Source organism: Rattus norvegicus, chromosome 8 (assembly GCF_036323735.1).
Source record: "Rattus norvegicus strain BN/NHsdMcwi chromosome 8, GRCr8, whole genome shotgun sequence".
NCBI lineage: Eukaryota > Metazoa > Chordata > Mammalia > Rodentia > Muridae > Rattus > Rattus norvegicus.
Genome location: NC_086026.1, coordinates 83,028,103 through 83,089,050, shown reverse-complemented (window position 1 = coordinate 83,089,050; position 60,948 = coordinate 83,028,103). Strand labels below are relative to the sequence as shown.

General features: G+C 42.4%; 1 long non-coding RNA gene across 1 annotated transcript; it reads left to right on the top strand.

Annotated features, from left to right (window-relative positions):
* Positions 1-3,061: 3,061 nt before the first annotated feature.
* Positions 3,062-4,710, top strand: LOC134480073 (uncharacterized). Its single transcript, XR_010054215.1, has 2 exons — positions 3,062-3,142; positions 4,594-4,710. It is a non-coding gene; the product is annotated as an uncharacterized LOC134480073 (long non-coding RNA).
* Positions 4,711-60,948: the final 56,238 nt, after the last annotated feature.

Genomic DNA, 60,948 nt, shown 5'->3' with positions numbered 1-60,948 from the left:
GATTGATCAAATTAAATTTGTGTTACATCCGAAGACTCATGTAGCACACCAGTACATGTCCCTCATTGATATAAATTAGACAGTTATCTCACGCAGCCCTGATTTCGGAGAAGAAAATCAGCGCAAACCCTGAGTACACCGTATTTTTCCAGTCAGTTAGCTATGCCCTCAGCTCGACCATACATCCTCATTTTGGCCACTAGTGCTTGTCATTGTGCTCACAAAGCACATTTGTTTTGCCCTCTCTTCTTATAAAACTGCTTCTTTATGCTCACAGCAGTAAATGCAAAGATGCAACGCATTACAAAAATGCACCCTCTTCACTCGTAATAATTTATAGAATACTTGCATCTGTGAGTCTCACACTTCCCAGCCCTGACAGCTCACTCTGCACTGACTACAGGGCTTGTTTTACCACCTGCCAGAGCGCAAAATCAGCCGTCTTCGGTCTTTCTGGTCCCCTTAGGAGTTAGAAGTCTGTGCCCTTTAGAGTCCCCATGCACAGGCAGGCTTTGGACTTGGGGTGTTAGGGAAGGAGACTGAAATGCTCAGGACAGCACTCCAGGTATTTGTGTTCCTTGACACAAAACCCACCCTAGACAGGGAGAGCTTAAGTATTCAAATTCAATCACAAATACTAGATCACTGGCAGCCCAATTCTACAAATCAAGGTCTCCGAAGAAAGCACAAACATGAGGTTAAGTGTGTAAGGGGTTACGATGGGAGTGAAACTCAGTTGGTAAAGCGTCTGCCCAGCACTCAAAGCCACATGGCTGTGTGCCCATTCCCATATCCCAAAACTCAGGAAATAGAGGCGGGAGAACCTTCTGGTTCAGGGCCACCCTCAGCTCCACTGGGAGTCTAAGGCTCACTTGTAATGCATGAGGACCCAGGTGAATAGAAAACATGGGGGTTTATGAGGGTGTCATGTTGGAAGATAGAATAAGGCAGTGAGACACATGGACACTCCTTCAGGTCACTGTGACCCAAGTGAAATGGGGCAGAAAGTTGAGAGAAAGTGATCCAGATAGACAGACACTTCCACAAGTCTTCACTACATCCTTGGACTGCCGCCAGAGAGGAGCCTTTCTCATCTCCGCAGCCAACCAGACATCCACGCTGGCCATTTGTAGGAACAGCCAAGGAGACTTGTCAATGGCACAACCCTATGCAAGATCTCTACCACACGAATGCTCACAAATGTCACACCTGTTTTGGTTTTTTTAAATCACCATGACAATCATCCTCATTCCCGGTGTTCCTTCACTCTTCTCTGAAGGCCTGCTGTACAACAGCAAGCTAACACTGAATGGATAGAACAGTCCCCGTACACCAATCCAGGGCTTTGGGAGACTTGTACCACAAGAACTAGTCTCTAGGCTCAAGAAGCTTCACTGGAGGTGAGGGGGTCATAAGACATGGCATGGCCCCCATTCAGTAATTAATTGTAATAAAATGAATTATAGTTTTGGCAGGTTATGCAGAAAAGCAAGCATGCAGACATTAAGACATATAACCCGGCATCTTCCCGGAAGATTTCTTTATTCAGTCCTTATATATTTATGAACATCTGCTTGAGGTTGACGCTACAGTGCTGCTTGGCCCTCAAACACTGAACCACAAAGCTCAGATACAGAACTATAACACCTCACCCTTCTCAGTTTGACTTACACAGGGCGACAAAGCAGACACAGCGGAGGTGATCTTGGTAGCAAGAAGACTCCACCACAGAGAGGCAGGCACCATCAAAACCATGAAGCCCTCCAGTCAGCAGAAGAGCTATCCTTATTAGATAGTCATGATATTCTGTGTTCTAGAAGCTACCAGAAGTTTTGAGAAAATGACCCAATTCGCACTGAGTTGAAGGGCCTAAGCTGAAAAAAAAAAAAAAAAAAACCTCTCATATTAGCTATAAGTGATTTCATTTTCATCACCTGGCTGCTCAGATTCAGGAAATATAGAGATACACAATGTTTCACACGTGAATGTTATAATAGAGTACAGCTAGGAAAATACTGTGCCTGTCACATGGGAGGGGCACACATCTTCTAGTCACCTGTGAAACCTGTGAAAGCCACAGCAGCAATTACTAGGTAAGGATTTCCCCCAAGCCACACAGCCTCCTCACAGATGATATTTATATTCAGCCAAGAGGATATGCATTATTGACTAAACATGCAGTTGCTTTACAAAGTTGGCCATGCAAAGATCAACAGGAAACTCTAGATGAATAGCAAAATTCATTCCGAGATCAGTATGCGTACTGCTCTTCCCTCCCACTCCAACTGGCCCAAACCGGACAGATCACAAGTCCCCCAATTAATGAGGACCATGAGTATATATAATAACCTGCCCAAACACCAGGATTTATTTTGATATTTAGAGTTATATTTTTTTAAAAAGAACACAGAACTAACTTAATAGATAAATCCAGCCACATCTCTATGCGGAGAGCACATTGCTAGCTTTCACCACCTGCAGGCAAAGGGGCGCTCCCCCACATAGCAGAGGAAAGCAATGGGTGCTTTTAATATGCAGCGACGTATTTTATAACTGTAAAATTGGCTAATTGAATTTTTGTTTTATGTTGCCCATTTTGGCCAAAGCCAACTTCGCAAAGAAGAGTGAGTGTCTATTTTAAAAATACCCCTGCCCTGCCCTATCAGTGTGGAGATAAAAGACCAATGCAAGCAACCAATAGAGATTTTCTTCTTCTAACTGCATCTGTCAGCTCTCGAGTTTAAAGTCAAACTCTAATCACATCTGACAAGAAGCAGGCCACACAAACCTTGGATTGATCAAGATTGCTTGCAATATGGCACTACATCACATCCGCCCATGACTGAGAGTAAGCCCCGCCCCGAGTATACAGGGTACACTTCCTTGTCCTGTGAGGTAAGGATGGGTTGTGCAAAGCCATCCCAAGACACAAACAACAGAGAGGGAAGTGTCCATAATGTGAACTACACACTACATACACTACAGGTCACATGGTTATTAGCCTGTGCTGTGATGTCATAAGACAGTGTGGGAGAGGAGCAGCTTCTTCACAGACAAGCTCAGAGGGGACCCTGGCTGTCGGACATCACTCGCAGCTGAAGTGCTGGACCAACTCAGCTGCTAGAACACAGGGCTGCAGCAGGTAGGATGTCTTTGAAGGAGGCAGAGACACTGCTGGACTACCACACAGTCACTAACACACAAGCCATGTTCTGGGAACTACTAAGTGAAAGAGGATCCATGTATATGTATTCTCAAAAATACAATCTTTAAATCTAAAAACTACAAGTTGGCCTAAGAACAGTTGCTACTCTCACAGGGGACCTGGGTTCTATCCCAGCACCTATATGGAGGCTCACAAGCAAATATAAAACCCCAGTTCTAGGGCGTTTGACACCTTCCACTGGCTTCCCCAGGCATACATTGCATGCAAGACTCTCATAAACATAAAATAAAAGTAAATAAAGCATTTCATTTTAAAAATGTAAAGATGTATGAAAATGCAAGTACAACTGTTTATCGAGGTGGATTTTGAATGCTGCCGTGAAAGATTCTCTTGTTATTGATCTATTCATTTAGCCCAAGATAGTATCTGGATTTTTCACTGCACAGTCAGGCAATTACAGCAATGAACGGTTATTCTCCACACCAAAAGCATCAAGCACCAAGGGGGTATCATGATGTGACTAATTGTGTGAAATTTATGGTTTTAAATACAATAGAACCTTTGAAACTTGTGATAATGAGATGAGGAGGGAAATCTCAAAGTTTTGCACACAGAGAATTTAGCTCATGGCAAAGCACTGAAAAGGGGAGCAGGATTTATAAACAAGTCTTGGGTGATTTTTATACAGGGAGAGACTGAGAGATGTTTCCCCCTAAGTAATAGGTTTCACAGTGGTCTTTGACCTGCCGGTCATTACACTTTGTTCCCCCTCTGCCCCTCTCTCCATTCTTGTCTCTGGCTGCTTCCCTTCCTGTCCCCTAATGGGCCCTCCATTGCTTGCTTACCTGTGTATCCCATCACCCTCTCTCCCTCAGACCTTCCCCGCTCCTACCAAATGGTTATTGATCATTTTTAGAACTGCTCCAAGGAATTTTTTTAAATATATGCACACTGACTTTGGCCTTTCACAGTAAAGGGGAAATTGTAACAGCGAGTGAAAAAGGTGTGTTTTTTTTTTAAATCCCCCTGGCTGCTTTGATATAAATACAGAATATATGAAATTTCCCAAGAAAGACACTGTTATGACAGTAATAGAATATAGTTAGGAAAATAAGGCTTATTTTTGATGATTACCGTTACTGAGGGAGGGGCACTAGTGTGTCTGGTAAAATCTGATGCAGAGAGAGAATTTTACAAATTTACTGTGGTGGTATGAACTATCTCCCTCCACCCCCCACCCCACTCCCACCCCATAGGACCATTTGTTTGATCACTTGGTCCCCAGCTGGTGGCACTATTTGGGGAAGTCATGGAGCCTTTTGGAAGTTAGAACCTTGCTAGAATTAGTGCCACAATAGGGGTGGGCTTGGAGGTTTCGTAGCCTGGTTCTACTTCCTGTTCTCTGTACCTCTGCTTCCTCTGTACAGATGAAATGTGACCAGCTACACTCCTAGTCGTGCACCATCCCTTCCCTGATGACCACTGTTGTGACAAGAAAAGTTCGTGAACCCCAAAAGTCAACCAAGGAGCTGAATCTGATGCAACCGCTTTGGGCTCTCTTTATTTAAGCTTTGGGCTCCCTGCTAACCCTGACACAGCAGGAAGGTGGAGCCCTGAGCCTAGTTCTAGGCAAGCATTTATAGAGGCAAGAAAGGGGTACCCAGCCCGGTAGACATCTGATTGGGGGGTCATTAGGGCCTTTAATAGAATTGGCTGGTGCTGGAAAGCAAACCAAAACTTAACTTCTGCTTTCCTCCTGATTGGTGGTTGTTAGGTAGGGGCGGGCTTGTAACCTGGAGGTGCAGATTTGTTGGGAAATAACCTAGAGATCAGTGCTAGATGCAGGATGTGTTGGGAGGATAACCTGGAGACCCAGGTCTTGTTGGGGGCATACCCTAGAAACTGGTGGTAGGTACCAGCCTGTTGGTTAACTTGAGTTCAACCTAAGGTCAGGTTCTCTAAGAGGGAGCCTGAACTCCAAAGGTTTGATCTCTCACCACCATGCCTTCCCAACATGATTAACACTATTCCCTGAGAACTATAAGCCAAAAGAACCCTTTCTTCCCTGAGTTGCAATTGTCAGGGTCACAGCCACAGAAAGACAACTAATACACTGATATCTAGAAATTTTTCTTCCAAAATCCTATCATTTTGACCCCAAGGACAATCAGTGGTGTTACCTGTTCAGAATATCCTCATAATATGTTCACTTGGCAAGGGTATGTTTGAACCTGGTTTCAAAATCTTTCCATCTCAGTAGATCCTGCGATAGGTTATTCAAAAATACAAAAGGAAATGCTTTCCACTAGCAATGCAAGGATACACAATAAAGGAAGAGGAGATGATCTACCTAGTGGGAAAAATATGATTTGTATAAAAGGGAGGTGCAGGAGGAAGGCTTTGTTAATCAGAATACACATCAGGCATTCCCAAGCTCTTAGAAGAGTCAAATGCTTTGGATGAGGCCCCACACCCTGGCATGAGATATTAACAGACTGTGTGGGACTAGCGTTCCCTGATGGGCACCTCCTGCATCCTAATCTAAGCACAGCAGCAGCTATAACAAGTCAGTTTCAAGGGACTTTATGTGCGCTGTGAGTTTCCATTTCTACTAACTGAAGATTCTATGGAATCTTCATGAATAAAGCCATTATCCCCAACGTAACAATGGAGAAACTGGTTCCCTCAAGCTAGGGACAATAAGTCAGTGCTCTAATTCTAGAGCCATGAATGTCTCTCTACCAGGTAAACTCCCATGACATTTCACGGCTAGTCATTTTCATATTCATAATGCAACCCATTAAAATGTGCTGTAAGTGCTTGCCATTTGAAAATCGTGTGCTTAATTCCTTCTCTATAATTATAAGAGATGAGCTGACTCCCCCTAACCTATTTAGTAATGATCCTTCAGGTTTAGTATAGGCTGACCATTTCGGAGAAAAGGTTTAAAATACATTATTAACAATTAGGGGGGAAAAAAAGAAAAAGAAAAGAAAGAAAAAAAACAATTAGGAAATTCTTGTAACATCAAAACCATGGGGGCATTCAGAGCAAGAAATTATTTTTATGTGTGTTATACAGTAAAATAAAATGAATTTGTGTATATTTTACTCATTTTGAAGTTAAAATATGTTCATTGGCTTCCTTATATTCATGCTTTTCATATGCATATTGTCTATATTATTATGAACATGTGCATGTTAAATTTTAAAATGAGTATATATATATATATATTTTCTCATACATAGATTTTTTTATCGATAAATCAGAAGAATTGGAAGAAATAAATGCTGTCATCCTATATCCTGTAGCCAGTTTATATCCTCTATGATTACTATTATAAAATGCCTTTACATGATTTTTATATTTTATTCTAAATGTAACTACTCACAGCAGAATTCTGAAAACTCTATTAATACAGCTTAGCACATTTCAAAAGAGCAGAACTGCAAGCACAAAAGAAAGATTTCATGGCAGCTAAAAATAAAACCAGTTTTTCTAAGGGAGAAAAAGGATCTAAATTTATAGCCACGATACCTGTGTCTGTCACAGGACAAGTTCAAGGAGCCCTTAGGTAGGGTTTCCCAGCTGTTAGCTCTCAGCAGGACTTAATTACAGGAGCATTTACAGAGATGAGGGCCACAATGAGAAGAACCAATAACAGAAACAGAAAGACTGGGCACAGAGTGACAGGAGACTCCTAGTTTGGGGAGAGGAGAAGGGGTCTCCCTAACAGGAGAAATAGTTTAAATCAACATGGGCATTGTTTGAGCCAAAGTACCAGGTAGAAAATGGGGAAAGAAACCCCCAGATCCTCATCGCGCACACTCTGAATCCGGCAGGCGCCCAGGGAGCACAGTCCCACAGCCTATGGGTTCAGAGCAGGTCAGGGAAGGATGGAGGATGCGATCAAGGAAAAGAAAACATCCTGTAGCCTGATTCTGCTGCCTACCCCCTCCATTCAATCAATTACGTCTAAGGGCTTAGATCCTAAACCGATCCTAAACTGACCCGGGGGCTTGTCTACAACATCTGGTACTTATTTTTTTAAAGCGATTATCTCCCTTAATCATGCCATTACTGGTTCACATACAGCATTCACAGAGACTCTTCTCGTCCATATGCTGCTGCCTTCTGCGTGGCTGCCCTGCACGAAGGGTTGGTTCGAGGAAGTATGGAGCTGATATAATTCTCTTGCCTTGTGTCGCTCATCTTTTTACTCAAACACCTTGACAAACTTCTGTCTGTTCTTTAGCTTCTAACCCTCTTCCTGCCACGTGTTCTGGCATTGACAGTTGTGCTGATATGATAGATCTTTCTGGGCATCGGGTGGGCATGTTCAGCTTCAGACTCGTTTGTTTTTGTTTCTGGAAGGTTTTGCGGATTAAAGTTTTAAACATTCCTCTGCCCCACTGTTGTTCTCTGGGGTGACCATCTCTCTGCTGCATCCTCTCAGGTTTCTAAATTCAGCTATTTTCCCTCTGACATGCACTTTTATTCCCCGTAATCTTTTCTCTTCCCTATGGGTACTCAGCAAAGCCTTCATTTCTTGAATAATTCACTCTTGTTTTCTACTGCACTCTTGAGTTAAATCAACTATTAATACATTTCTTCCAGTTTGGGTTGGTTTTTTGGCTCGAGTTCTGCATTAGTTCCATGTGTTGAGTCTTAGATTCTCAGACACGATTGAGAATATTGATCTCTGGTAGGTTTTCTGGGGGATATTTTAATCGACAATCAGGCTTTTATTTCCAACTTCATGGAATATTCAATGAGCTACTTTTTACCACTTCTACTCGGGGCACATTTTGAGTTCAGGAGATTCCACTCCTGTCTATTCTGTTGGGGTCTTTACAGTTCCTTCTTAAAAACATTTCCATTTATTCCTAATGTAAAATCAATGGCCAACCTATACACAGTGCATACATATTGCAAGCCTTGAAACACTTAGAGAAAAGGAGGAAGATGCCACAAGGTAGGTTGGCAAAGAGGAAGAAGAGGAGCCTGGGTTTAAAGAAGACAAGGGGGAATTGCACAGAACAATGGCTGAAAGGAAACTTGGTAAGAAAGCTTGAGTTTTTGTAACATTTTACAATCATAAAGAGCTGGAAACTCTCGGGGAACTAAAGCATTTATGGGTGGATAAGCTACAATTACATGTAGCTTATATATGTATCACATATGCGATGTTGACCTCAGTTTTACTTTGTAGCCAAGGATGGCCTTGAACTCCTAACTGGCTGCCTCCATCTCCAGAGAGCTGGGATGGCAGGCGCACAACACAACATCTGGTTTATGTGGTGCCTGAGATAGAACTCGGGCCTTTGTGAGTGCTATACAAGCGCTCTACCGACTGAACCGCATCCTCAGCCCATAATTTCAGACTTTACACATTCAGTTTGAAGTCCTGGAACGATTTCAAGTCCTGAAGTTGTAGGATCCATGCTGAGTAGCAGCTATGATTTAAAAAATAAACTAGAAGAACACAGCCGGATGGTGTTCATCAACCGAAGTAGAAAGATTAGAATCAGGGAATCAAGGGAAGAAAATCTGTGCATTTTTCAAAACTTGAAGAAACTAATGAACAGGGAGTGGAGAAATGACACAGAATACACAACTCGATATGAGCCATCCAGTCAGGTTAACGATGATCGTACTTGGAATTCGTCTCGGTGGACTGGCTCAGTCACCAGCCTCAGCTACACTAGCAACGGAACCTTCATCCCATGCTCACAGGAGGATGGGGATGAGCATCATGATGAAGATGATGATGGCGGTAGTGATGGTGATGACAACGACAAAGGCACTGAGATAAACAGGAACTGGGGGCTAAGAAGTGGGTCTAACTCGGCACTGCTAGGAAGTCTTTAGAGGAGAGAAGTCTGTAGCCAGTGAGTTACAGCAAGGAGCCTCACAGACATTGCATTTGTGCTCAGGGACCAGGGTGGTTTTAAATACTCACTGCTTGGGCTGTTTTCGCTGTTCTACTCTGGGCCTGTTTGGTCAGAAAGATGGGGAACACAGAAAATAATCAACTTAGACTGTCAGCATATTTTAGTTGCATATTCATTTTATATTTTAATGCAGGAAGATAGCATATGTTTATGAACAATGGCCCTTCTTTATCTCCATCCTACTCCTGTCTTCTCATTCTCCATCTCTACCGTTCCCTCTTAAGTCCGTTGCCCTAGCCTCCACGTGGGAGAACACGGGAGAGGTATCTTTGCAGGACTGTCTTATTTCACTTAACATGATAACTCCCAGTTCACCCATCTTCCTACAAACTATTTAACTTGGCTGAATAAAACTACATCATATATGCACACAGCACACGCTTCTTATCCATTTACCTGTTGCTAAGTACTTGTACGTCACACTTTTAAAAACTCATCCCAACTGAAACATGAAAACAAATTAGGAAGAACAAAGCTCCAAAGACTCCTGAGAGCAAAAAGCAAAGCGGTGCTGACAAAACTACCCGCTACAGACAGTAGTAACTTGAACAGCATGGCCGTGGTGGAAGCAGAGAGGTCTGTGGGACTGTCAAGCAAAGATCGGATATTTAAAATGGAGTTTCTGATTGAAATAGGTTGTGAAGAGTGAAGAAAGAAATAAAGCATCACTTCTGAGTGTCCATTTTGACAAAGCCTCTGGTCACTGAACTTAGAAAAGTTAGGAGAAGGTATGGTGGGTGGGAGAGAAAGGTGTAAGATTTGCCTTTGCTTCACATCTCTCAGGAAACTCACAGGAGCATTGGCTTTAAAAGTACAAGATGAGTTTGGGTGGGTGCCACAAGGGTGGGCTCCGTGGATTCTCCGGTATGTGGCAACTTGAGTGTTGGATGTGCACTGGAAGATGTAAATTTTCAAGAGATGCCTTGATACCTTTGAGGCACAAAGTCTGGGCACAAAGATAGGAGTTGTGCCATTCCTCAGAATGCTGCACACCCACTAGGAGGCCCCCATATTGGTGACCCTTTGCTCTGCACTAGCTGTACCCACACTTGATCCTCAATCCAGAGGATCAACGTGCATAATTATTGAAACACGTCTGTTATCATTCCTCGGAACCAGGAGGCTCCTTCCCTCCTTACGATGGAGCCTGCTTCCCATAGCTTCTGTGAGCTAGCCCTCTTCCCAAAAGGATAATATAGCACCATCTTTCCCAGCCGTGAACATAAATGACGGATGAACTGGTATAAGGCAAGGTCTTGTAAGTCTGATCCTCAGATGCTGCTTAGAGCCAAAGGTCCCTCGCTTCATCTCCTACCAGATAGAAAATAAAGAGCAAATAAATCTATCCATAAACCATCTCAGTGATTTAGGCTGCAGTAAACTGTGATACAATTCACATGCAAGCGAAGCCATAAGTACCTGAGAGTCAGCTGAAGTCTACTGCAGTGGCCAGTCACACGGGGACTTCTTCAAAGACAGGACAGGGCAGTAGTGTGGCAGACCACTAATAAAACCAATCACAGAAGAGTCCCACTTGGAATAAAAGAAATCACTAAAAAAAAAAATCTGGAGCTGTGAAATTATTAGCAAGGGTGGGAGGGAAATAAGACCTTCTTCACAATTGACTGACAGACACCATTTCTGCAAACCTAGTGAAGAAAGGAGGATTCGTAACAGTTTAGCCTCGACACAATATCCCAACCCAAAGCAAAATATTTAGACGAGCATTTGTTTGAAGACATCCGAAGGGTTCTGATCAAATATTTAAATCTCAGAATATAAATAAACAGAAAGAGGAAGCTGTGAAGTGAGAGTCGCTCAAGCTCAAAGGCAATTGAATAAAGATGAAAAGCATCTCAGAATTGAAGGCTTAATTTACAATGTATGCAAGAATGGGCATAATTTAAACGATAGGAAGAAGTGAGAGAAGGAACCAAAACCTCCAAGAATCAGTGTAAGAGAAGAACAATTTTATTCTTTTCAGCGGGGCGGGGCGGGGGGAGTTACAGAAGAAACTAAGTAGACGAAAACTAATAAATTATTGGAGTGCCTCAGGAAAAGTAGACCAGGTATAGAGAGATGGTTCAGCGATAAAGAGCACTAGGAGCTCTGGCAGATGACCTAGGTTTGAGTCCCAGCACCCACATGGCAGCTCTCAAGCATCTGTAACTTCGGTTCCAGGGATCTGATGCCCTCTTCTAGGCTCTGCATTCCCATGGTATACATACACACACACACAGGCAAAAACGCCAGACACATAAAATAATTTTTAAGTGTTAAAAGAGGTGAAAAGCAGAATATTTAAAAACAGTCCAAGAAAGCTGTGGATGAATAATACAAAATTCAAGAGTATAAATTGAGGAAGAACTTTAAAAGTTACGAAAAATAATCCCTTGGCCTCCAGATCAAAAGAGTATATAGTTTTCTAAAAAGGAAAATGTGTCACCCAGTATCTCCATGGCAACGAAGAGGGGGACCATAGAGGAGAAATACTTTTCAGGCACTAAAGAAGAAACGGCATGAAGGTTTTTCAGTCTCAACAAGATGCCCACCAAGCATCAAGATGGTGGCTTTTTTTTTTTTTTTTTGGTTCTTTTTTTTTTTTTTTTTTTTTTTTTGGAGCTGGGGACCGAACCTAGGGCCTTGCGCTTCCTAGGTAAGCACTCTACCACTGAGCTAAATCCCCAGCCCCAAGATGGTGGCTTTTAACATAAAAAGTACCATGGACTCAGGGGCAGAGGCAGAGGTGGGAGGATCCCTGGGGCTCACTGTTCATCAGCCTCGAGGAAAAGTGGCAGTGTACCCAGGTTTGGTGAGAAACCCCATCTCAAGGAATTAAGGTGGACATGAATAGAGAGGGACACATAGCAGCTACCTCTACTCTCTGCACAGTATGCACACATGCGCACATACCATGTACATTCAGGCAAACACGAGTCAGATACACAAAAACATTAAATGTTAGAAAATGTTTAAAAGCATTTCTCTATTCCAGGGCAAGACAAACTTGGAATCTGTTTGCTAGGCTTGGTTTCCCATTCCCTTCCATGCTTTGGTGGTTTCTGCTTGCCTTATGGGCAAAATAATCCTCCCAACAGAATACAAAAAGCCACCAATGTAAAGATCAGAATCCAAACGATTTTCTAATGAACAAGAGAAACCACCAGCAGTAAAGTCGTCATCGGTCAGTGATACCCTTATAAACTTGTTTTTCTAATCCAATGGAACCAATTATTGCCTGTGTCAGAGTCTATAAACAGGGTAAGGAAGCAGGATTTATGTGCAATTACCCAGTGTGGCAAATTCTTCATACTCAGAATAACATCATGTCAAACATTAATAGGAGAAAATACAGGCATATTTTTTCATAATTTACAGGACAAGGAATCACATTATCCCCTTCCCCTGCATGATTAAATATCTTGGGAAATATATGTTCAGGTTTAACCTTCTAACATGCAGGCTTTATAAGCAGCCTTGTAATTCACTGTTATAATGATTGCAATACAAAATAGAGGTTTAGGAACTGGTACTCGTGGGAAGAGACTCGGGTGAGCATCAGAACACCAACATTATGGTTTTCTCCCTGTTCCTAAGCACCCAATCTATTAATGACCTCCCTTTGTGAGTTTTAGTCCCTCTACAAAGAGGAGCGGCTGACATGTGTAAGATTACAAATCCTGTAGGATTATGGGCTATTTATTTTTCAAAAAATATTTAATTCGTTATTAGATAGAATTGATTAGAGGAAAATGCCAAGTCAACTGAGAAAGAATAAGGATGGTTGGCTTGGTTGGCTTGAGAGAGTCACTCCCTTGTAGACTAGGAGTCTGCTTATGAAGGAGGAGATTTATCTGGCCGGAAGACCACCCTGTGGAAGTTTTGGATGAGCGAGCACCCTGGGAACAAAGATGGAGTTTATATGGGACCAGCAAGGTCTCCACTGCTCATCACCTGATGGTTCTTCTTCTATACACATAGCTACTTTCGTACTTGGTCTGTTCACATTGTATTTCATTCGGGGTACAGTAGGGGAGAGAATAAGTGTCTGAAAGAGTAATGTTTGACAACCAGGAAGCAAAAACATCTAAATGACCCCTAAAGAAAAGTGGAGGGTGAACTCTGAAGAAGTCTGTTCGAAAATGTCCCTACCCCACTGTGAAATCGGAGCTTTAAGAGAAATCTGTCTTAACTTCTGAGGACCCAGAAGTCAAGGAAAGATGGCTGCACTCAAATAGAATAGTGGGACTGCTTGGGAAGTGGGTTAGTCATTTAACTTCCTCTTTGTGTGGAAAACCTGTCTCTCGAGTTTGACTGTTCAAAAAAAATTTTAACATACTAGTACATTTTGTCTTCAAAACAGGAAGATAAAGATTGAAAATGATGAAATCCGTTTACCTCATGCAGTGTGAGAACTGTAGACATGAGACTGAATCTACACGGGGACTCATATCCCCCTGGAAAAGGTTTGCGGAGGGAGATGGATTTCCTACAGGGTCTATTTTCACTCGTTTTGTATTCTTGTAAAATTAAAACAACAAAACCAACAAAGTCTTTCTCAGCATCTGAGATGTTTTCTTAGCCTGTGTTCACAGACTCGTTTAATCAAGTCTTTATTTCTCTCCAAATCAAAATGAATTGAGATCCACATTCCTGATGCCAGTCTCCCAATTCCTCTTTTGACAGAGTTGTTAGAGCACCGCATCCTCTGCCCATGCCTGTTCACAAAAGTCTTTACGCTTGTGACTGGTCATTTTCTAAAGTCTTAGGAACCTATAATCAGGAATTCCACTCAACTTTGCCCAATTAGAGACTGGGTTTTAGGTTCTAATTTGCATAACAAGCCCAAACTTAAAGGCTTAAGACACACAATGTGCTTGTTTTCACCTGGGAATGTATCTATTACCACAACCTTTTACAATCAGTAATTCCTCATTCCCTGGGAGCGTCTCCTGGCACTCCTTCATCAGATTGTGTATATCCAGAGTCAGTGTTCACAAATTGTGAATGATACCAACACCAATCTCCAACAGCACACAAAGAAAATCTACATAGAAGAGTATGGACCTGCCTTAGGATTAGTTTGTTCTCAATTAATATTAAATGTTATATTATGGATCGTGAGCTAGCCTTTAATGGTTGAGCTATCTCTCAGCCCTAATACCAATTTTGAACTGGAAAATGCTTACACATCTGAATCCTTTGCTTAAACGAATGCAAACAGCATATGGTTTGACAATTAGTTAAGAGCAGCGTCCAACTCTTAGAGTGGTTCACAGGAAGTACAACCAGTGGGAATTTGGAACAAAAGTTCTTCAAGAAGCAACGTGTTTCGGGAGGTTCAGAATTTGCAGCCTTATTGGATGAAGTAAGTCACGAGGATGGGGCTTTGAGTGCCTCACTCTACATTCAGTTTGCTCTCCCTCTCTCTCCTGCTGGCTGCTGAGGGTGTGAGCTCTCAGGTTCCTGCTGTCACTGTAATGCCTGCCACTATCTACCAAGATTCTCTACCATAAACAACTATTATTCCTTGGGAACTCTCAACCCAAATCAATACTTCTTTCTATGAGTAGGCTTGGTTGTGATGTTCGATAGGAGCAATGGAAAAAAAAAACCAATACAATGTGTAATAATGGAAGGTGAACTTAGTGAGGCACTGAATCTATGAACAGCACTGGAAACTGAAGCGTCACCAGGGCAAAGGCCAGTCTTGCATCCTTGCCACTAACAGATGCATGGGTCAACTCACCTCCATGACTGAATTGATCATTACATTTACTGTAGTAGTATGCAAGGATTGACTGTTGGCACTTTGTGTTCAGTTTCATAGATGCTCTATTTCTTCCTCTGCTGTTCTGGCATTCTGATTCCTTTTCTTTTTTGTTTGTTTTGTTTTGTTTCTCTATAGACTGTTGGTTTTCAGTCTTCATGAGACTTATACAAATCATCCCTTGGTTATCCCAGTTTATTTTACACCAATAGTGACTTTACTTCTATTCAAGAGACAGGCCATTTTTGAATGAAACTTATACTGGGATCATAAATTTTTCATATTCTAAAAAGCATTTACAATTGCCACTTGCAACATTTGTTCTTGACCAGTCTGAGCTATATAACACACTCTCTCAAAAACCCCAAAACACACTAGAAACTTACATCACATATGTGAGAAGCCTGAGTGACCCTGTCATGGACTGGAAGATTCCATTCCCTGCTATAGGGAGGCCATGGCATCTCTCACTTATATAGTAGAAAGTGACAGTCATTCCATAATGTCTCTAGTCACTCACTCCCTGAGCATGCATTGAACTACCAGGGACCAGGCAGTACCCTGTCTTGGTGACACAGCTGTAATAGCAGCAGACTCCCTTCCTGCCATCTATAGCCATGGTAAAGATAGAAAAGCAGAAAGCTGCCGCTTTCCATCATCAAACAATGTGCTTGTTTGTTAATCCAAACCTTAGATGTGAATGACCCCGGTTCTATTAGGGAGACTGATAACTGCTCTAGTTAATTTTGAGGTGACTGGATAGGGCAAGGATATTACTTTGTAAAGGAGAATGCAAATAATAGTAGTGTAATCCTTATAATTTTAATTTTAAATACAGAAGTTCTGTAGTCTATAGGGTTTACAAGCAAGCACTCTTGCTCAAGATGCTCTGGTAGAAAACCAGAGCATCAAAAGGCTGGATGTATCTTCTGTCTTCTAAAAGTAGGTTCCTCATGGGAACTGTTGGAAATGAAGACACAGCCATGACTGGATTCAGGCCTGTTAGAAAACAGGTGGATGGAGAGAAATGTCTGTCCAGATCTTCTGCACTGTTAGTAGGAAGACTGAGTGCTTCTCATTTCCCACAAAAGACGCCCGTTGCTGAATCTTACAACTGTATACATAACTTATAAAACCATCCAGCATGCTTAGATTTCCTAAGGCTCTTTCTGACTCTCCATTTACTGCCTCTGTGAGGCAAAAATGACCCTCACAGAAATGAAGTAACCCTTCTTAGTCCCACCTTCTTATGGATAGCCTGCTCTCTAGTTGATAGCATATTGAGCAATATATTTAAAAACATTTTCACAGTTTGGTAAATTTGAAGGCATGAATTTTTCTGACCCAGGGATATTTTCACAAATATCCAACAGAATGAGAGGAAGTGATGCTACTCTAATGTATCTGCTTATAATTTATTAAAGCCATTTCACCCAGATTAATTACTAAGGGAATGATTTTTAAAATGTCACATAACTAATGTGTTATGGTGAACCTGTATAATTAAAATGTGGCTTACTAATACATTTCTTCACCTTATAAATTATTGACATGGTGATTGTACCAGTGCAGCCCTGTTAATTTTTCTTAGGTTGATAGTTTGCCCACAGGGATAGATTTTCTTATAACTTCAATGAACCAAAAGGATGATAAGATTTCATTGTTCTGACTGCTCTGACCTGTGAAAAAACTAACAGACTTGTGTGGCTATAGCATTAGGTATGTTTCTGTCTTCTGTATTACAACACAGGAAATAAATACATTGATGCTTCTTTGCAGGGCCCAGTGCCCACATAGAACAGCAAAACTGGATGCCAGACATGTTCTGAGATTTTGAGGTATTTGGAAATGTGTAAATGGAAACATTTAGAAAAATCGAAACAGTCACATGAAGCAGCTTCAGGGTCAGGGTGTCATCAAGATGATGTATTTTCACAGATATTGACACCTGTTGGGGTCCATCGATCCTATGGTTATTCTTACCTGTGCCACATCTGAGGAATCTATTGTGTCTGCATTTAATTGGTAAAAATTAAATTACATGTTGTGACTAATACAAATGAACACACACACACACACACACAGAGAGTGGGAGAGATAAGCCTCTCAACAGAGATGGAGTGTTTACCTAGGGTACACAAAACCCTGGGTTCAATTTTCAGCAGTACATGGAGCTAGGGTAGTGGTACACCCCTGTAATCTCAGCACTGAAGAGGGAGAAGCAGTAAATATCAGAAGTTCAAGCTCATCCTTGGATAGCCTGAGCTATATGAGACATCATCTTGAAAAACTCAAAACACCCAAGAAACAGCCTAGGATCAAATGGCAACATAGCTGAGTTCTACCAGATATTACAAGAATAATTCACAAGTCATTTGTAAACCTGTCAAAAAGAAAGCCAAACTTCCAAGTTCATTGTGTAAATCTGGCACCATCTGATATCGAAGACAACAGAAGCAAGCTTTGGGCTAGCCCTTCTGATGGACACAATACAAAACTACTCAACAAAATAATACCAACAGATCGAGTTCAGGAGTACATTAAGAGGAACATACATCACGATCAAGTGATATCGATTTCTGAGATGCAAGACTGCTTTAACACAGACCACTCAATTATTGTAAGACATGCCAATAAAATAAGCCATAAAATGTGTTATCTCGATTGAGTCTTAAATATCATGTGACTAAGCTCAACACTGTTTCCTGGAAAAAGAAATCTTCAACAAACTAAGTTCAAAAGGAAATTGCCTCGACATGATAAATCCACTTTTAAGAAGCCCACAGCAAGTATCATAATCAATGTGAGTGACAGCTAATTGTGGTTGTCAGCTTGGCATGCACACCTGAGAAGACCAAAGCTCAGCTGAAGACTGTCTCCCTCAGATTGGCCTGTGGGCACGTCCATAGGACATTGACTTGGTTTCTAATTGACATAAGAGAGCACAGGCTACTATTGGCAATGTCATCACCAGTGGTCCTGTGCTACAAAAGTAGAAAGTGGCTGAGCAATCCAGAAGAAGCAAGCCAGTATGCAGTTTTCCTCCTTGTCTCTGCCTCAGTTTCTACTCCAGGTTTCTGCCTTCTTTTCCCTTGGTGCTGGACTATAACCTGTCAGCTAAAATAAATCCTCTCCTCTCCAATTTGTTTGGGTGTTTTTTCTTATCACAGCAACATAAACCAAACTAGAACAATGGGGAGATATTGTAGTCTTTCCTCAATGGTTTGGTTCAAAGCAAAGATGTCTACTCTCCTATTCCTACTAAAGACAGAACTAGAGGGTACCACTAGATCAAGAACAAAAGCCAGCCAAAACAGAAAGGAAATACCAAACCATCCCTACTTTCATTTAATATGATGCTATACAAAGAAAACCCCAAGCATCTACCAAGAAAAAACAAGCTTGAATAAGTAGATAAATTTGATAAAGTTGCAGGTAGATAATGATTATAGATTATCACTTGCATCTCTTTACCCTAATAGGAAACATCTTAAAGGAAATCAAGAAAATTCCACTTACAATAGCATCCAAAAAGTAAATAAATAAACTTCCTGGGGTGGGGTAGGGTGGTGGAGGGGACATAACCAAAGAAGGATACAATATATACACATATAATACAAAGTATCTATGAAAGAAACCAAAGACAACACAAGTAAAGACAACACAAGTAAAGAGACGTCCTTTGCTTGGGGATTGATTGACTCTTCGCACTAGTCAAAATGTAGTGGTTTGAATGAAACATGTCCCCCATGACTAATGCATTGGAACATTTGGACCCCAGATTGGTGGCCCTATTTGGGGACCCTTAGAAGGTGTGGCCTTGATGTAGGAAGCATGTCCCCAGGGGCAGGCTTTAAGAGCCCATGGCCTTTCTCACCTCTGGTTTGTTACTGGTTTTCGTTTGCAGTTGAAGACATGAGCCCTCAGCTTCCTGCTTTAGTGCCTGCTGCCATTCCACCCTACCATGACGGATTCTTTCCTCCTGGGACCCTTAAAATAAACTCTTCCCTCCGTAAGTTGTTTTGGGCGTGGTGTTTTATCACATCCACAGAGAAGTAGGTAACGCACAGAGAAACATACAGATTCTATATAATTCCTCCCACCTTGTGTTTTCACAGAAATGAGACTTCTAAAATTTACATGGAACCTTAAATGATACCAAAATCCAAGGCAAGTGGGAACAGTCCCGCACATCCTTACACAATAACCGTAGTTAATGTGATAATAAATTTTTAAAAAACAACTTTTTAATAAAAATTGGATTTAAAAAAAATTGTCTCTTTCCACTGGGAAATCTGCAGGGAACATATTTTAGGAATCCAGATAAAATTCAGAGGGGAAAAGCCTATAATTTTAGTAGTCATAATTACCAAAAATTATCTGCCTGTGAACTGTTAACCATTTCAGTGTCCTTGACGTTTCTAAAAATAAGCCACCAGCCCCTCCAACCAGAAAAGATTCTAATTTTGCACATTCAGATGGGCTGGGTTTGTTCACCGGTGACTGTAGGAAATTTCAGAAGCCACAGTAAGTTCTACCTGCTGATAGAGTAATTTCAAGAACATAGATTCCATTAAAATGTTCCCAAAATTATCTGCAGACCTAATCGTTACACTGTGGTGTGAAGGAGACACTCAGTAACTAACCAGAAGTGCCCTGTTATCCTTGTGAATCTGGGTTCATGCCGTCTAAAGAGACCAAATGGGCTCACTACAGACCTCTAGCCCACCTAATACCGTCCTGCCCCCAAATCCATAAACTGACCAGGATGACAAAATTATTTCCTTTCATTTCAATGAAAGGGAAATAAGTTTACTGCTGTAAGCTGTGGTGGAATGTGGGAAAATAGGCTAAAATCGGTCAGAGAAATAAAATGAAAGGCAAAGAGAGGGGCTGCCCCAGCGAGGGTACTGTGCACCCAAACCCAAGAGCCTGTTCCATAGAGACCAGCTTCCTCTCCTTGGAGGCAGAAGATGGCGTCTGTACAGGAAACGTTCTCACTGTCAGCACATGATGTTAGAATCCAGCTGCTGCTCAGGCCAGCACCTGCACCTTTCCCTTCTCACAGATACTGACAGGCGCCTGCTACCAGCCCCTCCAACTGAGTGCCAGGTTAACAGACTTCCAGATGCCTGGTTCTCTCACCGGGAAGGTAAGCTTTTATCAAAGCAGGTGTTGGTGGCCACGACCACATCTACTTCTGAATCCTTCTCAAGCCCCCGGCCTGTCAGAAACCTTTCGCTAAACACAGAAGACCTTTCAAATTGACAAAAAATAAAGCCTAAGACTGCTGGACCATGGCAATTAGAATCATTAATGCTTAGTCAGCTGAAATGTCACTACAAGCCACTGATAGGACAAAACTTTCCCGGGTAACTTTTATCAAACCCTTTCTGAGCCGGGTACTCTTAGGAGTTATGTTTTTTAAAAGCTTACAAAAATATTAAGCAATTGGGCTAAGCTCACTATGTTAATGAAGTCAGACTTCCTCTCACTCCAAAGCTCCCCTCCTCTTGAGCTGTTGAAAAGATAGTACCAATCAGTCTGGAGGTTCCTCAGAAAATTGGACATTGAACTGCCTGAGGATCCAGCTATACCTCTCTTGGGCATATACCCAAAAGATGCCCCAACATATAAAAAAGACACGTGCTCCACTATGTTCATCGCAGCCTTATTTATAATAGCCAGAAGCTGGAAAGAACCCAGATGCCCTTCAACAGAGGAATGGATACAGAAAATGTGGTATATCTACACAATGGAATATTACTCAGCTATCAAAAACAACGACTTTATGAAATTCGTAGGCAAATGGTTGGAACTGGAAAACATCATCCTGAGTGAGCTAACCCAATCACAGAAAGACATACATGGTATGCACTCATTGATAAGTGGCTATTAGCCCAAATGCTTGAATTACCCTAGATGCCTAGAACAAATGAAACTCAAGACGAATGATCAAAATGTGAATGCTTCACTCCTTCTTTAAAAGGGGAACAAGAATACCCTTGGCAGGGAATAGAGAGGCAAAGATTAAAACAGACACAGAAGGAACACCCATTCAGAGCCTGCCCCACATGTGACCCATGCATATACAGCCATCCAATTAGACAAGATGGATGAAGCAAAGACGTGCAGGCTGACAGGAGCCAGATGTAGATCTCTCCTGAGAGACACAGCCAGAATACAGCAAACACAGAGGCGAATGCCAGCAGCAAACCACTGAACTGAGAATAGGATCCCCGTTGAAGGAATCAGAGAAAGAACTGGAAGAGCTTGAAGGGGCTCGAGACCCCATATGTACAACAATGTCAAGCAACCAGAGCTTCCAGGGACTAAGCCACTACCTAAAGACTATACATGGACTGACCCTGGACTCTGACCTCATAGGTAGCAATGAATATCCTAGTAAGAGCACCAGTGGAAGGGGAAGCCCTGGGTCCTGCTAAGACTGAACCCCCAGTGAACTAGATTGTTGGGGGGAGAGCGGCAAGGGGGGGAGGATGGGGAGGGGAACACCCATAAAGAAGGGGAGGGGGGAGGGGAAAGTTTGCCCGGAAACCGGGGAAGGGAATAACACTCGAAATGTATATAAGAAATACTCAAGTTAATAAAAAAATAAAAAAGAAAAAAGAAAAAGAAAAGATAGTACCACAGCCCAGGTCTAAGAATGTGGGCGGGGCGTGTTAGGCTCAGGCTAATGGATATTCTGTTCATGCTCACCAGCAGCAGCCAATGTCTCAGTCTGCCCTCAGAGCCACGATAAGGAGATAGCAGGTACCCCTGATGTGTTTCTAAAAAGATAAAGAGAAGGGGATAGGTTTTGGTGTGATGAGGTGTGGGGAAAGGGGTGCCTTGGCGGGCCCATGCTGAGGCATCCCTTCCCCTGAGGGACCAACCATTCAATGCTATAGTACAGAATAGAGTTTATTCAGGGCATGGGGAGGGGAGTTGAGAGGGTAGTAGAGACAGAGAAAGGCAGAGAGAATAGGGAAGTAGAGGCCAGCCAAGAACACATGGAGAGAGAGGGGGAAGGGAATGGGGAGAGAGCAGAAGCAGGAAGGCAAGAGCAAGAGGAGAGGAGGGGCCAAACAGCCTTTTTTTTTTATAATGAGTTAAGCATACCTGGCTGTTGCCAGGTAACTGTGGGGCAGAGCTTAGACAAAATGCTAACAACTACCACCTTCCCCCAACACACACACACACACACACACACACACACACACACATACTGAATCTGGTGGGACTTTACCCTCTTCCACCAGGGGATAGGTGACAAATCATGTGTCACCTAAAAGGACCCAAACTTTGGCCACTCCCTACTACCCCACCATCAGAGTCAACCCAACTGGCAAGCTTGCACTATGAGCTGTTCATCAAGCACATGAGCATCCACCCTCCTCATCCTCTCTGAGACTTGTAAGAGGGGGTCCCACTGACAGAATCTGAGCCCCGCCTCAAAGCCACCACCATGTTACTATCATCTACCCACCAATAGCTCTCCTAATAAGCTAATAAGCTCCTAGATGACTAATAAGCTAATAAGCTCCAATCTCAAGACCTTTTCAGGAGGCGATTAAAACTACATCCGGAAAAAAACAAAGGTCATAGGATAGAGGAGGAGAAAACACAAGTCACATTAAGGTCAGGCTAGTCGGGGACCCCTATGCAAGGACACTGGAATCAAGCCAACAGTAGAACCAATGAGGGGACAATCAGAAGTCACCTGGTATTTTGGCTGGAGTGCCCAACACTTAATTTAACACTCTTATGTTTGTTATGCAAAAATAAACTGCTCCTGTCCATTTAGAGCTGAATGAATCGCATCCATGATGTGCTCAGATAACTCCTACACAGGGATGAGACACCCACTGGGATGTGCCCTGAGGATCCTGCATGTCTTTCCTCATTGCTGTGACCAAGAACCTGACAAGATGTGACAGCTTAAGAAGAGATGCAGGGCAGTAGAAGCAGGAGGCACAGAGATCACTTAGCTTCCATAAAAGCGGAGAGGGAACCGGAAGTGGGACCAGGCTAGACAGCATTCCAGGCTTAGGATCAGAGACTCACTTCCTCCAGTAAGGCTCTACCTCCGGAAGGGCCCACAACCTTCCCAAACAGCACCACAACCTTCCCAAACAGCACCACCAGCAGGAACCAGGCCTTCAGACTCCAGGCCTAGCAGGGATACTTCACATTCCAACCATAACAGATACCCAGTCTGCTTCTAGGATTCATTTGAAAATTAAGCCAGGTGAACACTTTACATTTAACTACCAAAATCACCAGTACGTGCCTTCTAAGTCATTTTAACCAGCTAAATGGTGTTCCTGAGAACCAGAGATGAAAAAGAAGTAAATACATTTTGAAGTTGGTGATGGGATCCTGCCAAATCTGCTGAGAAATCAATATAAGCCACATGACCAGGGTCAGGACTAGTAGCCCAGAGTGTTACCTACCCTGTCACAGCTTGTGGCCGAAGACCCCCAGAAGGCCTTCATTCCTAGCTGTTTGCTGACATAGGGTGGCTTTGCCAGCTGATGCCAGGAAGCTCCTGGCAAGGGACAAAGAGAAGACAGACCAACTCACCCTTGGGTCATGTCCCACCATGCAACACTTCTCTTTGTCATGCTCTGCTTTTTTTCCCAGCTCTCTGCTTCCTCAGCTACATTACATGGCCTTTCTCCTTCTAGAACATTCCCCAAATATAACAGTACAGTCAGTGTGCACTTATTTTATTCTCATAGAAGTAGCCACTAAATGGTCCCAGAAGAGCCATGTTCCAATTTAAGAGCAGAGTTCAACTTTGCTTTGAGCATTGCTTGGTTTTCAGGCTGGCCCTGGAAAAGGCCCCCAAGGCCCACCAGAAGCCTCCAGGTCCCTGACTGCAGCTGCTTTTAAACACAGAGAACAGAATTTCTTTAAAGGATTAAGGATGAGAAAGTCACAGCTGACACATTGAAATTCAAACCGTCATGGGTGGAAGGAGGGGTCACGAAAACAGTTAGAAAAAAGAAAAACGCATGGCTTTCAATATAAATCTTCTAGGTGAGACAGACAGGTACCGGTATGCAAATAATCACTCTGAAGTGGGCATCTGAAGGGAAGCAGAGCTTTGAATAACTCTCCCTACTGCACTCTCCATCCTCAGTCAGCTTCCCCCGACCTTTACAACAAAGCCTTCGACAGTGCAGGATCCTATCTGCCTCCATAAATCTCCTCCTCTTCTGGTTTCTTTCAAAAACACTTGAACCAATCTGCCTTGGTTTTTAGCTTAATGGCTTTTGAATGAGTGTTTTCTTGAATTTTTTTTTCCTGCAAAGGAGAGGTGCTGTCATTGTTTGACCTCTACAATCAGACTGGTGCTAGGGTCCCAGGTGTCAAACATTTTTTATTCATATTCTGAAAGGACAGACATATCTTGCAGACAGCAGCAGAGCCCCCACCACACACTGAAGAATGATCCATACTTGTCTGTGTGTTCAGTTGTGTGTGCTTGTTTATGTAGACCAGGCAACAAATTCATGATGTAGCCAAGAATGACCTTGAACTTTTGGTTTTGATCCTCCTGCCTCCACTGATTACAGGAGTCCTGCACCTCACTGGCTTTCTGAAGTACCCAGGATCAAACACTGGGCACCATGCATGCTAAGTGAGCCATCTACTGACTGAGCCAAGTCCCCAGCCCTGTCGTATGTTTTTTAAATTCACACATGTCCAATTAAGCTGAGCTTCTGTGAGATGAGCACAGATGTTTCCTTTATTACAAAACCAAGACCAGGAGTGCATCAGCACAGCCGGCTCCACACTCCTCTCTCCTCAATTGCTTCCTGCTGTCCTCAGAGGCCAGGTCTGTAGATCCTGAGCATCTGCTGGGCTCCTGCTGTTTACAAGGTTCATCTGCACTCTGCATAGATTATTTGAAAGCAAAGGAGAGAATGTGTCAGAGTACCACCCTCTCCACAGATAGGACTTCCCACGGTGTTAAATGAGGACTATCCTCATTGTGATTGTGAACAGGTTTTCACACTTCTTACAACAAAACTACTTTTTAAAGACCCTGTCTGCAGAAGAGGTTCAGTGAGTCCAGTGTCCATCTGGCATGCACACAGCCTTGGATTCAATCTCAGCACCCCATAAACAGAGTCTGGTCAAGCGCATCCACACTTCCAACACTGGGGAGACAAAGGCAGGCGAGTCACAGGGTCATCCTTGACTACATAGCAAGTCTGAGGCTAGCCTGGGGTATAGGAGACCTCATCCATCCATCCATCCATCCATCCATCCATCCATCCATCCATCCATCCCCTTAAGTCATAGAATTCAATCTGGCAGTTGAAAACAATGTTATAATTTTTGACCCATAACTTCCACTCTTGGGAACTTATATTATTTTTCTTTTATATAATAAAATAAACACTAGTGGCATTAAAGTATAAAAGAAGTACAATGCCCAGTAATAAGAAAGTAAATAAATTAGGACATATCAATGCAGTATAGTAATTCATTCCTGTTGGGTGATCTTTTCGTGAACTGTATAAAGATTGTCTTTGTATTATTCAAATGCTGATTTCTGTGTCCACAGAGAATGCAGGCTGGACTTTGTTATTGTTATTCATATGACTACATCATATTTTGTAAATACTCCCTCTCTTACTTTCTGATCGGTTTAATAAAGATGGAATGCCTGTAGCAAAGCAGGAGAGAATTGGCAGGACTTTCAGGAGAGATAGGAAATCTGGATAGAATCAAGTGGGAGAATTTGCCAGACAGACAGAAGAAGCAGAGCAGGCAGAGACTGAAGGAGAGGTAACTAACAAGCAACATGGCAGAACACACACGCAGACACACACACACACACATACGCACACACATACATTCACACAGACACACACACACACACATACGCACACACATACATTCACACAGACACACACACACATACACACACAAATACACACACACTCACACACACATTCACACACACATTCACACACACACATACACACATACACATTCACACACTCATTCATACACACATACATTCACACATACACATACACACATACACATATACACACACATACACACACATACACATACATGCATATACATTCACACACATATACTATACACATATACATACACACACTATACACATACTATACACACACATACTATACACACACTATACATACACACATGCACACATATACACATACACATACACACATACTATACACACACATACTATACATACACTATACATACACACATGCACACATATACACATACACATACACCACATACATTATACACACATACACACACACACACACACACACACACACACACACACACACACACATAGGATTAATTCAAGTTAAAAGAGCCAGTTGGGAATGAGAGTAGACTAAACCTAAAGCATTCAAAACATAATATCACTGTGTTGTTACTCAGAGCTGGGGTGGGCATAAAAAATCCATTACGGTTATACATTCCAATATCAGAAATAGTTTTAAGGATTAAAGAAACATATAGTGGGCTGGAGAGCTGGCCCAGTGGTTAAGGGTACCCGCAATTCTTCCGTAGGTCCTTGGTTCTATTCCCAGCACTAACATGGAAAGCTCGCAATCATGTAAATATAGTTCCAGGGTTTAACACCCTCTTCTGGCTTCCATGGGCACTAGGCTTGTATATGGTGAACACACATATATTCAGGCAAAATACCATACACATAAAATAAATACTTTTTAAAAAAAAACATAAGAATGTATGTATCATGACTTAAAATTGTGTGTGTGTGTGTGTGTGTGTGTGTGTGTGTGTGTGTGTGTGTAATTATACGCCTCTCATTTGTAGAGGGATTCACCACAATGATACTTTTTGAAAGTAAATATGATCTTTGACACTAATTATATGACTCATACATTCCACCCTAAGATAACTGGAGAGCATTTGGGTAAGCACACACACAGTAATAGTATGCGCATACTATAGTCTTATAGACCCAGGAAAGAGGGACTATAGCCAAAGAGCTGGAATCTTTTAAAGGAGCCCAAACTTAAGGCTGCCATGGGTTTACACAACAAGTATACCAATAAATGCAGAGTTGCACACTATAGATGAGTGACTTCGATGCGAAGTGAATTCATCTGAGTAAAGCTAGTTCATAATAGAAAACAACTCCACCTGTGTAACTAGCAGTTCTCGCTCCCTTGATAGGAACTATAATTTTCCTTTCAAAAAAGCTCAACTGAATAAAGAAATAAGACCACAATGCTGGGTATTTCTGTTCTGTGAGTGGCTCCATACCTCCTGATTCAGAAAAATTTCAAAAGCTCAGAGCCTTCTGTAGAGACCCTGAAGGCTGGTGCAGTGTGTTTTGTATATGAATGTGAATGGAGTGCATTTCACGATCGTGTACCTTTGGAGACATAAATCATTCTCTGACCTGGACCAGCAGGTCATTCTTCAGTGTCAGTGTGTTAAGTGGGAGGGCCAGGAGATAAGAAGATAAAGAAGAGGACAGGAAAGCTGGAGTCAGGAGGTCTTGCACAAGCTGATGACTTATGCCTAGCAAGTTTATTAAGAGTTACAGCATCAACATCAGCAGAAAATTCCCATATAATGGGATGGCGTCAGCAGGATGTTAATCAAACAATGTTGCACAAGGAACACAGGATACCTCAAGGACATCAGAGACCCAGCACACAGAGGCCTAGACAATGATACCCATAGCTCCTGAGAGTGGGAAAAGTTGGGTTCTCAGGATCCAAAGCTGAAGCTCCCCCAAGGCTCTGGCCCCAGGCCATTATCTGCTTTGCCAAGCATGTTCCTGGTCCTGGGGAAGCTCCTATGGTCCTTCTCCTTACATCAGAGCCTCAGGGGAAAGCTCCCAAGCTCCTGGCTCCATCCTATTACTGACTTGCCAACCATGGTCCTAGTTTTAGAGAAGGAGCCATGCTTTGTAGACATCCAGTCCTCAGGGAAAACCTCAGGTCAATCTCACCCTCAATAATTTTTCCCATAAATATAACTACTCTGAATTGCTGAGAATACATGTAAGAAATAAGCATTTCCAACTTGGCTCGGGCAAATACCACAAATACTTCCTGGGTGAGAAAAACCTGAGGATGTTTTTGTAGGTAGGGTATGGATTCCCTCAGTAGAGGGATGTCAGCACTACTGTCTATCCAGGACAGCAAAAGACCAAGACATCCTCAGACAGAAGGAGAAGAGTCTCTCTCTCTCTCTCTCTCTCTCTCTCTCTCTCTCTCTCTCTCTCTCTCTCATATCATAGCAGTTTACCTCTGTTATCTGTGCTTCAGGATGACTGAGATCTATCAGTGGAACCTATGTTCACAACTGAACGGCAGCTTGCCTGGCACTGGGCAGGGTTTCTGGGTTGGTTTCATATAGAGACACTAGGAGAAACTAGTGCTAACAGAACATAATATCATTCCTCTGATTTCCATTTTTATGTTTTTTTTAATGTACATGAGTGTGTACCTATATGTATGGCTACAGTGTCCATGGAGGCCAGAAGAGGACATCAGATCTCCTGGAACTGACCCTACAGACAACAGCTATGTAGGTCGTCTCCATGAGCAGTAAACACTCTTAACTGCTAAGCCATTTCTCCATTTTGTTTCTAGGAACATTTATTAATGTCTTATGATGTTCCACTGTCTCATCCTATATGTGATTGGGGTAAATTAAAGAGGAGATTCATATTCCTCTTGGGAGTGAGCTGTCAGAAGAATAATGAAGGCCAGAGAAGCCACTGGAGATTGGAGTAGAGTGAGATGGAAAGGGGAGGGACCTAAGCATGGAGCAGTTCCAGTAGAACCAGAGGGTAAGTTAGTGGAGGGCATTCTTCACAGAAGCTTTGGAGAGTCAAAATTGTCTTGGATGCAGAATTGCACATCCTCCTGTGGTCTAAGGACAATGAGCTGTTAGAAACAATGGGAGATGGAAAAGTCTAAGCAACATGTGGGTGGAAGCACAAAATAAATTTTGAAAAGCTAGGCAGAGTTGGGCTTGGGACTCGGTTGCTAGAATTCTTACCTTGGGCGTTCATAAAGCCCAGGGTTCTAGACTCGGTACTGACTAAACCTGGTGGTGCACATTTACAATCCCAGAACTTGATGGCAGCAGCGGGGATGGCTAAAAGTATTATAAACTGAAGGCCAGCCTCAACTACATAGCAAGTTTGAGGCTAGCTGGGGCTAAAGAACATGACCCCCTACTGTGTGTGTATGTGTGTGTATGTATGTATACATATGTGTGTGTATGAGTGTGTGTATGTATATATGTATGTGTACATATGTATATGTATATATATATGTGTGTGTATACATATATATGATATATATGTAAAAGGGAATACATTCTGTGCAGACAGGGATTAACACCAAGAAGAATTGGGAGCAAAGAATGGCAGAGGGGCCTAAAGGAGCTGTGGAAAGTGAAGGATGTCTACTAAGTTTATACAAGACTTTCATGAGCTTGCAAATATGTCACTTCTTAAATTATAAGCTTTACATATAAATGTTTACATTTTAAATACACCCAGCTTTGTATAACAAAAGTAAGTCAGATATATGATTGGTACATAGAAATACAATAGATGACAGGTATTTGATAGACAATAAGTGGATATTAGATATTTAAAAGCTGTTTGATAAGATGAGTGACAGATGATGGGTAGATAATTGTGATATAGATGATGGGCAGACAGACAGGCAGGCAGGCAGGCAGGCAGGCAGGTAGGCAGCAATTTTAGAGGAATTTTAATCCAGCACCGTGGCTGCTCTGGCTGAAATGCAGACAGGTCCTTAGTCCACACCTTTAATCCCAAACCATGTAGGTAAGGTTAGTTGGTAGAAGGAAGCAACCATGTCTGAAAATGATGTCTAATTGAGAGGCAGACAAGTGACGAATCAGAGAAAGATTTGACAGAATGAGGATCTGCCCAACTCACAAGAACAGCACTGGAAAGAAAAGCTACTTATGAGTGGCGCAGGAAGAGAGAGAGTTAAGTCAGTTAGTTCTGATCGGTCGGTTGAGTTTAGTGAAGTGGACATGAGTCAGTGAGTTGGCAGTCAATGCAGGAGGCAATGCAATGGAGTTGAGTTCAGTTCTGTTCATGCAGCAGAGGCAGTCGAAGCCAAAGAATGAGGAGGAGACCGAAGCTTTGAACAAATTCCCAGAGTTAGTTTAAGGCCAAACAGAACAATTCAGCCAGAAGCTGAGTGAAGCCAGCTTGAATCAGTCATCTTGGAGAAGAGTTTGTGCCAGAACAGCTGAGTTGAACCAGCCAGCCAGGGTTCAGAAAGAGCTAGGAAGGGTGAGCTTATTCAGCATTAAGTCTCAAGGCCTGAGAACATTCTAGGCCTAGATTAAATTGTGCATGGGCTAGAAGCTTCCAGAACTAAGCCTAGGTTAACAGGAGACAGTAATCCTCAGAGATGACAGTTACATCAGGCAAATAAAAGTTACTTTTACAGATGATAGAAAGATGACTGGCAGACTATAGAAAGATAAAAATGTTTGTTAAATGATGTCTGACTGATAGAGCTACAGATGACAGACAACTGGACAGATGACAGATGGTAGATGACTGACAGACACGAGAGATGGATGACAGGCAGACACATAGATAATAGAAAGATGGCCAAAAGTTTTGAAAAGCCAGACCTCGCCTAGCCTTTGTCATCTTCTGAGGCTGGTGGCACTGTGGACTCTAACAATCCTTGTTGGTATGGTTCCATGTCTTATGAGTCTATCGACGTCATGTTGGATCACTTGTCTTTATTTACATTACAGATTACCTTTCCCACGTGCCTGGGATTTGTCTACCTCTGTCACGGGCTTTCTGCAGGCTTTTGTCCCAACATGCTCTCTACCTAGTATTACAACTCACCGGCTTGCACTGGCTCCTGGTCACAATGCCCTGGCTCATTTAGACAAGCCTTGGTGAGCTGTCCCACACAGAGCCTTTGCATGAATAGCACACATCCTAGGGACTCAAATGTGCAAGCTGTCTTGAGAACTACTTGCTACTTAATGTTTTTACATCTGTGTTCTCCAAACTTGCTTGCGCATTAGAAAAAAATGTTCAAATGAGGTACTTAAAACATCTGAATTCACAAAGCTTCCCACGGACATTATCTTGAATTCCAAAAAGGATGACCAAGGAACACAGATCGGAGCTATTGCCTCTAATGTTTCTGCCTACCCACATCCAATGCACAGTGACATTTTGGTTTTTAAGTTTCATCTCCTAAATGCCAAAGTGCAAAGAATGGGCCTGTGGCCCCTTAGCCCAGAGATACAATGCTGTAAGCACACACTTGTGTAGACTGAAACCACTTGGCTTATGGCAGCTTGTCAGAGTAGCCCCAGACAACCAACATGCTGCCACATATCAGCACATGCTGCCACACACTACCACACAGGAGACCAGTGACAGAGCAGCCATTGCTGTGAGCTCAGGAACACAGGAGAGATGAACTGTTTTACAGACAGTGGTACAGTTCCCACCAAAGCTGAGAAATCTTGATACTGCTCTCTCTGTTTCCGACAGGCATCACCAAAGCTACAAAGCTCCCAGCCGTTGTTCTGACCTGACCATTTCTAAGGCTCAAGTCTTCATCAGGCAGCATCTTGAACAGCCAAAAGTAATGGTTTCATTTCTAGCCTAAGAAAGATTTTGAAAATTTTTATCTGAGTTTCTCCTCAATTTTTCCTTCTAAAAATCTGTATAATCTTTGTGCTTTGAATTGAAAGGAAAATTTATTCTCTGAAAGCAGAATCCTGGAGACATTTTTTTGAAATAGCAATAAAAACTGCATTTGATTAAACAACTCGTGTGTGCCTCGTACTGTCCTAATGCACGAACTCCTATGACCAGGTATGATGGCGATTCTAATCAACTTCATTTTTGCTGTTTGCTCTAGGTCAGCCTAACTTCACAAAACTGGGTTAAGATCAGCCTTTTACTAATTATGGTAGCAAGCTGGCCAAGTCTTTATATTGTCTTTTTAGATGAGCAGTTTAAAATACATGAAGAGGCGGCAAATGTCATCTTTAGGAAAAACAATCATATCTTTAAAAAATACCTTTAATTAACATAATGAAGCAACGTATGCTTGCATGGCAAAAGATGTCTTGCAAAAGATGCCTATGAAGGAGGTAGGTTCCCCAGGTGTAAGGCTCCCTGGAGAGAAATTTAATTTGTAAATGTTTAATCACAAGTTAAGCTGTTAATTGACACTGCAAAGATTTCTCTCGGGCAAAATGACTTTTGTGACTTGACTTAGATAGTAAACGGAGATTAAGAGAGAAAACCAACGCACACTAGCTGTTGCTGGTGTGGACTCCAAACTGTATCAAAAGTTATTTTTAATTTTTTAAAATTACTTATTTCACTTGTGTGCCTCTCACACAAGTTCAAAGGCATGTCGTTAATACATTTGGAGGCAGTCTACTTCACACAGGTGTACACAGACAACGATGTCAAAACCCTGCCTGCTAGCGCTTGGGAAATAGCTTAGTAGGCAGTACTAGCCTAGCACACATCCCCCACACTGCATAGAACCTGGTGTGGTAGCCCATTCCTATAATCCTAGCACTCAGAAGGTAGAGACAGGAGGATTAGGAGTTAAAGGTCATCCTCCTCCACTTCATAGTGAGTTTAAGACTAGCCTAGGCCACATGAGACCCTGTCTCAAAAAAACTAACCCCCTATATTTAGAGGAGAAAATTGAATTACCAAAATGAGCTAGCAGGAATAGCTCATTGCTCACTGTTTGCCTGGGTTACATCCTCAGTACAACAAATAGATTTCCAGCAGCATTCTCTCCCAGTTATTCTGCATCCTTTTGCATTGACTGCTTTGCATTGCACACTGTTTTACATACATGCCTGTTCTCTTTGCCTGATCTGTCTTCTTCATTTCCTCTTAACCAATCCCAGAGCACAGTGCTTGATTCCACTGGAATGCTATGTCTTCTATAAGAGACATCATTTATCTACCTTGGTGTCTCCACCATAAGTCTCTGGAGTTCATAGGCTGAGAATTGGACATTTCTGACTCCCTAGGAACAGGAGTTCCTAATACGTACACTGTATATATTCAGCCATGTGAGCTGGATGTCAGGCAAGTGCCACAACATACATGCAAATATGTACATCCATGCACAGATGCATACAAACATACACAAATGTGTGCATATGTACACACATTTTAATCGATGCAGAAAATATATAAACTATACGTAGACACTGAATATTATGTACAGCTTTGATCTATGTGTCTACTACACGGTGTCTAAATCACACTAAATGTGTCTCTCTCTTATTTATTGAAGGAAGAACTAATTTAAATCAGCCTACAGATTTTCATGTGTTTCCCAGTGTGAGGGAAGAATCTTGTCTTCATCTGAAATGTTACTTGAGTTAAACATAGAACTATCACCTAAAGCAAGATCTTTACGTTTTCACTTTGGAGATCACAGGAAGCTTGGAAGATGACACCTCAGGATAAAGTGATGATGACCACACCTCTGTAGATGACAGGTGACAGTCCTGACCATCGCAACCCCAAGCAGTAACACTGAACATATTTTTATCATGAATCTATTTTTTCGTGAATAAATTCTCTAAAACATTTTTAAAAAGAAAAAAAAGCTTTTTTGCTTGAAATTCAAGTTATGTGAAATCAGAAGAAAAAAAATCTGGTGCTGATCATAGGGTCACTGTGTTGTCAGGCTTCCTCCTCCAGGTTTAAAAAAAAAATTAGTACACTGTCTGCTCCAAATACAATCATCCTTTCATGGGCTGAGTGACAGCATTCTCGAAATAGACTAAGAGCTCTTTTTGGAAGAAAAGAATTTAACTACATATGCGCACATGCATATCTGTTATTGGGAATAAGTTTGTGTGAGTGCAGATGCTCCCAGAGACCCAACAGGTGCACTAGGTTCTAAACTCCCGTCCTCCACAAGAGCAGGAAGCAGATCTTAACCACTAAGCCATCTCTCCAGTCCCATGAACTCTTGATGGTAAAGTGTGAGTACATGAGTATGTGTGATAGAGACAGTAAGAAAACAGGACACTGTCCATGACCCCACATTCTAGGTTCATGACACATTTCCATAATGGCCACCAACAGAACCATATAATGCCTTACAGAATTCATACAGCACTCTCAAGCCATCTGTCTCCTTGAGGCTAGCTCAGGAACCTCGCATTATAAAATTCTGCTTCTCACGTGATCTATCCTAAAACTAGATTTTATGCCTGACATCTGGAGAGAATAAGGAAAGACTTTTAAGCTGTTTATGATTGGAGTTTTGATTTTAACACCACCTGGAAGGGACCATACCAACAAAACCATGCAAAATGAACCAAACAAACCGAGCCCACCAGCAGAAAGAATGGGAACAGGCAACCTTGGGAGGTAGGAGATGGGGAGACCCTCTAGAATGCATGAGACCTGGGAGGTGAGAGACTCTCAGGACTCAAAGAGAGGGACCTTAGATGACATGCCCTACAGCAGGCAGAGGGAACTTGTAGAGCCAACCTCCAGTAGAAAGGCAGGGTATCAAATGAGGGATGATGGAGTTGCCATTCCACAGTCAAAAACTCTGAACCATAATTGTTCCTGTCTGAAAGAACTACAGGGACAAAAATGGAGAAGAGCCTGAGGAAAAGAAGGTCCAGTGACAGGCCCAAATTGGGATCCAGCTTAAGGGGAGGCCCCAAGACCTGACACTGTTACTGAGGCTATGGTGTGCTCAGAAAAAGGGGCCTACCATGACTGCCCTCTGAATGACCCAACAAGGAGCAGAAAGAGTCAAATGCAGATATTTACACCCAACCAATGGTCAGAAGCTGGGGATCCCTGTGGCTGAATTACGGAAAAGCTGGAAGAAGCTGAGGAGAAAGTTGACCCTATAGGAAGACCAGCAGTCTCAATTAACCTGGACCCCCAGATCTCTAAGACACTAATCAACCGGGCAGCATACACCAGCTGATATGAAGCCAACAACATACAGCAGAGGACTGCCGAGTTTAGACCCAGTCAGAGAAAATGCACCTAACTCTCAAGAGACTGGAGGCCCCGGAGAGTGGGGAGGTCAGGTGGGATGGGGAGATTGGGAGGGGGGACATCCTCATGGAGATGGGGGGAGGAGGTATGAGATGTGGAACAGTCAGAGGGTGGACAGGTAGGGGGCTAAAATCTGGACTGTAAAAAAGATTAAATAATAAATAAATATAAAAATAAATAAACAGAGCCCACATTCCCCTCCAGTGAGCAGTTTATGCTGTGGAAAGGTAGGAGGCCTGTGTTGCTCCAGCTGGATCCTGCCCCTCTTTGTAAAGATGAACTCAAAGACCCTACTCCCTTAGATGATTCAAATAATGGACACATAAGCAAATAAATTTTAATAGCAGACAAAAGTACTTATACTAGCTATGCTAGAAAAATACACACACACATACACACACACACACACAATACACTAGAAAAATCTACGACTTGGTTCTTTTGGATTTTTGAAACAGGATTTCTCTGTGTAGCCCTGGCTGTCCTGAAACTCACTCTGTAGGCTATTCTGGCCTCGAACTCAGAGATCTGCCTGCCTCTGCCTCTGAAGTGCTGAAATTAAAGGTATACACAATCACCACCACCTGGCTAGCCTTTGACTCTTAAAAACATATTCTTACAAAATTTAGCCATTTTTAAAAAGGACTTTATTTCCTTTTATATGAAATCATTCAAACATGTCTTCTACTTATTTAACCTTGTTTCCTGATATTTTAATCTCTTTTAATCATAAAAAATCCATCCCATATGCAGCCACCAAACCCAGTCACTGTTGCTGATGCCAAGAAGTGCTTGGCAGGAGCCAGATATGGGTGTCCCCTGAGAGGCTCTGACAGATCCCTACTGATGCCGATGAGGATACTTGCAGCTAACCACTGGACTGAACAAGGGGACTCCAATGGAGGAGTTAGAGAAAAGACTGAAGGAACTGAAGGGGTTTGCAACCCCATAGGAAGAATAACAATATCAACCAGCCAGACCCCACCAGAGCTCCCAGGGACCAAACCACCAACCAATGAGTATACATGGAGGGACCCATGGTTCCAGCTGCATATGTAGCAGAGGGTGGCATTGTCCAGCATCAATGGGAGGAATAGCCCTTGGTCCTGTGAAGGCTTGTTTCCCCAAAGTAGGGTAATGCCAGGGCGTTGAGGGAGTAGATGGGTAGGAATGGGAGCAACCTCATAGAAGCAGGAGGAGGAAGGAGTGAGTATGGGAGGGGGGAAGGGGATAACATTTGATATGTATATATATAATATATCCAAGAAAATAAAATTATTTTAAAAAATCATAAGAATTTTAACTGATATAAAACAATTATAAATAGTTATGAGGTGCTATGTGCAGTTTTTCTCTATTTATACACAATGCAATGTTTAAATCACATAAAATGTCTCTCCCTCAAACATTTATCATTTCTGAAGTTGAAACATTCAAAACCATTTCTTCTGGATTTTCCAAAAATATATATTATCATTATGCATTTAAAACAAAACCCTAGTGATGCTTACTTCATATATATATATATATATATATATATATATATATATACACATATATATTCAGTTTTATATTCACTCTTTGAGAATTGCATACTCACATACAATGTCCTTCCATCATTTCCACCACCACCCCCAATCCATCCCTGCTGCTCCTCCAGCTCCCCAGAGCCCTCTTAGCATCACATCTTCTAACTCTTGTTTTGAACACCCCACTGAGTCTAATCACTGCTTTTCTTGTGCTCATAGGCGTGGGGCCAACCACTGAAGCATGAAAAACCCACCAGGGACCCACATCCTAGGACAAAACTGACTCTCCCTGTCCCAGCACTGATCAACACCAAATGCCAACAGCTCTCAGCTAGAAGTAGGTTCTCATGAGCTCCTCCCCAACTAGGCTGGAATCCAGGTGTTGTTTTGTTGTTGTTTTGTTTTTAATATCGTGGTGGGTACAATAGACATCTGGCTGGAAACCATGGTTGGATTCCAGGTTTGTGCCTCCTGCTTTCCCTGCACCTCCCAGAATCAGAAAATACTTTTAGATACTGGTGTTTGTGTTTGTCTCTTCTACAGGTAGGGCTTACACCATTGTCAGATGTCATTACTTGAGTTGTCTGTGACAGGAGAGGGGCTATATCAGGAGAGGAGGAAGAAGGAGTCTTACAGAACAAGTCAGCTGAGTAGTAGGTGGGTGGACGTGAACAAATGTGGCTGCTCAGATCTGGAGATGGTGGAAACAGAGCTTTGGGGCTTCCCATTGGTGTGCAGCTCTAACCCCTGTACTTTTAAAGGGGCCCTAACTCCCTCGTATCCTAACACTTATGATCTCTATGGCCCCACCCCCTCAGAGAATGTATCTGCAGTCTGTTGTAGGAAGCAGGATGGATAACCACTGTGTATGGTGAAGCCTGGAATCGCAATCACTGTTTATATAGATTTTCAATCTATCCACCATGGTTTCTCTCTATATTTGAGGGTATAAACTGTCTTATTTCTGGTCAAAATATTTACTGTACTAGCCAGACATTTCCAGGAAAATACAATCAATGGAAAATAGTAGAGAGATAACAGATTATGAACACAGACAAATCATAGACACTTGATACAAATTGATGCAAGAAAAACAAATAAATAATAGACACATGCATAAATACATAAGTGGTAGATAGACGATTAACAAAAAAAAAAAAGCAGAAAGGCAGGAAGCCAGGCAGGGGTGGCACAGGCCTTTAATCCCTGCACTTGGGAGGCAGAAGCAGGAGGAGCTCTGAGTTAAAGGCCAGTCTGGTCTACAGCACAAGTTTTAGGAGATCTAGGGCTATACAAAGAAACCCTGCCTAGAAAAACTGAAAGAAAGAAAGAAAGAAAGAAAGAAAGAAAGAAAGAAAGAAAGAAAGAAAGAAAGGAGGGAAGAAGGGAGGGAAGGAGGGAGGGAGGGAGGGAGGGAGGAAGAAAGGAAGGAAGGAAGGAAGGAAGGAAGGAAGGAAGAAAGAAAGAAAGAAAGAAAGAAAGAAAGAAAGAAAGAAAGAAAGAAAAACAAAACAAAGAAAAATTATGCAAATCAACTCTTACACTAAGGAAAACTAAAAATTGCTTGCAGACTGGAGCCCCAGGAAAGTAAGTGGTATAGTTCAGTCCAAGCCTGAGGCTTGGAGGACTCAGAGAAAGATGAGGATACTGACATGTGAGTATGGGCCTAAATCAGTGGTTTCCACCTTCCTAATGCTGCAATCCTTTAATACAGTTTCTCAAATTATTTCTGTTGCTACTATATAACTGTAGTATCAACTTTGCTACTGTTATGAATCATAATGTGAATATCTGTGTTTTCTGATGGTCTTAGTTCAACACACACCCCCAAAGGAGTCATGACCAACAGGTTGAAAACCACTGGCCCACATCTACAGGTCTCTCTTAGGGTTTTCATTGCTAGAAAGAGACACCATGACCAAAGCAATTCTTATAAAGGGCAACATTTAATTGGAACTGGTTTATAGATTCTGAGGTTTAATCTATTATCATCATGGCAAGAATCATAGCAGCATCCAGGCAGGTATGGCACTGGAGAAGCTGAAGAGTTCTACATCTTCATTCAGAGAAATCCAGGAGCAGACTCTCTTTCAGGCAGCTAGGAGGAAGATATCAAAGCCCAGCCTCAAGTTGGCACACTTCCTCCAACAAGGACACATCTACTCAAACAAAGCCACACCTCCTAATAGTGCCACTCCTTGGGCCAAGCATATTCAAACCACCACAAGAACCAAGAAACAAAAGCAGAAAACAGCTGCCTCAAATCCGACCCATTAATGTGTTTACTCAGCCCACCAACTCAAATGCTAATTCCTTCCAGAAGCCTCCCAGATATACCTAAAAGTAAGATACCTGGGTATCCCTTAGCCCAGCCAAGCTGGCACACACAATTATCATTGCATGTGTGTCTTCTCTCATCTGTTGAGCTACAGTACAGCATCATGATCATTAATAGCCCATTTTTGTTGGTTGGAACATTTTGATTACACTTCTTATTTGTCTAGGATGGTTTTCAAGTCAGCAAAGGAATACAAACTACTCTTTAAACTGCAACACCTTGATATGAACACCCTAGTGCTGCTATCCAGATACCCTATGTGTTTATTTTATTTCTATTACAGATCTTGTCTGCAATAAATTCCCCCTACCAAAAATCTCATATATTAAACAGTCTCAAATTATTTCTATTACTTACTCATCATAGTGACAGGGCCCTAATGTGAACCTCGTTTCCTAAGAATAAGGTTACCTATCTCTACTTCAAGGCCAATCATCATGCTTCGTTAAATAACCACATTTATGTAGGTACCCATAGATGGAGAAGAAGGTGTCAGATCCCCAATAATGGATGTTAGGAACTAAATTTGGGGCCTCTGGAAGAGCACAAATACTCTTAACTGCTGAGCCATCTCTCCTGTTCCTACCTTGCCTTTTATATATCAGATTCTATGTGCTTTTGTGGAACTTATAAATGAAAACTTCACTGATATAAGATCAAAACAACATCTTTTTATTAATTTTTTGTTAATTATTTTTCAATATAGTAAACAGTCTTGGCTCCCTTGGTAAGCCGATCTTGCTGTTCTTGCCTCCTCATAGCTCTAGACGTCATGTCAAGGATACATCTATTCATGAAGTTACTATAGACTTTCTTAGGGTTTAGATATCAAGTGACCCCTTAAAAGTATCATGAATGGGAGGACTAGTACAACTGGTGGCACTATTCATGGAGGTGGTGGGAACTTCTGCTAGAGTTAATTAAAAAAAAAAAAGGCAACATTCTGGCGTTAAAGCTAAAAGAAGAATGGGGAAGCTCTAATACAAAGTGCTGTCAGCATACCCACGATGGAACACACGAACCTCAGAACCCTCAGAGGATGCTCAGTGCCATACGTCATGAGGCCAGAAAAGAAGTGAAGATGGTACTGAATAAGCACGAAATATCACACTGCAACACGCAGGCACGCAGGCAGGCAGGCAAAGTTAGCTTCTGTCACCAAGTCACAGTTTCTTTTGTTTGTGTATTCATCAGACAGCCACCTGTTGCACAGATGACTGTGACACTGCTCACGTCAGCCTGACTCTGTATTCCAGTTCCCAATGATGTTTCAGGATTCATCTACCAGCTCTTGTGAATGTTCAGCAATTCTCTTGGCCCCTCAGAACAGCCGCCATCACTCAGTTTGCATTTTCGTCAGACACTGATGACTTAACAGATGCTCCCTCTTATTCTAAATGGCACCAAGTTGCCCTGACTGGCAAATCAGCAGATGACATCTCAACATACATCCGAAAGTTTCTGGCCGTTGCTGAATGAGAAACCATTTGCTAAGACGCCAAAAACTCAAAAATGTAATTTGTCTTTAAAAGCTCAATCGCTTTCTTAAAGCTTTGAGAGTTATCAGACAGCTTCCCAAGAAACCTTTTGGGCCTGTATTTCTATGAGTTCGTGAAGGAAAGGAGGGAGGGAGGGAGGGAGGGAGGGAGGGAGGGAGGGAGGGAGGGAAGGAGGGAGGGGAGAAAAGAAAAAAGGGAAGGATAAGAAGAGGAGAGGTATCTTAGTTAGGGTTTCATTGCTGTGAAGAGACACCATGACCATGGCAACTCTTATAAAGGAAACATTTAGTTAGGTCTGGTTTACTGGTTCAGAGGTTCAGTCCATTATCACCATGGTGGGAGGCATGGCAGCATCCAGACAGCCATGTCACAAGAGGAGCTGAGAGTTCTAACTCTTGTTTCAAAGGCAACTAAGAGAAGACTGGTTTCCAGGCAGCGAGGATGAGGATCTTAAAGCCCATGTCCACAATGACATGCTTCCTTCAACAAGGCCATACCTACTTCAACAAGGCCACACCTCCTTATAGTGCCACTTTGTAGGCCAAGACTATTCAAACCCCCACAAGACAGGAGGAACAAGCATAGCCATGTATATATAAAGGTGGGTCCACATAAGTATGTACAATCTTTGTAAATTACCAAACTTCATCTAATACTATTTTCTAAATTGCCATGGCAATAGCCAACATAATGAACAATGGGTAGAGTATAAGAACACTGTTGTCCCAGTCACATAAGTTGGGATGGACGGTTTCGGTCATTTTATGAATTATATATATGTTGTCATTTTAGGGGAATGATTACAAATAATTACAGTCCTGGATACAGAGGAGACAAAATTGGGAAGTTAGATTCAGGGATTTCTCTTTCCTTTCCTGTTTTCTGTCTTTTTCCCTTAGATAAGATTAAGAGGGTTGAAAAGAAAAGACAAAATGTTATGGTAAAAATTTAATAGTAATTGGTGGTATCTACTCCACCTTTGTCCATTCAGTTCTCAGATAAAAGACACAAAACATTACCACTTTTAATAAGCCTTAACAGCATTAGAGCTGGGCAGATATCAATCATCTAAGCTATTAGTATCTATGTCCCCATCAATAACCCCAACATATGACTTGCCATGTTCTGCCTGGAACGTTCTTATTCCAATTAGCCAGCCCGCATGGCCACGTTTTCATGATTCACCTACCCCATGATATCCTCTCCTCTCTCCACCTTCTCTCTCTTCTTCCCATGGTTCCTCCTTCAGACCTACAGCCCTGAGCCAGGGATCTGAAGCCCCGCCTACCTCTCCTTGCCCAGCTATAGGCTGTAGGCATCTTCATTCAATCAGAAGTTTTAAACTAAGGAGCAAGGTTACATAGCATTACTATGTATGTGAGGATCTCCTTGTCCCTAGGGACAACCAGACCTTGGGGCCAGCACTTAGCATTACAGTAGCAAAAGACCAAACCTCAACAAGTGAGTGTCCTTGTGACAGTGATTCCAGGCATCCACTTCATTCCTTTTGCTGACTGTGGAGACCAGAAGTCTGCAACCACCATTCTGGAAGAGAGTCTTCACCAGAGTCCCCATGCTAGAACCTTATCTCCAATATCTAGCCCACTAGATCTATGAAAAATCCTTCTTCTTCTCCTACTCCCCTTCTCTTCTTCTCTTTTCATTCTTCTAATAAGCCTCCCAGTTGGTCTCCCGGTTTAATATTCTCATAAACTCATGTGAAGAAAAGTAATTGAGTTACTCTCTGAACTCCTCCTTTGTGCTCTCAGTGAGAGCTCACTCATTTTTCTTTGAAGATGGAAGCCAAATTGGAAGAGTTTATTATCTCTTGCCATTGATAAACACACACCTTGGAGTATGCAATCATGTGACCATCATGTAACCAGAAAGCTCAAGGGCTGTTAGGTTGTACTTCTCAGAAACACACTCTCTCTCTCTCTCTCTCTCTCTCTCTCTCTCTCTCTCTCTGTGTGTGTGTGTGTGTGTGTGTGTGTGTGTGTGTGTGTGTGTGAGAGAGAGAGAGAGAGAGAGAGAGAGAGGAGAATGCACATTTGCATGCATGCCCTTCCTCTATTATTCTCTGCCGTATTCCTTTGAGTGAGAGTCTCTCGCTGAACCCAGAGCGAAGCCATCAAGATTCAGCAGTTCTTTTGTTTCTACTGCTCACAGTGCTGGGATTATAGGCGCACCTTGTTATGCCTAGGTTTTTAGGTGGATTCTGGGAATTTGAACTAAGGACCTCATGCTTCCATAACAAGCCACTGAACCACCTCCCCAAGCCTCTGAGACATTGTCTCAAGAGAACTGTGCCATTCTCCCTCGTTTTCCTTTCTGTGTTAGAAAACAATGGAGCTGTGTTTGATGAGAGCCTCATCCTTGCGGCCAAATCCAGACAGAAGTGATGCAACGTTGTTGTGTTAGCACCTGTCTTAATTACAGTCACAGTGGCCAAAGCAGTTTGGGGAGGAAAGGGTTTAATTTGGACCCTCCATATCGCAATCACTCACCAAAGAAAGTCAGGGCAGGAACTCAAGCGGAAAGCTGGAGCCAGGAGCTGGTGCAGAGGGTTCTACTTACTGGCTTCTTCCTTGTGGCTTGTTCAACCTGATTTCTGATAGAACCCAGGATCACCTGCCCAGGGATTGGCACCGCTCACAATGGGCTGGGTCCTTCCCTATCAATAACTAATTAAGAAAATGTTCTACAGGCTTGCCTACCGCCCGATCTTATAGAGGCATTTTCTTAATCGAGGTTTCTTCTCCTCAGATGACTTTAGCTTGTGTCAAGTTGACTTAAAACTATCCACCCAGTCTGTGAACTTTCATCATGGGAAGACAGACATTACCTTGTTCAAACCACTGACTCTCTGGATTTTCCATCACAGCTTATTTATATTGTACTGTGTTCTACTCAGACATTAATCCATTACCTCTTTATCTTTGATTTGATGTCAGGCTAGCACAGTATAGAGATAAATAAGACGTTTCCCTCACCTTAAGAAACTCCAAGGCTAGTGGGAAGAACAGTGTATGAACAAGCAACTGAGAACCAGGGCTCCAGCCAAAAAGCCTCTGCAGGTGCTTGGGAGAATTAAAGAGGAATCAAGGAGTTCTGATATGAAGTGAAGGGAGGGCTGGGAAGCTGACTCCCTAAAGTCTTCAGCCTAAGCATGGGCATGGGTTGGGTGGGGAATGAATTTCACTCAGAGAACACGTTCATTAGATTTTGTGACACAACCCAGAGAGGCACACTGGGGGGACGTGGAATTTGTAGAAATGAATACCTCAAATGACAATGGCCCATGTCTCAGAGAGTCCAGGCCATTCTATTTCTGCTAGAAATAGATATCGTGTCTTATTTTACTTTTCCGTGCTTCAGTGGTCCAGGGAGGAGCAGGGCATTGTCTGTGTCTGGGCATCGTGAAGGTTTGCATTTGGAGTGCTTTGTTGCTTTGACTTTAAGAGTTAGCATTTGCTCTGCATCCACTGTGGGTTGGAATTCTCTATTTAATATGCTTCGTGTCACTGAACTTGCCTCTCAGGGCATATGCCTCATGCCTGCTTCAGATATGGGGAATTAGAAGCCTAGGAACAAAATGAACTGGTTCAATAGTAAATATTAATTTATCTAGTATTTATTCATATGTTTCATGCTCATGTGGGTACATATGTGAGTGGAGGCCAGAGGACCACCTCAGGTGTCATCCTCAGAAATACCGTCCACCTCCTTTTGAGACAGGGTCTTTCTAGGTTGGTTGGGTGGGGAGCCTCAGGGGTTCTCCTATTTCTGCTTCCCAGTGCTAGGGTCACATCTGCATATGCCACTATGCCCAGGTCTTCTATGTGGGCTTTGGGTATAAAAGTCAAGGCCCCCAGCTTACAAGACAAACGCTTTTCTGACTGAGTCATCACCTAAACAGCACATATTTAGCATAACACTGAGATTCAATGGCGAGTCTCGGCTTCCGGTTCCAGCACTTACAAAGCTTTAATCCATGCTCTGGTCCATCTTCTAGTGGCTCATCTAGCAGCCATTACTCAGTTTTAACCTGAGAAGATCAGGTTTTGAGTAGGCACCTTCACTGTGGTTAGTCTTGTGGAAGTCTGGAGGTTATCATTCCAAGGAATTCAACACTTTAAAAGTAGACTCTACAGTCGAGGTTTGGTCTTTTGCTATTGTAATGCTAAATGCTGGTCTCCAAGGTCTGGTTGCCCCTAGGAATAAGGAGAGCCTCACATACATATTGAAGTTATGTAACCTTATTCCGTAGTTTAAAACTTCTGGTTGAATGAAGATGCCTACAGCCTATAGCTGGGCAAAGGAGAGGTAGGCGGGGCTTTCATTCCCTGGCTCAGGGGTGTAGGTCTGAAGCAGGGATCATAGAAGAAAAGAGAGAAGATGGAGAGAGGAGAGGATGTCATGGGGTAGGTGAATCATGAAAACATGGCCATGAAGGCTGGCTAATTGGAGTAAGAGTGTCCCAGGCAGAACATGGCAAGTCATATGTTGGGGTTATTGATGGGGACATAGATACTAATAACTTAGAGGATTGATATCTGCCTAGCTCTAGTTCTGTTTTTGTTTGTTTGTTTGTTTGTTTTGTTTTTTGTTTTTTTTTGGAGGGGGGTGTTTGTTTGTTTAAAGCATGGGAGCCTCCATTTTCTTTTTTATGTATGTGAGTACACTGTCGCTGTCTTCAGACACATCAGAAGAGGGCATCAGATCCCATTGCAGATGGTTGTGAGCTACCATATGATTTCTAGGAATTGAACTCAGGACTCTGGAAGAGCAGTCAGTGCTCTTAACAGCTGAGCCACCTCTCCAGCCCTCTCTAATTCTGGTAAGGCTTATTATAAATGTAAAGATTTTTGTGTCTTTTATCTAGGAACTGAATGAAAAAAGGTAAAGTAGAAACCCCCAATTAGTATTAAATATTTACCTCAACACTCACTAATCTTTACATCTATGAGTACACTGCCTTACTGAACTACCCATGTGGCAAAGACCTCACCTCCTGATATCACATGGAGGAGATCAGAGGTATTCGGACCCAGTGGGTCACAGACAATCATAAGATGTCCTGAAAGGGGAAAAACACATCACAGACGTCTCATTTTCTCTCTGGAGGCTTGGCGACCACTTCTCAGGCAACATACCCCTTGACACGTTGTATGAATGATAGCTTGGGGTGTCACCCACCCAAAATGACTCAGTCACCTACACTACTGAAGAATTGATATCTTTCCTCTCACACACAGGAATTTCTATGACTGGTTTTTGCCACTGAGTTGAAGGGGAGTGTCCATGCCATCTTTAGCTCTCTCTTAGCTCTCTCTCCATACTGGGCAGCTGGAAACATGCAGGTGTCTGAATCATGGAGATTGCTCTAACAGCTGAGCACAGGAGCATGGTGGAGGCCTCTTCTCCCCCCCCCCACCCCCGCAACTGTATTCTAAAGCCACTGTGATGCTCCCAAGCCAAGACCAGGTAATCTCTCATGACTTCAGACAACAACTGTTCATCCTTATCTTTTCAAGCTGGCATATTCCAGTTCATTTGCTAATATTTCTTCCAACTGACAGGATAGTCATTGATTAGCTCAGATGTCACAGGTAAACTTAACAAATGAAGCTTCCTGTCCTTAAGACAGAAAACAATGCAAGGTCAAAAAAACCTCCGGTTCCCAGCTCCGAAAAAAAGAACCAAAAAAAAAAAAAAAAAAACCTGTGGCCTGAGCATCAAAAATGAACCTTCATTGCTGGAAGCCGCTGAATATGGTACCAGTTTTATGAACTTAACATTTTAAGAAAATTCGAATTTATACTGACGGAGATCAGTTTCAAGTTCATGTAACTTTTCTTAAATTTCTGTTATTTTTCCTTACTGGTTCTCAATGGGTTTATTTAAATTTGTGTGCACCGATGCACACACACACACACACACACACACACACACACACACAGATAATAATAATAAAAATTGCTCAGACCCCACGAGCGAACCTGAGCCTCGGGACCACAGGTAAGACCAAATTTTCTGCTGCAAGAAAGCTGCCTGGTGAGCTTGGGACACACGGAAGCAGAATTTCTCTAGGACCGGGCACGTTCTGTGTTTACCGGAAGTCCCACACCCGCGGATCCCGGCCCGCAGCCGCTCTCTGCTCCCAGACCCGGTGAGAGAGAGACCCAACCGCCTGGTCAGGTGGGCACTCCTGAGGCTGCAGAGCGGAAGAGACCACCAACACTGCTCACCCCTGCCCACATCCCTGGCCCAAGAGGAAACTGTATAAGGCCTCTGGGCTCCCGTGGGGGAGGGCCCAGGAGCAGCAGGACACCTGCCTGAGACACCGCCGGAACCTGAAAGAAACAGACCGGATAAACAGTTCTCTGCACCCAAATCCCGTGGGAGGGAGAGCTAAACCTTCAGAGAGGCAGACAAGCCTGGGAAACCAGAAGAGACTGCTCCCTGCACACACATCTCGGACGCCAGAGGAAAAAGCCAAAGACCATCTGGAACCCTGGTGCACTGAAGCTTCCGGAAGGGGCGGCACAGGTCTTCCTGGTTGCTGCCGCTGCAGAGAGCCCCTGGGCAGCACCCCACGAGCGAACTTGAGCCTCGGGACCACAGGTAAGACCAAATTTTCTGCTGCAAGAAAGCTGCCTGGTGAACTCAAGACACAGGCCCACAGGAACAGCTGAAGACCTGTAGAGAGGAAAAACTACACACCCGAAAGCAGAACACTCTGTCCCCATAACTGACTGAAAGAGAGGAAAACAGGTCTACAGCACTCCTGACACACAGGCTTATAGGACAGTCTAGCCACTGTCAGAAATAGCAGAACAAAGTAACACTAGAGATAATCTGATGGCGAGAGGCAAGCGCAGGAACCCAAGCAACAGAAACCAAGACAACATGCCATCATCGGAGCCCAATTCTCCCACCAAAACAAACATGGAATATCCAAACACACCAGAAAAGCAAGATCTAGTTTCAAAATCATATTTGATCATGATGCTGGAGGACTTCAAGAAAGACATGAACACACTTAGGGAAACACAGGAAAACATTAATAAACAAGTAGAAGCCTACAGAGAGGAATCGCAAAAATCCCTGAAAGAATTCCAGGAAAACACAATCAAACAGTTGAAGGAATTAAAAATGGAAATAGAAGCAATCAAGAAAGAACACATGGAAACAACCCTGGATATAGAAAACCAAAAGAAGAGACAAGGAGCTGTAGATACAAGCTTCACCAACAGAATACAAGAGATGGAAGAGAGAATCTCAGGAGCAGAAGATTCCATAGAAATCATTGACTCAACTGTCAAAGATAATGTAAAGCAGAAAAAGCTACTGGTCCAAAACATACAGGAAATCCAGGACTCAATGAGAAGATCAAACCTAAGGATAATAGGTATAGAAGAGAGTGAAGACTCCCAGCTCAAAGGACCAGTAAATATCTTCAACAAAATCATAGAAGAAAACTTCCCTAACCTAAAAAAAGAGATACCCATAGACATACAAGAAGCCTACAGAACTCCAAATAGATTGGACCAGCAAAGAAACACCTCCCGTCACATAATTGTCAAAACACCAAACGCACAAAATAAAGAAAGAATATTAAAAGCAGTAAGGGAAAAAGGTCAAGTAACATATAAAGGGAGACCTATCAGAATCACACCAGACTTCTCGCCAGAAACTATGAAGGCCAGAAGATCCTGGACTGATGTCATACAGACCCTAAGAGAACACAAATGCCAGCCCAGGTTACTGTATCCAGCAAAACTCTCAATTAACATAGATGGAGAAACCAAGATATTCCATGACAAAACCAAATTTACACAATATCTTTCTACAAATCCAGCACTACAAAGGATAATAAATGGTAAAGCCCAACATAAGGAGGCAAGCTATACCCTAGAAGAAGCAAGAAACTAATCATCTTGGCAACAAAACAAAGAGAATGAAAGCACACAAACATAACCTCACATCCAAATATGAATATAACGGGAAACAATAATCACTATTCCTTAATATCTCTCAATATCAATGGACTCAACTCCCCAATAAAAAGACATAGATTAACAAACTGGATACGCAACGAGGACCCTGCATTCTGCTGCCTACAGGAAACACACCTCAGAGACAAAGACAGACACTACCTCAGAGTGAAAGGCTGGAAAACAACTTTCCAAGCAAATGGTCAGAAGAAGCAAGCTGGAGTAGCCATTCTAATATCAAATAAAATCAATTTCCAACTAAAAGTCATCAAAAAAGATAAGGAAGGACACTTCATATTCATCAAAGGAAAAATCCACCAAGATGAACTCTCAATCCTAAATATCTATGCCCCAAATACAAGGGCACCTACATACATAAAAGAAACCTTACTAAAGCTCAAAACACACATTGCACCTCACACAATAATAGTGGGAGATTTCAACACCCCACTCTCATCAATGGACAGATCATGGAAACAGAAATTAAACAGTGATGTCGACAGACTAAGAGAAGTCATGAGCCAAATGGACTTAACGGATATTTATAGAACATTCTATCCTAAAGCAAAAGGATATACCTTCTTCTCAGCTCCTCATGGTACTTTCTCCAAAATTGACCATATAATTGGTCAAAAAACGGGCCTCAACAGGTACAGAAAGATAGAAATAATCCCATGCGTGCTATCGGACCACCACGGCCTAAAACTAGTCTTCAATAACAATAAGGGAAGAATGCCCACATATACGTGGAAATTGAACAATGCTCTACTCAATGATAACCTGGTCAAGGAAGAAATAAAGAAAGAAATTAAAAACTTTTTAGAATTTAATGAAAATGAAGATACAACATACTCAAACTTATGGGACACAATGAAAGCTGTGCTAAGAGGAAAACTCATAGCGCTGAGTGCCTGCAGAAAGAAACAGGAAAGAGCATATGTCAGCAGCTTGACAGCACACCTAAAAGCTCTAGAACAAAAAGAAGCAAATACACCCAGGAGGAGTAGAAGGCAGGAAATAATCAAACTCAGAGCTGAAATCAACCAAGTAGAAACAAAAAGGACCATAGAAAGAATCAACAGAACCAAAAGTTGGTTCTTTGAGAAAATCAACAAGATAGATAAACCCTTAGCCAGACTAACGAGAGGACACAGAGAGTGCGTCCAAATTAACAAAATCAGAAATGAAAAGGGAGACATAACTACAGATTCAGAGGAAATTCAAAAAATCATCAGATCTTACTATAAAAACCTATATTCAACAAAATTTGAAAATCTTCAGGAAATGGACAATTTCCTAGACAGATACCAGGTATCGAAGTTAAATCAGGAACAGATAAACCAGTTAAACAACCCCATAACTCCTAAGGAAATAGAAGCAGTCATTAAAGGTCTCCCAACCAAAAAGAGCCCAGGTCCAGACGGGTTTAGTGCAGAATTCTATCAAACCTTCATAGAAGACCTCATACCAATATTATCCAAACTATTCCACAAAATTGAAACAGATGGAGCACTACCGAATTCCTTCTACGAAGCCACAATTACTCTTATACCTAAACCACACAAAGACACAACAAAGAAAGAGAACTTCAGACCAATTTCCCTTATGAATATCGACGCAAAAATACTCAATAAAATTCTGGCAAACCGAATTCAAGAGCACATCAAAACAATCATCCACCATGATCAAGTAGGCTTCATCCCAGGCATGCAGGGATGGTTTAATATACGGAAAACCATCAACGTGATCCACTATATAAACAAACTGAAAGAACAGAACCACATGATCATTTCATTAGATGCTGAGAAAGCATTTGACAAAATTCAACACCCCTTCATGATAAAAGTCCTGGAAAGAATAGGAATTCAAGGCCCATACCTAAACATAGTAAAAGCCATATACAGCAAACCAGTTGCTAACATTAAACTAAATGGAGAGAAACTTGAAGCAATCCCACTAAAATCAGGGACTAGACAAGGCTGCCCACTCTCTCCCTACTTATTCAATATAGTTCTTGAAGTTCTAGCCAGAACAATCAGACAACAAAAGGAGATCAAGGGGATACAGATCGGAAAAGAAGAGGTCAAAATATCACTATTTGCAGATGACATGATAGTATATTTAAGTGATCCCAAAAGCTCCACCAGAGAACTACTAAAGCTGATAAACAACTTCAGCAAAGTGGCTGGGTATAAAATTAACTCAAATAAATCAGTTGCCTTCCTCTATACAAAAGAGAAACAAGCCGAGAAAGAAATTAGGGAAACGACACCCTTCATAATAGACCCAAATAATATAAAGTACCTCGGTGTGACTTTAACCAAGCAAGTAAAAGATCTGTACAATAAGAACTTCAAGACACTGAGGAAAGAAATTGAAGAAGACCTCAGAAGATGGAAAGATCTCCCATGCTCATGGATTGGCAGGATTAATATAGTAAAAATGGCCATTTTACCAAAAGCGATCTACAGATTCAATGCAATCCCCATCAAAATACCAATCCAATTCTTCAAAGAGTTAGACAGAACAATTTGCAAATTCATCTGGAATAACAAAAAACCCAGGATAGCTAAAGCTATCCTCAACAATAAAAGGACTTCAGGGGGAATCACTATCCCTGAACTCAAGCAGTATTACAGAGCAATAGTGATAAAAACTGCATGGTATTGGTACAGAGACAGACAGATAGACCAATGGAATAGAATTGAAGACCCAGAAATGAACCCACACACCTATGGTCACTTGATTTTTGACAAAGGAGCCAAAACCATCCAATGGAAAAAAGATAGCATTTTCAGCAAATGGTGCTGGTTCAACTGGAGGGCAACATGTAGAAGAATGCAGATCGATCCATGCTTATCACCCTGTACAAAGCTTAAGTCCAAGTGGATCAAGGACCTCCACATCAAACCAGACACACTCAAACTAATAGAAGAAAAACTAGGGAAGCATCTGGAACACATGGGCACTGGAAAAAATTTCCTGAACAAAACACCAATGGCTTATGCTCTAAGATCAAGAATCGACAAATGGGATCTCATAAAACTGCAAAGCTTCTGTAAGGCAAAGGACACTGTGGTTAGGACAAAACGGCAACCAACAGAGTGGGAAAAGATCTTTACCAATCCTACAACAGATAGAGGCCTTATATCCAAAATATACAAAGAACTCAAGAAGTTAGACCGCAGGGAAACAAATAACCCTATTAAAAAATGGGGTTCAGAGCTAAACAAAGAATTCACAGCTGAGGAATGCCGAATGGCTGAGAAACACCTAAAGAAATGTTCAACATCTTTAGTCATAAGGGAAATGCAAATCAAAACAACCCTGAGATTTCACCTCACACCAGTGAGAATGGCTAAGATCAAAAACTCAGGTGACAGCAGATGCTGGCGAGGATGTGGAGAAAGAGGAACACTCCTCCATTGTTGGTGGGGTTGCAGACTGGTAAAACCATTCTGGAAATCAGTCTGGAGGTTCCTCAGAAAATTGGACATTGAACTGCCTGAGGATCCAGCTATACCTCTCTTGGGCATATACCCAAAAGATGCCTCAACATATAAAAGAGACACGTGCTCCACTATGTTCATCGCAGCCTTATTTATAATAGCCAGAAAATGGAAAGGACCCAGATGCCCTTCAACAGAGGAATGGATACAGAAAATGTGGTACATCTACACAATGGAATATTACTCAGCTATCAAAAACAATGACTTTATGAAATTCGTAGGCAAATGGTTGGAACTGGAAAATATTATCCTGAGTGAGCTAACCCAATCACAGAAAGACATACATGGTATGCACTCATTGATAAGTGGCTATTAGCCCAAATGCTTGAATTACCCTAGATCCCTAGAACAAACGAAACTCAAGACGGATGATCAAAATGTGAATGCTTCACTCCTTCTTTAAATGAGGAAAAAGAATACCCTTGGCAGGGAAGGGAGAGGCAAAAATTAAATCAGAGACTTAAGGAACACCCATTCAGAGCCTGCCCCACATGTGGCCCATACATATACAGCCACCCAATTAGACAAGATGGATGAAGCAAAGAAGTGCAGACCGACAGGAGCCGGATGTAGATCGCTCCTGAGAGACACAGCCAGAATACAGCAAATACAGAGGCGAATGCCAGCAGCAAACCACTGAACTGAGAATAGGTCCCCTATTGAAGGAATCAGAGAAAGAACTGGAAGAGCTTGAAGGGGCTCGAGACCCCAAAAGTACAACAATGTCAAGCAACCAGAGCTTCCAGGGACTAAGCCACTACCTAAAGACTATACATGGACTGACCCTGGACTCTGACCCCATAGGTAGCAATGAATATCCTAGTAAGAGCACCAGTGGAAGGGGAAGCCCTGGGTCCTGCTAAGACTGAACCCCCAGTGAACTAGTCTATGGGGGGAGGGCGGCAATGGGGGGAGGGTTGGGAGGGGAACACCCATAAGGAAGGGGAGGGGGGAGGGGGATGTTTGCCCGGAAACCGGGAAAGGGAATAACACTCGAAATGTATATAAGAAATACTCAAGTTAATAAAAAAAAAAAATTGCTCAACACTGTCCCACCATCTCCAGGTGACATTTGAAGAATTAAATATTAAAACCATGAACCCTGACTTCCATAGCTCTGATAAGCCATGACATTTCCCAAATGAGCCTATAAAAGCTACATAGATGATAGAACCTGGCAACGGTCGAGGGACAGAGCAAAGATTTCTCTGCAAAAGAAGTGTGTGGATTCTCCCTTCACGACTGTCATTTATATACCTACCATCTTACATTCTAAGGGGTAAAATGAATATAAATGAAATACTGCTTTTTATTAAAAAACGAGAAACTTTCCTCTGGTTGGCTAAGAACACAAACAAGCCCCCAGCCCCTCCTATTAACTCTTCCACACAGAGTTTATAATGATTTAGAATGGTTTTATTGAACCCGAATGGCCGAATATAACCTAAAGCCATTATTCATAATTATAACAAATCAAGCTTGCCTTTCATTCACATAGTTTGTCACCAGTTCCAGAGGACTGTCATGTGATCCAAATTAATTCTCTTAAGTTTTCAGAACAACCTCATTAGACATATTTTACAAATAAGGATAATAAGGCCATTATTCCATGGGTCATTTTTCCATGGATCATATTCATTATAGTTCCATGTCATAGAGTATAAACTCCAAAACATGACTCCCATTGTCCTACCAAGATTGATATACTTAATGTTCTGCCAAAAGGAGGGGGTGATAACTCAGTCAATGAATTACCCAAGGACCTGAATTCAGATCCCATCACCTACTTAAAAAGTGGTGTGCACTAGTGATCACAGAATTAGGGAGGTGCACACAGAAGGACCCAGGGGATTGCTGCCCCATCAGTGTAGACAGTTGGCAAGCTCCAGGTTCAGAGAGAGAGCCTGTCTCAAAACTAAGGTGGGGAATTATAGAAATACCTAGTGCCCTCCCCTAGCCTCCACAAACACATACACACATGTTCACACACAAATCACCTTGCCCAACCTCTACACCTCCCATGCACCTTTCTTTCAGGTCATCAGCCTAGATTTGCTTGGTCTGGCTCGCCCCTGCTGTGACGCTGTCATGGGGGTGAGAAGTGGGGTGGAGAGTCCATCCTGTGCTTTGGCAGCTGCCATTCTGCCAGGTTCCTGAGCCCTTGGTTTTCACCCTTTCCTCTCATCCCCAGACTATGCCTCTCCCTCCCTACTACTCCTAGTTTTGGAAATGGCAGACTCCCTCAGCATCCGGCATCCTCTGCTTTCATATTCAGATATTCCTTTATAAACACATGCTCTAAACTAGCTGCTATGACCAAAGACTTGACGAGAAGCACCTTAAGGGAGATGAATTTGTCTTGGCTTATGGTCTAAGGAGACATGGTCTAACATGGTTGGAAAGGCTTGTCAACAGGCAGCTCCAGCAGGCAACTGAGGCTTCCCATGTCATCACAACTCAGAGAAACATAGAGAAGAGACAGGACCAGAAGTGGGGCTGGTATATAATCCTTACATTGGAATGCTATAGTCCTGTATTTCCCAGCTAGGCTTCCTGCTCATAAAGTTGAACAATCTCCCAAAACAGTGTCACCAACTAGGGATAAAACAGGTGCCTGTTGTAGATGCTTCATGCTCAAACTATAAGCTGTAGTCAGTGGGCATTAAAATAAAACTATTCCGGGGTCGGGGATTTAACTCAGTGGTAGAGCGCTTGCCTAGAAAGCGCAAGGCCCTGGGTTCGGTCCTCAGCTCCGAAAAAATAAATAAATAAAACTATTCCTCTATCTAGATAATTTTTTTCCCTCAGTGTGTTTTCGTAAGTAAATAACTTCCTTCTTAAGTCCCAACAGAAGCTAATAAAAATGCTTTCAGTGGGTGGGATATGCTTCTCTGTCTTAGGATAGTCAGCAAGCACAGGACAGTGCCACCTACAGACACATTTCACCACATGTCCTTTTTAGGCAAGGTCTGCACCTTATACAGAGATGACGACAGAGGTGACTGTAACTGACCCACAAACACTACAAGTCTAAAGCAAATTGCATGCAGGGTGTGACTAAATGGTTCCTGCCAGCCAGTATCATTCTCCTAGACAAGATGTGTGTTATACCACAGAGGTTAAACAGCTTATCACTACTTAAGAACACTTGGGAAAAGAACCAATCAGTGAAGCCCGGGTCTTGTTTTGTTGGGTTAGTGTTTTGCTATTGTTCCGTTACATTATAAGTCAAGCCATGGTGGCCACTCTTCCTGGCTCTTACTCTAGCAATGGAGTAGAAAAATGGACTGCAAGTAGTCGTTCCCCTCATGCTGTAGAGAAGGCAGCTGAGGAGGAAGGGTCCAGGAAGAAGGATGGTAAAACAATCATGTTTTATAAGCCTAGTGACAACATTGCAATCCTTGGGCAAGCGTGAATACAGAGCTTCCCAACTTCAGAACTGCAAATGCTAGTGCTTGTTAAATGACAGGTAACTTCTGCTTTCCAGCAGTGGTGTGCGATTCTCAGAGGGAAATGATCACACCTCACCCTCTCTTCAATTGTGTGTCTCTCAGGCATGAACTTTATAAACAGCAATGCCTGTCACAATGTCAAGGGTTTAGACACACCTGGTCCTAGAGCCCTTTAGCTTTGTTGGTTGGTTTATTTTTTGTTTTTTTTTGTTTGTTTGTTTGTTTGTTTTTCCTAACCCACACTCATTTGTAGCAAATAATGTGCAGTCTTTCATCTTAAAACTGACAGGGCTGGAAGAATTCTGTTGGGCAAATTCGCTTGGAGGATTTTCGACAGAGTAGAGTTCACTCCCCAAACTGAAACAGGCAAAAGCAACAGCAGATGGTACAAAGGTGCCAAAGGCACCTTTGTTAGAGCAAGAGGTTAAACCGGCCGTGAGGAATTGCTTGTTGTGGCAAGGAATGGATATCATACAGATGAAGGTGAAACAAATTGAAAAGAAAGATGAAAATGCTTCTCTACGGGCCGCTGGCTTTTCTCATCACAGCCTGGCATGCCTCTCCAAGCTGATTTGTCCATCCTGAGCGATGTTTGCTGAGACAGATCCAGAAGCCCTACTCAACAGCTAAGACCCGGACTGCTTTTGTGAAGGTCCGCCTGCCTCATTCACCTCTCACGACTGTACAGAATCTGGTTTTCTTGCCAACTTTTATTTCATCCCTCATTTCTCAAAGAAACGAGCATTTTTTTCTGACATGACCATCCCACTGCATGCAAAGCTATGTTCTCCTTAGCCAGGTCCCTGAAGTCATGAATCTGCACTCTTCACTGTTTGTCTAGCCGAGCAAACGTGAAGCCATGATAAGATACAATCTTACTTATACAGTCAGGGGTTCCACTAACACAAATGCCACTCACCTGACCACATTCCTTGCTTCTAATATTGCCGCCATCCTCCCAACCACCAAAGCCTGGGGCCTTATAGTTACTAACTACTGGGATTTCCCTTCTCTAGCCCCAAATTTAATTCCACTTCCACTGACAATCTTCTGCTTCTCCAAGGCTCATCCTCCTCCAGTTATTAAGACAGGCTTCCCTCAGTCCACTTCTTTTTCCTCAGTCCATCCCTCACATAGCTGCTTTATTTAGAACACTCCTCCCACAGATCTGCTCCAAACCTAACCTAAGAGTTCTACAAACTCGAGCCCAAGTCCTTTAGCATGGTGCTATATTCCTAAAATGATAGTGTTCATAGCGGACTAGTTTGAGATTAATTAGCTTTGTTGATTAATTTGAATTATGTTGCCATAGTTAGGGTAAGGGTAAGATATTGTCCAGATATATGATTTGACAAGCCATTTAGTCCAATTTTATGCTGTATGCTTCTGTGAAGAGATGGCTTGCATAAGTTAATACTTAACGCACTAGACTTTGAGTAGTTCACATTATCCTTTGTATTGTGTTGCCCTTGTCCGCCATTTGGAGGTATAAGCATATCCCTACAAGCAAGAAGGAACTTTGCATGCACACTGCTTTCAGAATTGAAACACTACACTGGCTTCAGTTCTTCAGGCAGCTGCCCTACTCTGAAGACACTGGACTTGTCAACTACTACACTTGTGTGAGCCAGTTCCTTCAATGATCAAAACCAATTGAGCAATCAATACACACACCGTATGAACATCCCCTCTACAACTTGTTTTGTTTCTCTGGTGAATCACAGTTAATACGTTAAGTACTAAACAATGCATTCATTAAGCAGTGAAAAAAAATCAAAGCTCCATTTGGGAAATGCCCTCAGGAAAGTCTAGCTTGAACAATAAAGCTTTCTTGTATTACTTTTCTAAATTCTGCATATGTTCTGGTGAGACTCCAAAATACCAGGAGAAGCTACTCTATAAAATTCACATAAGTGGGAAGAAAGAGGAGCCCATAGCTTCAGCTGGAGCCTCCTAGGAGGAAGAGTGGTAGAATATCCTAAGATATTTATCTAAGTAGCTATGGAAACATAACTGCATGACTCTCAGTGACAGGGCTACCACTAGACCACAGCTCAGATGTACGATGTTTAGACAGTAATCTAAACTGTTCTGTGTAATGAATTAATTGGAAGCCTGGTGTTGCTCTTTGCTAAGGAGAAACTTGAAACTCTTGCAGAAAAGATGAGCAACGGGGGTGGGCCAGGCCAGCAGAAGCACAGAACTAATATGACCAACCAGTGAAGTCTGTACACCTCTAAGCTGAGCATCCAAGGAAGACAGAGGTGGACCTGTGTTCCAAGGTTCCAACAATGGCATGAGACTTATCAGCTCCCTTTAATACTTCTAAATAAACCAAGCTCAAAACTTGGTTGGCTGCCCAATTAAAATAAAGAGAGCCAAGGTAAGAGGTAGAATTAAAATGGGGTGTTCTAGTTCCTATGTCATTGGGAAAACTGTGGATGAAGGAGGTGGGGCATGTGGAAAGAGGTGGGGTGAGAATGGAAATGTGATCATAACAGAGAATGATGCAGAGTTCTAGAGGAGAAAGATCATAGCGGGAGATGACAGGAGGCCAGAGAAGAGACATCACAATGACAGATGACAGAGGGGAGTCCTGGGGGAGGGAACTATCCAAAGCGATGAGAGTAATTTTGAAGAAGGCAGGAGACAGAGGTGAGGGAGAAGCTATCCAGAAGGGATGGGGATGGTCCAGGTGACAATAAGGGAAGCTGGAAAGCACGCAAACTGCTACATTAGGAAAGTGGCTGCTGAGAGTAAAGTCAAGTCTACTTTAGAGTCAGAGAGCCTCTGCCAATTCTCCATCACTGGCTATTTGCACAACGTAGACAAGTTACTCTCCTCAGACATGGTGAGGTGATACATGTGGTGGGATAAGAAATGAATAGAAGTGTAGTCCCTTCCATGTTGTCAAAGTGAAGCCCAGCCTAGGACTCAACAGTCTATACAGTGCTTACAGGTGCTGATCCAGTCAGTGATCATCATACACGTACCTCATTGACCCACAACAATGGCGCCCGGAGGCAAAGATGAACAAGGATGTCAGAGAGGTTAAGCATCCTCCTTGAGGTAATAACTGATACATGGATCAGTACTGGTCCGAATTACTAGACATTCTAGAACCTGAGCGCATTGATTCTCAGCCTGGGGCCCATCAGATTTGAGCAGCTAATTGTGCCCTCCCTAGTAAAAGCAAGGACAAAACTACTGTTATTAAATCAAAATTATTATAATTAATCCTCATGCAAATGTCTGAAAGTCCAAACACATGTAGGCGTCTTGTACTTTTAGCATCTTGTGAACAGAAACCCTTTTGTAATATTAATTCTGTAGTTCAGATTCCGGTGGTTATGTGATTTGTTAGAAGTTCAAAAGTAAAAACAGGTGCTCCTCTGCTACGTGACCGTTTAGGCTCAAAGCCCCTCAGAATGTATCTAAGTACCTCTAAGAACATCTATGCATACAGGAATTAAGTCATTTTTAGAACAAATTCACATTATTAATATTTTCAATGATTATCAGGGTCACTTTGAAGGCTAGAAGTGCTTTAAAAAACACATGTGCTTTGCTCAGTGGCATCATGGGAAAGGTAAGCTTTGGATTTGTGAAAGTTGGGTTTGATGGATCCTTTACTAAAGGCGGCCTACTTACTAATTTACTGTCTTAGTTGCCACCTATTCTGTTGCTGTGATAAAAACACAGACCAAAAGCAACCTGGGAAAGACAGGGTTTGTTTCAGTTTACATTTCAATGTAATTGTCCATCACTAAGAGAAATCAGGGCAGGAACTGAAACAGAAGTCATGGAGGAATATGACTTTCTGACTTGCTCCTATGGCTTGTTCAGCCTGTTTCGTATAGCTCTCAGGACTACCTACCCAAGGGTGGTACCCCCCCCTTAAAAAAAACAGAATTCAGAATTAGAGCTGGGCAGATATCAACCCTCTAAGCTATTAGTATCCATGTCCCCATCAATAACCCCAACATATGACTTGTCATGTTCTTCCTGGGATGCTCTCACTATGTATTCGAGGATCTCCTTGTCCCTAGGGGCAGTCAGACCTCGGGGGCCAGTATTTAGCATTACCTTGTCCCCATGGGCTTTGTTCCATGCCAGAGTGATGGGGACATTTTCTCAGGTAAGGTTCCCTCTTCCTAGGTGACAAACCTGCATTAGTTTCAGGGTGACAAAACTAACTAGTACACAAATCAAGAAACTTTTAGACGTATCTGGTGGCTAGAGTCTTTCATCTACAAAAGTGAAAATTAAAACCCGCCATGACAGTGGGTTTTACATGCGTCAGAACTGCCAGCTCTGGGCCTGGCATATCACAAGGCAAACGACAGGGTAACTGACCAGGAGCTGAGCTCCCCTTGCCGCTCAGAGTCGATTCTATTTTCTCGGTGTCTAAAATTTTAAAACATAAATTGATTCAATAAAAATGTGCCCAACAAAACATTCCGTGACAATAAAGCCTCCATCTACACTGTGATGGAAATAATATTGTGATCTTAAAATTTTATTACTCGTGGGAAAGAAGGTGGCATTTCACATTAAGTTTCCTTCACCATGCCCTAACACCCTCGAGCAACTTCTCCTGCAGATCAAGATGAAAACTCTGCAGAAGGTCATGGTCTTGATTGTTGATCTTGTGTCAAAGGGCACTGAAAATGGGCTCAATATCTCCCCTCAGGCTACTGAACCAGCACTATTGGACAATACTTCAAAGATACTGAGATTAAATGCCACACATCATTGTCTCGGGCTGGCTCTTGGAGATGTGATATTTGGTCAATATGAATAACATCTGTAGTTTAGTTAAGCATGATCTGCAAACTTTAATTTGTCTACTTTCTGACAAACATATGCAGTTATGCAAGATGAGAATGTCGAGGGAAACTGGGTGAGAGCGGTAAGACTCTTTTACTTCAGAATCTAAAGTTCCCTTTTTAAAATTCTTCCTGGTGACTAAATGTCTTACAGGCAAAGGAAAGTGACACAAACACATGGAATAGAGACTACTAACTAGATTATAGGGTTGGACATAGAGGAGGATGGTTAGTTTAGACAACACCAGGGCTTACTCATTTCAAGATCAGCACCACACCAAAAAGACATCGTCAGCCATAGAGAAGCGTTCCTACTGTTGCCAGGCAACTGCTCAGCCCTGGGCTGCAGTTTCCTGGGTCTCTGTCTCTACCAGGACCTAGCACAGTGCTAGGCACACCTATGAAACTGCCTGAGTCCCACCTACAAAAAGTGGGAGAAGTTGACTAGAAATCCTCACTGAAGAACAGGTTCCTGGGTGACTGAAGAGTAGAGCTGGGGAGAAAAGGCCAGTGATCAGTCAGGAAGCAGAACAATATGGAGAGGGGACTATAGTCTATCCACAAAGTCGTGCAAGGAATATGGTACTAAATATGGCTTGAGGCCATCAGTCTTTGTTACTATTCTACTGCTGTGAAGAGACACCATGACAGCAGCAACTTACAGAAGAAAGTATTTAACTGGAGGCTATTTAACCCTCTGCAGCTTCAGAGGGTTAGTCCATGACAGGCATAGTGCTCAAATAATAACAACTAAGAGCTTGCATCCTGATCCATGGGGGGGTGGGG